This window comes from Diceros bicornis, chromosome 23, assembly GCF_020826845.1.
Source record: "Diceros bicornis minor isolate mBicDic1 chromosome 23, mDicBic1.mat.cur, whole genome shotgun sequence".
NCBI classification, from domain to species: Eukaryota; Metazoa; Chordata; class Mammalia; order Perissodactyla; family Rhinocerotidae; genus Diceros; species Diceros bicornis.
Genome location: NC_080762.1, coordinates 175,159 through 247,247, shown reverse-complemented (window position 1 = coordinate 247,247; position 72,089 = coordinate 175,159). Strand labels below are relative to the sequence as shown.

General features: G+C 41.8%; 2 protein-coding genes across 2 annotated transcripts in view; both read left to right on the top strand.

Annotated features, from left to right (window-relative positions):
* Positions 1–37,161: 37,161 nt before the first annotated feature.
* On the top strand, positions 37,162–58,188 carry CCDC28A (coiled-coil domain containing 28A). Its single transcript, XM_058566176.1, has 6 exons — positions 37,162–37,288; positions 39,103–39,302; positions 41,772–41,935; positions 52,626–52,780; positions 54,620–54,642; positions 57,624–58,188. Exons 2-6 carry the CDS (start codon positions 39,145–39,147, stop codon positions 57,676–57,678), a joined length of 555 nt encoding a protein of 184 aa, XP_058422159.1. The 5' UTR covers positions 37,162–37,288; positions 39,103–39,144; the 3' UTR covers positions 57,679–58,188.
* Positions 58,189–70,808: 12,620 nt separating this feature from the next.
* Positions 70,809–72,089, top strand: part of ECT2L (epithelial cell transforming 2 like) — a 67,331-nt gene continuing 66,050 nt past the window's right edge. Inside the window, exon 1 of the mRNA XM_058566177.1 lies at positions 70,809–72,089. This exon is cut by the window's right edge and continues 390 nt beyond it. The gene's annotated coding sequence lies outside the window, so the exon portion shown is untranslated.

Sequence of the window (72,089 nt, the reverse complement as noted above, 5' to 3'; positions counted from 1 at the left end):
GCCCTGAGCTAACATCCATGCCAATCCTCGTTTTTTTTGCTGAGGAAGATCGACCCTGAGCTAACATCTATTGCCGATCCTCCTCCTTTTTTTCCCTTTTTCTCCCCAAAGCCAAAGCCCCAGTAGATAGTTGTATGTCATAGTCACATATCCTTTCAGTTGCTGTATGTGGGACGCCGCCTCAGCATGGGCGGACAAGCAGTGCGTCGGTGCGCGCCCGGGATCCGAACCCGGGCCGCCAGCAGCAGAGCACACGCACTTAACCACTAAGCCACGCGGCCAGCTCCCTAAAAGATATTTTTTAAGCTCTGAGTTGCAATAATCTGGACTAGAATTATCATAGGATCTGCAAGTCAAATTAGATAGTTTTACGAGGAACAAACGTTTAGATGTCTTTTTTTTCCCCCCCAAAGCCCCAGTAGATAGTTGTCTGTCATAGTTGCACATCCTTCTAGTTGCTGTATGTGGGACGCGGCCTCAGCATGGCCGGAGAAGCGGTGCGTTGGTGCGCGCCTGGGATCCGAACCCAGGCGGCCAATAGTGGAGCGCGTGCACTTAACCACTAAGCCACAGGGCCAGCCCTGTTTAGATGTCTTGAGCAGAGTTTAAGAACTACAATGTTAAATTTTACCTGTGGCAATTAACAAACTTTTTGCCTGCAAAGTAAAGGATAATACAGTTTTTCATTGGAACTGTCTTAGCTCAATAGACTCAAGCAAATTTCAAAAGTCTATATCTCATTATTTGGCTTTTTTTTCATATATTCATTATTCATGATGGTTCTGTCTTGGTCTTGAACAAATAAACACCAGAATGTTTTAAAATACTGAACTGTCTGTCCTGGCAAGAAATACATCCCAAATGACTAAAACCAAAAAGGTCACAAGATGTTTCCCTTCATTTTGTCATTTGATCTTAGATACGCTGCTTTCTAAACACAAGCTACAATAAGTAGCTATTTAGAGACAAGACAGCCCAAATCTATCATTTTAAAAGAGGAAATAAGTGGTGAGGACATTGCATTCTTAAACGAACTTCTGAACTGAAAACTCTGTTTAAAATAAGCCCACATGACAAGGAATCAGTACGAGAAGGACCCTCAGTCAGTGGCGGCAGATATTGTAAGCTAGCTCCCTTACCGCCCATTTCTCCACCTTTCCAAACAGCCTTCTCTGTCAGTACACCGTTGGACACAGACATGTTGGATACAAGCAGGGCGGCCACATGATCCGGTCCTGGCCAATACAGCGAAACTGAAGTCTCTGCTGGAGGCTTCTAGAACAGCTTTCTTAAAGACTAGGCTGGCGACTTCCTCTACACTTCCCGCTGGCTTCTTCCTCCTTCTTCCCACTCGTGACACTAACATGAGCCTGAAAGGAGGCTCTCTTCCAACCACAAAAATGAGAGCCACACAAAGACACTGTGAAGCACGTCCCAGCTCTGGAAGCTCGCCCCCAGATATCTTGTTGCTTGAGGCAAGGACATTACTTGTTAGAGCCTCTCTTTCTTGGGTTTTCAGTTGTTTCCAGGCAAACACATTTACAACTGATAAACGTAATACACCAGAGAAAATAGATTGTACTCTGACAGGAGTAATTTATTTTTTCAGAAGCTATCAAGGATCTAAGAAAAGATGTTTTATCAAATGCACTAGGAATGCCTGAGAAACTTGATTTACATGATGTGCAATGTGAATTTTGGTTCTTTAAGCTTATTACCAGACTTAATGAAAAAAACAAGTAAAGTTAACATTTTTAAAAATCTCATTTTCACGGAGATTGAAAATATAAAGAGAATATCAATGAAATTCTGACATGTGGATATATAATAGTCAGTCTTTTCAGTTCTCTTTTCCTAAAGAAGTTAAAAACATTCTTCATTACTAAGTTGAAATATCACAACACAACTGGGGTGGGGTGGATGAAGTAAGCAAACATGGGTAACTCTCAGAACAGTTATCCGAGCTCTACCACTCCCTTCCCAAGCCCCTTCCTATGAGATGATGTTACCATACCAGGTCCGTTTTTGCCCGCAGCCCAGAAAGCCAATCACCAAGACGACGAGATTGCAGAGAGAGAGGGTTTAATCACAAGGCAACCAAGTGAGGAAAACGGGAGAACAAGTCTCAAATCCACCTCCCCGAAAACTGGGACTCAGGGGTATTTATGGAGAAGGGGGCAAGGTGGTCTGAAATGATTGGAGGTGAGGAAAGATGAGTAACTGATGATCTACGCAAGCGTAGTCAGGCTTCCTGTTTCATTGTAGGACACATCTTCACAGAATGGTAGTATTAGCATGCCCTGAGGGTGGAGTTCCAACCTCTAGCAGTCAAAAGGGCCCAGTTGCTGGGTTGGTGGTCTCAGTCCAGCCTGAAGTGGACAAGGGGCTCAGTTCCTGAAAACATAGCTCAAACACCCATTACCATAGTAACCCAGGCTCCAGAGAGATGTCATCTACAGGAACCTAGTGGGAGTCAGATAGCATATTGTCCAAACAGCATAGTTAACAATGAGTAAGTTTATCATTCAGATTTAAGTCCTCGCCTTCCATTCTGATAAGTTTCTAGGTAAGGCCATACCTCCCTTCTTCCTGGTACAGGGAAGAAGATACCTTTACAGATGGAGATTTTCTTTACAAATGTAAATGTCTCTCATAAAGGGTAACTAGAACTAAGAATGGGTTTAGAGATGTCTATAGTAACGGCCTTTTCTGGGGGCAGGCCTCCCATCCCAAACTCCTTTGGTCAGTTAGTAGGGGTGGGGGTCAAAATGTCATTCAGGCAGAGACATATTTTGAGTTCGCAAATTCCAATCCCCCATAGTTACTAGCTGTTTAATCATCAATGGCTGTTTGCTGGTTTCAGTGATGTCAACTTGGAAGATATCTCTTGGTTATTTCTAATTTTTGTAATCAAAATGATATAACTGGACCTTAAACTGAAGTAAAATTTCTACCACCTAGATTAAGTCAATCTCCAAAAAAGGAAAGAGACCTTTGAGCTATAGGCAAGGTTTAGACGTCATAAAAGGCTCAGCGTCCACCTGTGGGGTGTACATCTGAAGACCTCTGTAGGCCTATCAGGTCCAAGTTCTCACTCCCCGGGCTTGCACGAGGGCCTGGTCATCACACGTTTAATTTAGGGCCTAGGGCTCCACGGGGTCTCTCAGGGGCTACCTCAGGGCTGTGGGAGCGATGGAGGAAGAAAAGACCTTGTGGTGCACCCCTCACCTCCTTGGAGCAGAGCTGCGGAGCTTTAGGCACTTCTACTTAAAGGGCTCTGGAGTAAACCTTCATTTGCAGTAAGTTTACACTGCTGAACAAACAGCAATAACCGGATTAAGATATATTCTACCGCCAGTTATAAATGCAAATATATTACTTAGGAGAGGTAACGTTGATTCGTCAGGATCCCCATACACATTAAAATTTAGCTGAGTTAGTAAACCAGAAAATTGGAGCAGCGGAGCAGTCTGGAACTATTCATTTGACTCAGGTTGTTAATTCTTCAATTGCAGTAAATAAAAATTAGTGCAATTCATGAATTTATATTCACATCCTGACAAGTGTTTAATCAATTGGTCACTTAATAGTTTCATAAATGTGGGCAAGTTAACTTCTCTAGCCTCTTATAATGGAGCTATCACCTCACGAGATACCTGTTCCCAAGAACATGTGAATCAACTAGAAGCAGAGGGCCTCTGATCCCAGGTATCCTGAGCACTGAGTACTGTTAACTTCTCCTGGAGCAATGGAATACTAATCTCGTATTTTTCCAAATTCTGCTTTTAGCTCTGTTGAAGCCTTCAGGACCTCTCTCAAGTCTTACTGCTATATTTAGAACAAATATTTTAGGGACAGTATTGTTTATTCCCAAATCTGCACCCTTAGCCATTTTTTATTGTTATAAAACCTTGTCATAGCATAGGGGTCTCCAGAGAGATAGACACAGAGCTCTTTCAAAGAAAATGCACATCTGTTATTCTTATGACCAGAGCTTCTGCCTGATGTTTATCTCCTCCTCTGTGAGCTGGGCCAGACAAGAGAGAAACCACAAGCAGGTCTCCCGGTCAGGCCCAGCGCAGAGCCAGGCCGTCTCTGCTCATAAGCTCAGGGCTCTGAGAGCGAAGTTAGGGACCAAGAAGAAATCAAGTACTTGTAAAATTTTGCAGAGGAGAGGGAAGATGACTCAGCACAGGAGAAAGAGTACATTGATGCTTTTGTTCCTCCAGAATGGGGGCCCCATTGCGTTCCTCAAGTCTTGGATGTGTCCTTTTACGCCAGCCAGAGCACGATGTTAGATTGGGGGTGGAAGGCCTGTGGTCAGCACGCTTTCAAGGCCCGCTCTAGTCTCAGCTCCCTCAGAACCACGGGAGTCCATGTTCATCCCTCCTTCCTATGAAGTCTCATAAAGCTGACTATTCTTACCCGTGGCTCTCATTTGGTAGCTTTTACTTTTATGCAAATAGCTTCTCTCCTTAGGTAGATTATAAATTCTCTGAGGACAGGATGGACGGATTAGTAGTAGAGCGTGAGGACAACAAGCACTTGTTAAATGTTTATAACATTTATATATATGTTATAATATATAATATATAATAAATGTGTATTATCAAATCAAGAGGAGGACCGTTGTATTTGGGAAAAGTATTTGAAGAAAGAGACAACTCCTGCCTAGGTTAGAAGGAATTTGGAAGCCTTCTTATAAATCAAGAAATGTCACAGAATAACGTCTGGAGGCCTCACCAGACTAGGAAACCAGGTGGAGAAACACAAGACAGCACCAGAAGAGGCAGTGGATGTAGGGCTAGGGGTGAGGTCTGTGCTGCGGCACTGCAGGGACCACCACAAGGAGAAACGCCAGCCAGGCATCAACAGGCCAATGAAGCCCTCGACTGGGGAGCGTGTGGCAGGCAGATCCAGACGTGAACCGTTCCCCGGGTCCTTACGTGGCCTGGAGAAGACCCACTGCAGGACTTCAGACCACTGTGATTTGTCTATTGCAAAACGTATGTACATAGCTGTTGTTTGCTTATCTTTAAATAAAACTTGGTTTTACTACACTGCAATTATTGAACTTCAAGCGGAGTTCATGCCAGTTTACTGCACAATCAAATGGACAGCTTTCTTGGGTTTTGGCTCATGCCAAAGAACATGATTTTGGAGTCAAAAAACGGTCACTTAAACTTTCTGAGTCTGGTTTCCTCTTGTCTGAAATGAGAATATTTCTCATCTTAACAAGTCTTTGCTTCTAGCACCATACAGCAGACACTTCATGAATATTAGCTTCCTCCCTTTCCTTATGCCCCAAGTATATCTGGCAACATGATTATAACTTGAGACATCAGTGCATGTTTAAGCTATAATAAATGTTTCCTGTAAGAAAGCAAAGGAAACAGCCTGAACTTTCAGAACCATTGAAAACAACCCCAGAAGGCATCTACTTTAGTCTTGCTCTTCTCCTAAGCAGATGACCTATTGTAAAGAGCAAACTGCCTTTCAGTTAAGTTCTTTTTGTTTCACGATGTGTTCACTTTTCATAAAATCAACTCTAGGAATTAATTTACTTCCTTCTAAGAAGGAAATAATCTTTCAAGCAGCACTTACTCTTTTTACTACCTTTTGCATGCATTATGATCCCTTCATATCTACATCATATGTAATTTTAATTTTAAATGCCTTTTAAATGGTACTTTCACTGGCTGTTATTTATAAACTTGAAAATTAGTAGATTTTGCCTATACTGGTACATAATATAGTTCTAACTATCCATTTAGATGTTCTTCTAAAGACTCTTAGCACATCAAAAGGATATGTAAATAAATAATTTTTAAAACAAACCTGAGGAAAACAGCAACCAATATTTTGTATTAGTATTGAAAAGAGCGAACAAACCTGACTGACCACTCTTCTGTTTCACATTACAAACACCTTTCTGGCGCGGTTAACAGACAGTAATGAAGCTGGAGGATACTGATTATATATACACATCATTATGTCAGTAATAATCATTAGTAAATAAGACGACAATGAACGTCAATCCACAAATACTTACTAAGCATATATCATATGCCCAGCACTATGCTAGGTGCTGTGAATGAGACTCATCTCTTACTACTTACACTGTGTATTTAAGTATACAAAGATCAAATTATGTACATTTTTATTTTTTATTGTGTTAAAATACAAAATTAAAGCTTAATATGTTTAAAAATATTACTTTTATTATAAAAATAAATCAACAAAGAAGCCGGAAGGTTGAGCCAAAATGGCAAAATCAGCTGTAACACCTACTGGATTTATGGCCATTAAGCTATCTTGAAACTGTTCTCTTCCTGTAAAATTCACACTAGCTGTGGAAAGCCTCTCACTCCCAGTGGAAAGCCTCTCACTCCCATAGGGCACATTAGCAACAGAAACTGAGATCAGAGGGCTGGGGAGCAGAGACCGAGTCCATACAAAGTGAAGCCACATGCACCAGACTGGACTGTTGCTCACAGTTCTCCCCTTCACCCCTCAGCCACGGAACCCACAGCACTCTAGGGTGGACGGGTGTTTCCCCCACTCCGCTAACGGGGTGCCATGTACCTTCTCTGGTCAACGGAACGTCAGTGACACACACGAAGGACGTAGCTGTCCTTGTGTCCTCTGGCTCAGTCTCTCGCACCTGTGTGACTGCCATGAAGAGAGCACGTGCCAGCGAGCCACCGTCCCTTCAGCCTGGGCCCCAGAGTGAGTCACACTGGACCTAAAGCTCGGAGCCAAGCCCAGCTGACCCACACCCCACTGCAGAGCTACCCTGTTGGCCTGCAGGCCTGTGAGCAGGACTGAGTGCGTCCTGTGATAAACCAGTGTTTTTGAGATTTCTTTGCAGGATTTCTGGAGCAACAGGTGACTAATACAACCTTCCAGTTAAAATAAGCAGCACAGGTACAGATTACAGTACTCCAGCTGAAAACAGCAGGAAGACTTTGTGCAATTTGTCAGAGACTCAAACAAATTGTGCAGTTCATTTACAATCGTTAACAGAATAGAGACCACAGCAGTGAGGGGAATTATGGGTCACAGGTGGGAGTCAGTGGCAGGCGAGGAAATAGGGCCACAGATGAACGATGCAAGGCTAGACATCAGAGGCTTGCCTGGTTACTGTGAGTCAGCACGTCCCAACAGCAAACCGACATAATCACCACAGTTGAATTCATCTCCTGTTAAAAACACAAAGCTTCTCTTTTCCATTCATAGTTGAAACATATTTTCATAGATCAAAGACTTTGGCTTAAGTAATTTAATAAAAGGAGACTTTAATTTGATATCAATATAATTTGAAAGGCAAGCACAATGATGTCCCTCTGTTTCAGCAACTGAGGAAAGTACAGAGGCAGATTTACTATGTAAATTATACATTTGTACCAAGAGAAGGTTGAATGTTGTCACAGCAAGCTCTGTGAATGAAGGTCTTTCGACAGTTCAACTAGAGAAAAGCAATGAAGAAATGATTCATTACATTACACACACCTTATGTGTGTGTAATGCACACACAAAGGCATGCAGAACTCAAAACAACCCACAACATATCAGCCAACGCCTAATATTCTCATCAGGAGAAGAAATTTAGCTTCAGCAAAACAACACTATCTATAAAACTGTTGATATGCACTTTTCTGGTTATGTTGGCCTCTAATTTAAACTTTGCTTTTGTTGTACAGTTTTAACAAACAGGTACAAGGTTTTGCCTCAGTTAGTATCCTGTTGCTGTGAGTGACAGAGAACCCAAACTTAAACTCATTTAAACTGGAAAGATCATATATTTATTCACGCAGGGGAAAAGCCTTGGACTTGCTTAGTGTCGTGAGTGGCTTGATCCGGGAACTCTAAAAACATAATCAAAGTTCAGTGTCTCTCAGCCTCTTGGCTCGGCCTTCTGCTGTGTCAGCTTCATTCTTAAGATTCATGTGGTAGCCTCTGGCATCTCCAGGCTTTCATCTTCCTTACTGCTACAAGTTCCTGTGGGAAGCGAGAAAGGAGGCCCCGTACAACGGCAGGATTCACTCCGCCTGAACCAACCGATGCAGCCAAGGACACATGTCCTGTGGCACAACCTGGAACAGACAGACTGACAGTCCTCACTGAGGGGGGGTGGGGAAAGGTCCCCAAAATGAAATTAGGATCCAATTAGCAAAATAATGGGTGACCTTGGGTGGGTAAGGAACATCAAGCATCTTCTATAGCAGGGGTCTGCAAACTACGGCCCACCCACTGCCTGTTTTCATACAGCCACTGGCAAAGAATGATTTTTAAATTTTTAAATAGTTGGAGGAAAAAATCAAAAGAATAATAATATTTCATGACACGTGAAAATCATATGAAATTCAAATTTTAGTGTCCCCAAATAAAATTTTATTGGAAGACAACCACATTCACTTGTTTATGTACTATCTATAGCTGCTTTCATACCACAATAGTCACGACGGAGACAATATGGCCCACAAAGGCTAAAACATTTACTATCTGACCCTTTAAGAAAAACTTTGCCAACCCCTGCTCTATAGGTTTATACCTATAACTTTATTTTAATACATTGTAAGGTAGCATCACTGTTAAAATGATTTTAGTCAAGACTGAGGGTCTTCAGCTGTATATGTTCTTTTAAAGTAGATCACACTCAAATTTGAGAACTTCAGTTTGTCTATAGGATGCTGAGTAGCAAAGATGTAACACAAAGCAGGATTTCAATTAAACAGAGGAGAAATGGACACTTCCCAGAAAATGAGGGTCCTGATAATGACAAGAAGATTCTGAAATGCCCCTGTGACATCACCTCCACGTGTCTGTCCCAGTGGACACAGGCAGTGTTGTGTGGGAGAGCCGAACCACACTAAGCGAGATGTTTCTGTCCATAAGGGAAGAAGAGCACGGACGCCTGGCAGCTGAGCATCACACATTTTAGACACGTCAGTTCCATGCCTCCCACGTCCAGAGTCTTTTCAAAGGACATACCCCGTCCACAGCCCTGCTGATGGTCCAGCTCTAAACACTTGACCCAGGGCTGGCCAATCCATAGTCCAACCAATGGCCTATGAACATTAAAAACCCCCAAAGATGAGCCAGAGTATTAGTTTCCTAGAGTTGCCATAACAAATTACTACCAACTGGCTGACTTAAGACAACAGAAATGTATTCTCTCAGTTCTGGAGGCCAGAGGTTTGAAATCAAGGTGTTGGCAGGGTTATTTACTTCTGGAGGCTCTGAGGGAACATCCATTCCGTGCCTCTCTCCTGGCTTCTGGTGGCTGACCAGCCTTGGCATGCTTTGGCTGGCGGCTGCCGTTAATCTCTGCCTCCATCTCCACACAGCCTTTTTCTCTCTGTGTCTCTATGTCTCCTTTTCTGTCTATTTTAAGGATGTTCATCATTGGATTTAGGGCTCACCTTACTCTAGGATGATCTCATCTTGACATCTGTACCTTAATTAGAACTGCAAAAACCCTGAATCCATATAAGGTCACATTCTGAGGTTCTGAGTGGACATGAATTTGGGCGGACACTATTCAACCCACGACAGCTGGGTCAAACAAAATCATCCTCTCATGAATTTGAAATGGGAGAGTATATATGAGCCAACTAACACTGGGAGCCGAAGTTTAAAAGATGTCCTGGAAGGAGCTAGGAGCTAACCAAACTTATAAGCAAGCTGAAGGCATTAAAAATCAGAAATTACAGACACAGAAGCAGCTGTGAGGAAGAGAAAAGGCACAGAATAGACTGTAAGGAGGCCAGTTGGTAGCAGAAAGAGAAGCAAAAAGACACTAAGAGATCAGAGTGTCCGAGTCATGCTGATACCAGAGCACGCCAGTGCCCACACATAACTGTCTCTGCACTGCCCTGGACACGTTCCAGACCCTGAAGACATCTAGTGGTCTTGAGTTTGAGATTCTGTCTCTCTTGTTGCCAAATACATTTTTATAATAATCACCATTACTACACCTTGCTGAAAGATGTCTCTTTTACTTACAACCTAAAGAGCTTAATATCTTGACTGTATTTAAGATAACTGATGAGTAAAATTTATGTGGTACATGTTCATAGTGAGGGCCCAGTAATTCTAATGAATCTTTTTGCTATATTTATAAAAACTCTTGAGTTAAAGAACTTCTTCAGGTAATTATAAAAGATAACTATCTGAACCAGATATGCCCAACTGACAACTGAAGTCAGAACACGAGCACGGCATGTGTACTGGTCAGCTTTTTGTGTGTGTTTTTTTGTGAGGAAGATCAGCCCTGAGCTAACACCCGTGCTAATCCTCCTCTTTTTTTGCTGAGGAAGACCGGCTCTGAGCTAACATCTATTGCCAATCCTCCTCCTTTTTTTCCCCCAAAGCCCCAGTAGATAGTTGTATGTCATTGCACATCCTTCTAGTTGCTGTATGTGGGACACAGCCTCAGCATGGCTGGACAAGCGGTGCGCCGGTGAGCGCCCGGGATCCGAACCCAGGTCGCCAGTAGCGGAGCACGCGCACTTAACCGCTAAGCCCCGGGGCCAGCCCCTGGTCAGCTTTAACTAGTCAGGCTGCAGTAACAACCTCCAAATCACAGTGGCTTAAAACAATTCAAGACTGTTTCTCCTTCATGTTGTTCATCAGAGTTAATGGCAATTCTCCCCCTGCAACACGTTGTCTTTAACATCTGAGACATGCTTTTCTCAGAGGAGGGACTAGAAAGAGAAGGTTGGCAAAAACACACAATGATAATCAAAACTTCTGTTTAGACATAAGTAAGTTGTATCTGTTCACATGCCATTGACCAGAACAGCCACATGGCCAAGTCCAACATCACAGGAGTGCGGACGCGTCTCCTCCATAGGAGGCACTGCAGGTTATAGTGGGCACGGATACACAATCCTCTTGCAGGAAGAGAAATTATTCAGAACAATAATAACATCTACCAGTTTACCATGTAAACTGCATTAAATAGAGAAATGTATTAATATCTCAGTAAGCTCATTTCTGGATGATGTGCAACACTTTAGGAAAGCACATTGAAAACTACAAAATAATATGTATTTTTATATTTAATCATACATATATATTACATATAAACTATAATTATTAGCATTATCTAGCATGCATAAGAAACTGTGCTAGACAATACAAAAATATATACATTCGGTTCTTCCTCTAAAGAAACTAAAAACCAATGGGAGTACTTGTTTTCACAGCATACATACTAGTTTTGAAGCATTACATATATACTTAAAACAGCAATAGATGAATTAACCAATGGAAAACTCCAGAAACAGTACTATACCTACACACACACGTGTGTGTATAAGAATTTGTTATATTAAAAAAAATGGTATTTTAAATCAGTGGGAAGAGGATGGATTATTAAATAATTGGTGATCAGTTAAGTGACTCACCATTTTCTTTCAAGTTAGGTCCTTATCTCATAACTTGCACCTAAATAGATTTCAGGTAGATTAAATATTTAAATAAAAAAAGAAATCATAAAATATTGGAAGAAAATGTAAAAAGTGTGTTTATATAATTGTGGGGTAGAGGAAGACCTTCTCAGTATCACAACAAAGATAGACATCAAAAGGTTTTGATAGATTTGGTTGATGTAGTGGATACCTCGATAGGCGGCTCCTCCAAAAGGGAGTCCACTTAGTTATTAGCCAGCCACCTGCCCCAGACCAAACCTACAGGACTGCACACTAAGCAACTACGTTGGAACCACATGATTCTGCCACTGGCTCAAATATGTCAGATCAGCACTAGGTACCTGACCCAAGCCAAACCAATCAAATTTACTTTTCAGGGAATTTCAGCTTGGAACAAAGAGCTTCTGGTTCAGTCTGGTTGCTGTACTGAAGAGGAAACATGTAATCACAAAAGACATGGGTGGTCATTTCCCACCCACATCCCACCCATGAAGCAAAGAAAGCTGTATTGCCAGGAGCTGGAAATGTAGCAGACGTACAGAGAAAAGCAGATATGGAGAGAATACCTAATAGGATTTCGAGTACTTGATTTCAGGTACTTGCTGATACCAGCTGCACTGTTACCCTTGGGTCCCATGAGCTATATCAACATCTGCACTGGAAACCTTGTGTGCATCTTCTTTTCTCACATCTGGTTGTGACAGAAATGATGCCACACAGGCTTTGACTCTTTTTCTCTCTCAGCATCTCACCCAAGAGTGGGCCGCACACTCTTGCTTCCTGCCCAGGGTTTCTCTGGCGCTGTGCTGTAGGACAACGTGGGAGCCCACTGGTCCCACGCAACACCCCAGAAGTACACACCAACAGTGGGGGAAATGCTTCTCGTTTTGTGCCTCGACAGAGGTCTGCAGAAGGTCTCAGCAGGAACAAGCACCAGTCTCCTAATGCAGTCTACTATTGTTGTTCTCTCCTTCCCTACTTCACTTTCCTTGGTCCCTCATTTCTGCTTCCTGGAATCACATCTCAAATAAACTACCTGAATGCAACCCTAGACCCAGACTTTGCTTTTCGGGAAACCCAGAATAAGCAAGTTGATATCAGAAGTGCCCATAGAAAGAAAACTCTCAAGATAGGATTCTAAACTTGGATCACCCACTGATCACGCAGCAAAAAGAAGCCCATTGTTAGTAGTATGTGAGATGGTTACAGTCTCCGGCAACAATGGCCTCACAAATTGCCATCATCTATGTTGGATTGGAATGTGGTGAAAGTAGAAGGCAAAACATGGGTTATATGGTCATTTGGCACTGGAATAGACAGCAATAGTAACTATAAGAATTATAGAATAGTTTGGCTTTTGTTAATTGCTTTTAAAGTCTTGATAAAAGAAAACAAACTCATGTCATCCAGCTACCAACTCAAGGCCCACTATAAAAACAAAAAGTCCTCCGTGGCAGCGTCTCTTTGCTAGTTGGTGCTGGATCCACTGGATATCCATAAGGAAAAAGTGCACTTGGACCTCTACTTCACACCATCCCCAAAAATTGACTCTAGATTTCGTCATGGACTGAAATGTAAACAATAAAACTTCTAGGACAAAACAGAAGAATGTATTCATGACTTGGGGGGTAAACAGAACATAAAGAGCACTAGCTATAAGAGAAGACTGATAAAGTGGACTTCATTAAAATAAGAACTTCTATTCATCAAAAAACACCATTAAGAGAGTCAGAAGGCAAGACAAGGACTTGGAGCATGTGTTCAACAAAGTATTTAGATCCAGAACATATAAAGAAATCCTACAAATCAATAGGAAAAAAAGAAACCCATATAGCCTGATTTTTAAAAACTGCCCCCAAAACTCTTTTCAAAAGGAGAATAAACAAATGGCAAAATGCATACGAAAAGATGATTAATGTCATTATTCATCAAGGAAATGCACAATAAAACTACAATTTGATACTACTATACTCCCACAAGAATGACTTAAATTAAAAGGACTGTCAATACGAAGTAAGTACCTAGCAAGGACGTGGAGCAACTAGAACCTGATCCATCGCTGGTGGGGTGTTTAAATAGTACAACCACTTTGGAAACTGCTCGGCAATATTTAACTAAAGTTATGCGTACACATAGCCAATAACTACACAATTCTACTTCCAAAAGAAATGAGTGTTTAAGTCCACTAAAAGTCGTATGTAAGAACGTGCATAGCAGTTTTATTATAATAGCACAAACTGGAAATAACCCAAATGTCCATCAACGGGAAAACGGACAAATGTATTATGGTATCCTACGAAGTGCTAAACAGCAACGGACAAGAAGTACCACTTCACACAACAGCATGAACGCATCTCACAGACAAGATGATGAGTGGAGGAGTACAAACCACGAATCCATTTATACAAAGTTAAAATAGGAAAAACGAGTTTACGATGAAAGAGGTCAAAGAGTGATGCCTTTTGTGGGGAAAAGGCTGGTTGGGAGGGGGAGGGGCATGAGGAAGCCTCCTGGAGTGTCTTGGTTGGGTCGTAGTTACAACGGTGTATACGTTTGTAAACATGTATCAAACTCTACACTTAATATGCATATAATTTTATTTATTTATTTATTTTCCCCCCAAAGCCACAGTAGATAGTTGTATGTCATAGCTGCACATCCTTCTAGCTGCTGTATGTGGGACGCGGCCTCAGCATGGCCGGAGAAGCGGTGCGTCGGTGTGCGCCTGGGATCCGAACCCGGGCTGCCAGCAGCGGAGCGCGCGCTCTTAACCACTAAGCCACGGGGCTGGCCCAGCACTTAATATGCATAAACTTTGCTGTATGTAAGTTACACCTTAACAAAAAGGTAAACAAAAAGGGAGGAAAATGAAAAATAAATAAAATGACCCCATTTCCTGTAGCTGTATGACAATATTTGCTGAAAAATCAGGCCCAAGGTTTAACTCTAAGGCGGCAAAACGACAAGGGAGAGTGAACGCCCAGCCTCAAAAAGCTTTCACGCCAAGTCAAGGCCCTGATAGGGGAAGCTGTGCCCTGACATCTGGGATGGTGGCACTGGGTGGATACAACAAAATATCATGAATCCCAGATTCCAATGAATCTTCTGCCAGAAGAAGCTGTCCTTTCCCCCTTGCTATAGAGAAAATATTCACAATGGCTGGAAGCTTTGCAAAAATCACACCTGAGTCAGGTGTCCTGCAAGACAATGTCTTCTTCTGTCCAAGATCTGCCACCGCATCCTTCATTGCCTCAGGAATAACAAGAGTCTACTGGGAAAACACATTTCCTACTTTGGAAGGAAACAGCTTATACAATCAAAACAATTACAGGACCAGAATAATAAGCACTGGCAAGAGCTGGAAGAACATGTATGGGAATGCATCTCAAGAGTGCTCCATCAGCGTGGTGGTGAGGGAAAGGACGTCGATCTGCATAGTGGAGAACCTGTTGACAGGGGAGCATTCTCCTGCGACTTGGGGTTTAGCCTCCTGGAAAGGAAATCTGGAGTTATCTTAATGTGCTGCTAAGACGGCCTCTTGAAGCTTGGCCATGTTGATATCCTACTGTAAGCAAGGTTGAGATGCCAGAACTATTTGGCAGAATATTGAAGAAAGGATCACAAGGCTCAAGGAGGTCAAAATGTTCAAATAGATTTATTACGCTTATTACATTTGATCAGATAACCCGCTATCTGACGATACTCCCGAGGAAGCTCTAGAGGACACTGGCTTCATTAAGCAAATAAGGAATGCGACAAGTTGTCCGCACTGGGATTTTTAAGAAACTCAATGACACATTTCTTCTACAAGTTGAAGAGAAGCTGTGGGAAACCAGCCTTCAATAGAGATGACAGGATTGTAGAATGGCCAGGGAGTGGCACCTAATGACAGTCAGTATGGACATAACCACCAAAATAGACAGCAAGGCTGGATTGGCAATCAGAGAGTCTAGACCTACAGAAATCTGTGGTGATGGTTAACAGATTATGATGTTCCCAGGAGCAAGACCGATGGATACCTAATCAAGGCGTTACTTGACTCACTTGCCTTGTAAGACAAAAAAACCAAAACAACTGCTGAGAAGACTGACATCAGCTGCAAATTAGAAAAATGTTGTGGCCTCTCACCCACTTTTGAGCCAGTTCATAGGCCAGAGCCCATGATTAAAGGCAGTAGGGTATTCTTGAGGAAGGCCCATATAACATCTCCTCAAGTATGCACAATAGACATTCCCCCATCATCCCCAAAATCTCCTGCAGACATTTACTACAGAAACTGTGCCCTGGAGAGAGGAGTCCTCCTAGCCTCTTTGAGGACCGTTACGTAACAGGGCCTGAACTGATACTGAAACAAGCAAACCCAAAATGCCATCACAGACCACTGGTGATAAATGCAGTTCTGGCCCAAGTTCATGTTACTGTAAGCTCAAGAATTCTGTGGAATAGAATCCTGAAGATAAGAAACAACCTATTCTGTGGTTATTTCCCCAGTTCCCAAGCATGAAATCTGAATGAACATACTTATCACACTTCCTGACCTACTGTGTAACAGTTACCATGTTAAGAAGAAGGGCTATGGAGAAATCCTTGAAAATGTTCTCCCTCCATCCCCACTACAGTCAAAGTGCCAAGACAGTAAGTCAGACACATCCCAAGAGGACTATCAGGAATTCACACACCTCTCAAGTGTTTAAAGGAGGCAGAGGTGCTGGTTTCCAGCATATCCCTGTTTAATTTAACTGTATGGCCCCTGCAAAAACCAGATGGATCCTGTTAGTTAATGGTGACACGTTAAACTTAACCACTCCATAGCTCCAACTGCAGCTGATGGGCTGGACGTAGTGACGTCAGTAGGAAAGATCAGCACAAGCTCTGGCATATGGTATACAGCTCTCGATCTTACAAACATGTTCTTTTTAAGACCCAATAATAAAGAGGATCAAAAACTTTACCTTAACATGAGGACAGCAGTACATTTTACTGTCTTGACTCAAGGCTATATAAACTCTTCTGCTTTCTTCATAATATTTTCTGCAAAATTCTTGATCATCTTGACATTCTCCAGAAAATCAAGCTCGTCCACTATGACATCATAAAATAGACTCGGTGAATGGAAAGTGACAAGTACTCTGGATGCCCCAGTAAGACCCCTGCGGGTCAGAAGGTGTGAGACAAACAAAGACTCAAAGGCCTGCTACTTCTGTGAAATTTTTAGAGGTCCAGTAGTCTGGGATGCCACAGACAGGCCACTAAGGAACAGGACAAGTCGCTGTACCTTATACGACCACCACTAAGAAAGAGGCACAGGGCTTGGTGGCCCTCTTTAGAATTTGGAGACAGCATATACTGAACATGGAAACATTGCTCCAACCCATGTATTAAGCAATTCAGAGGGCTGCCAGCTTCAAGTGGGGCCTAGAGGAAGAGAAAGTGCATCAGCAATTTTGGGCCACTCAAGTCATAGGCTAACTGAGAACCAAGGGCGTTGGAAGTATCCTTGATATTTAAGGACCACAAACCTCAGGAGGAGAGTTGTAATCCAGACCCTAGGATTCTGGTGGAAAGTGATGCCTTTGGCGGCAGAGAACTACTTACCGTTTGAAAAGCAGCTCCTGGTGTGCTACTAGGCCCTTCTAAGAGACTGTCCCCCTGACACGGGACAGATCAGTGCTACCCATATGAACTGGAGATTGTAAGATCCCTCACACCAGCTCAGGTGGACACAGCAGTAATTCATCATAAAAAGTAAATGCTACGTGCATGATAAGGTCCAGCATGTCCACAGGGCACACGCAAATTACATACACAGGTGGCTGCAGCTCCTATATCTCCTACATTTACTGCAGATGCCTCACTTCGCACTTATGACCAACTGACGGAGGAAAATAAAACCTAGGCTTGGTTGGCTGTTTCCTTGCCTTTCCAACTTCTAGAGGCCACCCACATTCCTCGGCTCATGGCACTCTTCAAAGCCAGCAATGTCCAGCTGAGTCTTTCTCACGCTGCATCTATATGGATCTCTCTTCTGCCTCCCTCTTTCCCTTTTGAAGACTCTTAAGATTACAGTGGTTTCACCTGGACCATCCAGGATACTCTCCCTATCTTAAAATCAACTGATTAGCAACTTTAATTCCATCTGCCACCTTAATTCCTCTTTACGACGTAACCTAACATATTCATAGATTCCAGGGATTAGGACAAGGACATCTTTGGGGGGCCATCACTCCGCATACTGCACCCAGTAGACAGTGACCAAGTGAGGTAAAGAAATGGTACATGACAGGAGTTTAATGTCCCTGCAGCTGGGGATGATCAGGGAAAGCTTAAAGGAAAAGGTAGATTTATTCTGGCCCCTAAGGCATAGTTTAAAAGAGTAGAGAAGAGATCCAGACGAGAGAAGGAATAAGAACAAGGTCTGGAAAAAGTAAGAGATGAAGTGGAACCAGGGACAAAGGGTAGAATATTCTGGCTAAAGGAAAGGTTCATAAAAGGGGCAAGAAAACAATGGATGGGAACCAGTATGAGAGGCTGAGGAGGGTCATCTTTATCCCTTCCTAAAGCTGGCTGACCCCAGAGTGCTGTCTCATTTTTTTTTTTTTTTTGGTGAGGAAGATTAGCCCTGAGCTAACATCCGCTGCCAATCCTCTTCTTTTTACTGAGGAAGATTGGCCCTGGGCTAACATCTGTGCTAATCTTCCTCTATTTTGTATATGGGATGCTGCCACAGCATGGCTTGATGAGTAGTACACAGAGTCCATGCCTGGGATCCGAACCTGAGAACCCTGGGCTGCCGAAGCAGAATGCGGGAACATAACCACTATGCCACTGGGCCGGCCCCCCAGAGTGCTTTTTAACATTATAATGTACTCATGGACGACCATCAGGAGTTAAATGCTTTTTAATATAATAACATCTCGATGAAACACCATCAGACGATCAGTAGAGATGGTGCCTATCTGAATTAAAGCAGGCAGCCAAATATGTCCCCTCAGATGAACTGCAAGAAATGATCAAATTTTGATTTTTCCACATTTTTAAGAGCCATCCATGAAAATATAAAAACATTTTATGAAGAAGAAATGATATCTAATGTCAAATCTCTCATATTTCTATTATACAAAATAACGTGCAAAAATATTTTTAAGTGAGAAAGTGCTCTTTTTCCCCCACTGTGTGGCCACTTGATGTTGCGAGTCAAGCTCAGGTCAGGTCCTCACACCACGTTCTGCATCAAGTCTTTACACAACCAGCTTGCGTTTCAAGGTGCATCACAGCAGAGGAAGTATGTCATGTTTTGCAACAGCCAAGTACTTTTGAAATGAGCTGTTCTAAAAATCACTGTATATTTTCAACAGCTCACCTTCAGATTGTTAATTTCAGTTTTTATTACTTTTAAAATATATACATTATGGGGCCAGCCCCATGGCTTAGCGGTTAAGTGTGCCCACTCCGCTGCTGGCGGCCCGGGTTTGGATCCCGGGTGCACACCAACATACCGCTTCTCTGGCCATGCTGAGGCCGCGTCCCACATACAGCAACTAGAAGGATGTGCAACTATGACATACAACTATCTACTGGGGCTTTGGGGGAAAAATGAATAAATAAAAATTATTAAAAAGAAGAATAAAATAAAATATATACATTATGTATGCCAGTAAAAAAACCCACATTTCTGGGGCTGGCCCGGTGGTGTAATGGTTAGGTTCGCGCATTCTGCTTCGGTGGCCCAGGGTTTGCCGGTTCGGATCCTGGGCGCCAACCTGCTCACCGCTTATCAAGCCATGCTGAGGCGGCGTCCCACACAGAAGAACTAGAAGGACCCACAACTGCGACATACAACTATGTACTGGGGCTTTGGGGAGAAAAAAAAAAGAGGAAGATTGGCAACAGATGCCCAGGGCCAATCTTCCTCAAAAACAAAACGAAAAAACTCCACCAAATTTCTAACTGTACAACAGGTCAAGAGGGAAAAGCCAGTTTCCCTATCTCCCACCCGTGCCCCACAGTACCCTCGCTCACCTCCCCAGAGATAAGCACTGTTCTCTCGTCCGAGTGTCCTCGTGGGAGTATCTTTACACCCGATGGTGGCGCACCGTACAACCACCACTCCGGACTCGGCCTTTGTCTCCCGCCTCCTGGCTTTTCAAAAACTGCTGGTGCCACAGTTCAGCTTTACTCTGAAGTATTCAGAAAGTGTGAGAAACCCAAGATGGCTTTTTTTTAAATTGGCTTCTTTTAGCCACAGATTCATGGAGAATGAGTGTGGTTAATTTATAAAAGAAATTGAGGAACATCATAATTACGTGCGGCAGATGGAAGAGGAAACAACCACTACCACCACCACCAACAAATCAGAAGAAAACTAGCGATTAGAATGTAATCAAGTTTGAAGGTCTTACCCAGAAGATAAAATGGAAGATTCCACGTAGGCGGTGCTTAAAAGGAGTACAGAGGAGGCAGGTTAAGAACAGGCAAAGTGTTAAGGTGATCTTCTTTTTGTAAGGGTCCAAGTGTTAATCTGCCTTCCCTTTTGAAACTCAAGAAAAAGTCCAACTTGTGAAATTGCCCCAACTCTCCTCTGAGGAAATGTGCGAAGACCCGTAGAGCCTGCTGTGCGAGCCCTGGAGAGACAGACAGGATGAAGAAGCCAAGGAGAGAGGCAGTCCCACCCTTCTCTACCTCTTCCCCGATTCCAGAGGAGTGGGGACCAAAACTCCAGGTGACACCAGTGGGCGAGGCTGGCAGGTGACCCACAGCGCAGCCTGGGATGGTGGGCAAGACACATGGCGCCAGAGAACACTCCTGAGAGGATAGACACATGACACAGCCCACCTCGCTGAGCATGCTGGGTGCCTTGGGTTCGAATCAGCACACCACAACTTACTGATTTGGAGTCAGTTACCCTCTTTGTGACTCAGTTTCCTCATCTATAAAATGGGGCTAAACACCTTAAGAAGACTTAAGATGACTGTGAGCATTAAGTAACAAAATCATGTAAAAAGCTTAGAAAGGTGCTGGGCATATGGTAAGCGCTCAATAGATGTTTGCCCCACGGATGAGAGCAGTCGTCTTCCAACTGGGCTCAGGCCCGCCCGGCTCTAGGCACCTGCCTCCCGCCCCCTACCCGCTCCACCAATGCTGTTTCTCAAACACGCCAGGAATCCTCCTGCTTCAAGGTCTTCACACTCCAGCCTCCTGACCTCCAATGCTCCTCCCCGATGTCTGCACAGCCCACTCCCCCACCACTTCAGGGCTTGCTCAGCCCGCCCTGCACAGTGGATCTTCCTGACCACCCAAGAACTCCCAGCTGTGCCCCTCCTATGCTTTATTTTTCTCCATAACACATCTCACCAGCTCTTATAGGTCATATTTTTCTTCTGTTTCTTCTCCCCACCCAGAGCCCTCCCCCTCAATCAAATGTAAGCTCTATGAGAACACTTTGTTCACTGAGGTATCCTCGCCACCCAGAATAGCACTGGCATACCCAACACATTTTCTTGAATCAATGAATGACTACTTCCCAACGTATCCATTCTCCTATTTAGGCACCTTTAGATTAGACATGTACATTGCTTCAAATTCTTGCTGTTACAATGTCGCAATGAACATTTTTGTGTCTGTTTCCTTGTGCACATGTGAATGTGCACCCAGAAGAACTACCGGGTCATGAGTTAAGCACATCTTTAATTCACAAAATATCACTAATCAACTCTCCAAAGTAGTCCTTATTCATATCCCCACCCCCAGTGTACGAGACTCATGTTTCACATTCTTGACAGCACTCGATATTGTCAGACTTTTTAGTTTTTTGCCACTTTGAGTATGAAATGGTTTTACTTTACTTTCAATTTGCATTCACCTGATCACTAAAGAATTTGAACATCTTTTCACATGTTTATTGATCATTTTGATTTTCTCCTCTGTGAATTACCTGTTCATATCTTTTGCCCACATTTTTTACATATTGTGGACACCAATCTTTTGTTAGTTACATATGTAGCATGTAACTTCTCCAAACTTTATCATCTTTTAACTTTTTTAAAGTGATTTTTGATGCACAGAACTTGGCTCCATTTCTTAAAAGCAAATTATCCCATGTTAATAACACCTTAAAGATGTTTAGAATTTTTCTTATATACATAGATTTAAAAATAAATTTTAGAAAAACATTCTTCCCACACGCATCTGTTTTTCAGCAAGATCTATTACTATCTTATAGAATACCAGTAGAAATACCAATACCAATGGAATATCAGTAGAAATACCAATAGAAATCCATGGCACACGTTTGGGGAGATGCTTCTCTAAGAAACAGAGAGGCTTTTGAGCAAGTAGAGACATGATGGGAACAGAGCGTAGGAACAGAGAATACTACTTATTGTTCTCTTATTGTTTTATGGGGGAAGTTTGCCTCTGCCATCTTGAGTTTACATAGTTGTTCAAAAAATCTTGACTGATTTATACAATGGCTCAATTTATCATTCATCTGAAGGTCCTGTTTATCAAAACATTTGACTAGGCTGACATCCTTCTGCATGCTACTCTGCTAAGGAACTCAGTAGGGCCTGGGAAACTTCTTTTCTGAAATACTTCATTGGGAATTCTTTATGCCTAACTTCATACATGGAAGGTTTAATGTAGCTGTAATATTCTGGTTATTCTAAAAGATTTAACATTCTGGAATTGAAGTGATGGGATTCAGTCAGATATGTTCATTTTAGTTTACCTAAATGCCTGATGATGATCTGTTGATCATTAAATGACTAAACTCTAGTGTGATGGAGGAGAGTTTCCTCAGATTGTCAAGGAAACGTTCCAGAGTCCTTACCAAGTTTGATCCTTTAAAGATAGAAATAGTAAGAGGCTACTTGTAACTCAATTCTGATCCTCTTCCTTGTTGCTGGATTACAGTCTCAGGTGGACGATGCTGATCATTTAAATGACGGTGAATTCCCTCACTGCTTCTCACCACCTACTGTTGTGACCTTCAGTCATCTTACATTTCTGAACTCTAGGTTAAAGGAGTTAACAGTAAGGTCATCTAGGCATTGTTAGCTGAGTAATAAATACAATATCCATAGCAATAAAAAATAGGCTTTTTAAACATAAACTAATTTAAGTTCATTTGAGACTATTACCTTTTCAAATATCGTACTTACTGATAATGTTTTAATGAAAGGAATTACTGAATAATTTCTAAGTAATCAAACCAAGACAATTAATATGAGAAATTACTAAGGACATGAGAAAAAACTAAAGGTATAATTTTAAAGCATTCAACTTAAATGCCTATAGCTCCACATGTATATAAAGGAGCATATAAAAAAGTAATTTTTTGATAAATTAACTAATGAACAAACAAGAGCAATGGCTTGGTTTGTTTCACTATAAAATACTTGTTTTAATATTTTACCACCACCCTGTAAACCCTTCTCCTTTATGTAATAAAATAGCATCAATTATTTCCCTCTGCTGACAGATTTAGCTACTAAGAGATTCGTTACAGTTCATAAAAAGATCATAAAGTTAATTCTAATACTGCAGCACTTCTCACTCCAGGAACTTGTCTGGCTCTTGGGAGTTCTCTTCATCATGTCCTAATATATGTTATAACCTCTCTCTCTCTGTTTATTCTCTTTTACAACTTGAGGCCCAGTCTCTGCCAGCCTAGGTTAGAGGAATCGTGAGGGCGCTCCCACACCCCAGAGAGACATTAAGTGCCAACTGGAAGGGACGGTGAGGTCTCTGTAAAGAACAGACGGAAATTCCTGGATGCGAGGTATGCTCCAAATAGCATCACAGCGAGAAAATCTCCCACTGAAAACTGAAAAATTTATTAATCTCAGAAGTTTGTTGGGCCGGCCCTGTGGCTTAGCGGTTAAGTGCGTGTGCTCCACTGCTGGCGGCCTGGGTTCGGATCCCGGGCGCGCACTGACGCACCATTTCTCTGGCCATGCTGAGGCCGCGTCCCACGTACAACAACTAGAGGGATGTGCAGCTATGACATACAACTATCTACTGGGGCCTTGGGGGAAAACATAAATAAATAAATAAAATTATAAAAAAAAAAAAAAAAAGAAGTTTGCTGAATTACCATCAGGCCTCAAAAACATTTTTCTTTTTTTAGACCCTAGTAAATGAGTCAGTCCTGCAAAGCTAGAAGACAAAACTAAAAATATTTAATGTGAAAACACATATTCCTTATCTTTTTCAGTAGTGTCCTCTTCCAGTGACAAACTGAAACAGTAACATTGGTCATTATGGTTATATAATACATTTATAAGTGCACCAAGATTTAGGAGGAGCAAAGTATGGGAAACTGGAGAGAGTCAAGGTTTTATCCGCCTCTTCAGAGTTGGTAAAATAAATCCCCAGCGTTCATGCTTGTTCTTTGAGGAAAATGGTAAGATCCTATTTACCCACTTTTGGTCTAGTGTAGATTTCTCTCCTACCTGGTCTGAAGCTCACTCTATTAGAGCCACACCCGCAGATTACATAATGCATATAGGGCACTGGCCCAAAAGATACAATTACACCCAGTGATGGTGGAAACCCATCCTCTCCCTAGCATGGATTCTCTTGTCAGATCACACAATCGCTGATGGATTCAGGCCTGCCCTCCCTCCTTCCTGCTGAGTGCCTATTTCTTTCAGGCAGTAACTTAGACTTTGGGTATCAGAAAATGAATAGGATATGGTCTTTTTCCTTCAGGAGCTCACTGTCTGGCAGAAGATACTAACAGGGAAACAAATACAATGCAACGTGATACATTTTTCTACTACAATTGACAAAGGTTGAAAAGAATACTCAGCCTGAGCTAGAACGTAAGGAAATAGCGCTGACTCAGGAGTGCCAGGAGCTCAGGCTATAACAGGCTTTCTGGAGGACACTTTGGTACCATGTATCAAAGGCCTTAAAACAACAAGTGACCACAGTTTGCCTCCTCAGCTCCACGGTTCAGGATTTATCCTAAGGAAATCGTCAGACAAGTTTGCAAAGATGTTTGCACAAATAAATATACTGCAGCATTTGCTGCAATAGTGAAAACACTGTGGTGTCCAATAATAGGTGATTGCTGCATCCATACAACAGAATATTTTATCACCATTAAGAAGGCTATAGATTTATACATAGTGAGTAGAATACATGCATTTGATAAATTTTTAAGTGAAAAGTAGGTTATAAAGCGTAATATAGATGTGATGAAAATGGCACATAATCTCTGTGGTCTTCCTCCCAAATACCCATAACCCCCGTCTAATCATGAGAAAAACATCAGACAAGTTCCAGTAGTGAGGCATCCCATCAAATCCCTCAACAGTACTTCAAAACCGTCAAGGTCTTAAAACAAGGAAAGTCTGAGAAACTGTCAAAACCAAGGGGGAGCCTGGGGCTGGCCCGGTGGCGCAAGCGGTTAAGTGCGCGCGCTCTGCTGCGGCGGCCCGGGGTTCGCAGGTTCGGATCCCGGGCGTGCACCGATGCATCGGTTGTCAAGCCATGCTGTGGCGGCGTCCCATATAAAGTGGAGGAAGATGGGCACGGATGTTAGCCCAGGGCCAGTCTTCCTCAGCAGAAAAAAAAGAGGAAGATTGGCAGATGTTAGCTCAGGGCTGATCTTCCTCACAAAAAAAAAAAAAGAAAAAAAAAAAACCAAGAGGAGCCTAAGGAGACATGAGAAATAAAAGTAATGTGGTATCCTGGATGGGGTCCTGCAACAGAAATAGGATACTAGTTAAAAACTAAGGAAATCTTAATAGCCTAGGGAATTTAGTTAACAATAATGTATCAATATTGACTCACTAACTATAACAAATGTATCACACTGATGCAACATGTTAATGTTGGGGGGTGAATATCAGAACTCTGTACTAACTCTGCAATTTTTCTGTAAATCTAGAACTGTTCAAAAAAATAAAGTACATTAATAAAAAACAACATAGCATAAACTATTTTTAAAGATATATATTTACTATATATGCATAGGAAAAAGTATGAAAGAGTGTACAGCAAGGTGTTAATTTTTTTTCACTCAGGTTTACTGAGATATAATTTATATGTACTTTTTTTACGTACAGTTCTATTAGTTTTGATAAATATGTACAGTCATGTCACCACCACCACAATCAAGATAGAGAACACTTGCATCAGCCCTAATGTCCTTTGTAGCCCAGCCTCTGGCAAGCACTGTTTTCTTTACTGACAGCTTTTGCCTTTTCCAGAATGCCACATAAATGGAATCACACAAGATGTGTACTGTGTTGATTAAAACTGTTCTTTTTCCCCCAGAATGTGGACATAGGTAATAATTTCCTTATCTGCATTTTTAAATTTTCTGTAATAAACTTTACTTTTGCAATTTAGAAAACTAAAAGTAAAAAGTAATTGTAACAGGTATTATACTGATGAGTGAGAAGACAAAGCTATCGGAGTACACGTGAGGAAATGTTTCAGATATTTAAGTTGCAGAATTGTTTTCCTAAAGAGTTAATTTCGAGTGGCAACAGAAGTTATGAGGTGGGCTCAGGGTTAGCCAGAGTCAGGTGAAAATTCTAGCTGTGCTCTGGACTAGTTGTGTGACTTTGAGTAGGCTATTTAATATCATTTACCCTTAATACCCTCATTTTAAAAATAGGGTTAAAACAGTATCTGTCTCACAAGGTTGTGAAAAGGATTAGATGAGACTGCATGTAAATTTGTGCATACTACATCTTAGTTAATAGAATTATTTGTACTATTTGGCTATGCTCACTTTCATGATGATATTATCACTGTCATTGCTGTGCTCCTGCGAATTGTTCAGACATGGACCGGCATTCTAGCCCATGGGCACAGAACGTGCCTCCAGGGACACAGAACAGCAAGTTCTGGACAAAGGAAAAAGGGTGCAGACCTCCGAGGGCCAGGTCATGAAGGACCTGCTTGCCCAGGCCAGGAAGTTGGTTCCTTACATCCTCAGGCCCAAGGACAGAAACCGTTTTGTTTGGCCAAATACACATATTTCTAACTATCTTTCTTATAGCCGCCTCACCTTTTACATCACATTGGCCCCCCTCCTTTTCCCCTCCCCACGCTTCCAAAGCATTCCATTCATGTCTTTGTCACTGCATTTATAATGGGGCATTTTACAAGCCTCCTCAGTTAGACAAGAGCTCCTGCAGAGGCTGTCCCCTACCTCACACCATATTCCACAGAGGCAGAAAATCTTAGTAAATATGTAGTGAATGAACAGCTACACTTTTGCAGGACAAACGAGAAAAACTGAGAGGATGCAATCCGTGGTGGATATGTTTCTATAAGGAGAAAAAGAAGAAACCAAGAACTGAATGATTAGAAGGAAAAACAGGGTGAAATGACAGAGAGACCAAAAGCTCCCGCAGATGCAGTGGGGGGCGTCTGGGGGCAAGCCCCCTTGACACTTGACGAGAATCATCTGGGTAGCTATCGTATTAATCAATCTTAACACACTGCTGTGTCTAGAAAGTGGGGCTCTGTATAAGTTAATATGAAACAAAATCTAAGACACATTGGTAACTGAAAAAAAAAAGTTGCAGAACAGTATGTATACCCTAAGTGTGTGGGGGAAATACATGTGTGTATATGCACACAGACACAGACATTCATACATTGCATGAACAGGAGATGAAACCAACATCACAGGTTGTCTCTGGAAGAGAGAGATCTTTTTCATTACAAAACTTTCAGTACCTTTTAATACCAGATACACATATTAATCTACTCATAATTTATTTTCAAAGAGATCTATAAAGAGAAATTTGAGATTACATTTCTAAAATTAACTTTAATAAAAAGGAAGCTACATGTATACGAGGAAAAAAGGTCTGGAATGACATATACCAAAATGTGAATGGTATGGCCATTGTCTGTGGGTATTTTTAAATTTTCTCCTTTTTCAGTCTTTCCTGTCTTGATTTCTAATTTCCCAGGGCTCAATCCTTAGTAGTTTTCTCTCTCCATATTCTCTTGGTGATCTCTAGTCTCATGGCTTTAAACAGCAACTATATGCTAAACAAATGTACACATCCAAGCCAGATCTGAGCTCCACAGTTCAACACACAACAGTGCCCAAGACATCTCCACCTGGAAGTCTAAACATCATCTCAAACATGACGACTCCAGAGTGCACTTCCTGTCCTCCTCCACTCCAACACACAAGGTGTCCTCAGGTCCAGGCACCATCGTCTCTCACACAGGTCACCTCGATGGCCTCCACACTGGTTTCCCTGCTTCTTCCCTTGAGCCCTATAGTCTATTCCCAACAGCAGCCTGAGGTAGTGATCTATCAAAATGCAGGCCTCTGCTCAAAACTCTCCACTTGCTTCCACTTCTCAAAGAGAAAAAACCCAAACCCTGAAAATGGCCTACAAGGCCCCACAGAATCTGCACCCCCCACCCTCCCACCTGCACAGCCTTACCTCTCTTACCTCTTGCTTTCCTGCCCTTCCACTCCCTTATCCTCCCCAGCCAGCCCAGCCTCCTTACTGCTCTTTCCAACCCAGGCAGGCTCCAATCTCACGCCGTTACACTCGTCCTTCCTCTGCTGTGACCCCAGATATTCTCAGGATTCAACCCCTCCCTTCCTTCAAGTCTCTGCTCAAAACTCACCTGCTCAAACAGGTCTATCTAAAACAGCAAGTGCCCACCCACAACCCTATTCCCCTTTCCCAAGTCTATATTTTTCCATAATACTTACCCCTTTCTAGTCTACAGAAGTGATTTGATTATTATAGCTATTTTTTATAATCTGCCGTGCTCACATTTGAATATAAGCTCCATGAGAATGGAGATTTTTGTCTGTATTGTTCACGGAGCCCAGAAAATATGAGACATACAGTAGATGTTCAAGAAATACATGTTGAATGAAAAGCTTGTAATATTGGTGTAATAAAGAATAATTCTAAAATAAGTCACTATAATGAATGAATGCTACAAGTGTCTACTTATCCACAACCTGAAACCTTTTTTGAATATTTATAAACAGTATATTTTGCTTTAAAAAATCCATTTCTGTTACCTTAACGAAAAAATATTTATGGCTTTTATTTTTTTCCTATTTATTAGAACCAAATTAGAAAAAGGCTTTATTTTCACTCTGGAAAAGACAAGTAAACTATTTTATCTCAGTGACTGCACTTTCTACCATAGGCAGCACAGCGGAGGAAAGACCAACAGCATTCAGGTTAAAGACAGGGCCCACCTTCACCACTATATCAGCACCGTGCGCTTTCAACACAGTACCCGAGTCTCTTGAGCCTCCCTCACACGTCTGCAGAACGGGAAAGATGACCACCTCACGGAGCCTTGAGGATGGCACCAAGTGGGCAGTATCCTCTCCATTTTCACAGCTTAGGACACAGGGCCAAAGGTTAGAGGACTAGTCAGGGAGCAGGTCAGAACTCTGTTCCCCAAACCGTGAGCCCAGGATTCTTTCCCTGCACCATCTCTCCCCCTTATTGCCCTGGGAGAGGGTAAGGGGAGAACAGCTAACTGGGGACTGGATTTGACTCTTCCTTCAGCACACGAGAGCCTGTCACCTCGAGCAGGGCCTTCAGGAAGTGCACTATTGCCACCTCTGGGCAACGCATGAACCACCTCAGGTCACCACAGATCTAAGCTAGTTAGATGGAATTAACAATAATTCGGGGCAATGTCGCTCCCACTTCTCCTTTCCTTTTCATGTGGATAACTATGCAAAATCACATTCTCCTCCCTTTGATTCTGCTTTTCAGGTCTCAGCTATTTCCACCCCAAAAACCTCTTCCTCATACCCTACATATGTGTTCTCTTCAACCCTCTTCCACTTTTTATTAGCTCTTCTCCAGTTACCGCAGGTAAATCTTTCTTCCGCTTTCTGACATCCTTTGTTATATTTATAAACTCTAAATTAGCCTCATTCTGGTTGGTAAGCACAAAAGCAGCATTCACAACACACCTAAATCAGGGAAAAGACCAGCATTTGCTCTGAACTGTTCTAGGCTCAGTGAACAACACAGTGCACCACCCCAGACCGTGATCAGATGTCCCCTTCAGCATCTTCTCGGACAGTTCACGTACCTCTTTATTCTAAACTCACGTAGCTGGGTGCACAGTGCTTCATGGAGCTATGGGTGGCTTCATGTGGTTCTACTACCTGGCAGCACTGTAACCTTGCGTGGCTATTCAACCTTTGCCCATTTCCTCATCTGTAAAGTGGGATCATAATGGAATCTCCCTCCTAGGGTGTTTTGAGGATTAAATGCGTTAATTCATTTAAAGCACTTACAATGGCTGCTGGCACAGAGTAAGAGCAAAATAAACATGGGTTACTGATATTTCCTCGAACATGAACATTCGATATTTAAAAATTTTTTTTCGTTATTTCTTACTCTTTAAAATACTATTACAACTTTTTTGTGTGTGTGTGAGCAAGATCAGCCCTGAGCTAACATCCGTGCTAATCCTCTTTTTGCTGAGGAAGACCGGCTCTGAGCTAACATCTATTGCCAATCCTCCTCCTTTTTTTTCCCCAAAGCCCCAGTAGATAATTGTATGTCATAGTTGCACATCCTTCTAGTTGCTGTATGTGGGACACAGCCTCAGCATGGCCGGAGAAGCGGTGCGTCGGTGCGCACCCAGGATCTGAACCCGGGCTGCCAGCAGCGGAGCGCACGCGCACTTAACCGCTAAGCCACCGGGCCGGCCCAATTACAACTTTTTTAAAAAAACTGGTTTTAACTACAAATACAGTGTTTCAGTCACAAAATCAATTAAATATACTCTTATTAGGTAACCTGATGATCTGATTACCACTCATAATATTGTTTCTATGGAAAGCTTATTGAATTCAGAAATATTTACAAATGAAATTTTGAAGCATATGTTATCTGGAAGATAGGGACTGCTTACATTAAAAATGCAAATATACATAAAACTACGACATATGATTTAATTTACCAGAAAATTCTTTACTTTTTTGAACCAGGATTTATTTCATAAGCAGTTCATCCATTTCTGCTGACATAGCAGCTACGGATCAGGCAACTCTGAAAAGCATCAATCAGAGGTGAAGGGGCCAGGATCCCCTCGCTTATTCACAGTCTGGCTTTTGCGACCAGACTCACTGTGTTTGTATAACATCACTACTCTAGGCTACACCACCTGCACTTGCTCAGGGGTCAGTTTCCTGAAGATAAGTTACTCAGCTGAGGAACTAGGATCTGCATGGGCAGAGTACAAAGAGCAGTCAAGTTAGACTGACAACCAGGAAGCCGATCCTACCAGCTACTTCCTTTTTATCCCTCCAAATAAGGAAACACCACTGTGCCCTGCAGACCCCATGAAATTCTGTTTGTTTTGGAACTAACAACAACAAAATATCTGTTGGTAAGATTGCCAGATTTAGCAAGAAAAACACAGGATGACCAGTTAAATTTGATTTTCAGATAAACAAGAAGTACTTTTTTGGTATAAGTATGTCCCAAATATCGCATGGGACATACTTACAACAATCAAGTATTCCTTGTTTATCTGCAATTCAAGTTTAACTGACCATCCTGTATTTAATCTGATCACCCTATTTGCTGGGAAATGATTTGTTTCTAGACATATTACAGTTCTCTCTCTCTGACTTTCTCTCTCTCTCTCTCTCACACACACACACACAGACACAGGTTTTCATACTTTGAAGGAATACATGCGTTTTGTAAACAAAGTACACCAATTTGTATTTACCTTCAAGGTTTTGGAAACTGCTTGAATTAGAAAGCTACCAGTAATTCTCATTTGTGTTCAAATTGGGGAAGAAATCCAGAATCTCATGTAATTAATTTTATTTCTTATTTGGCTCTGTAGAATTACAGAAATAAGATATAAAATTAAGTTTTTATTTTAATTCATTTTTGTTCTCTTTTCTCAAAAGTTAAAGGAAATCCCGTCTCAAAACAATTTAATGAGATAATACTGCCACCTGGAGATCAGAGGCAGCTATGACTAAGAATTAGCCTAATTTCTAATTCCCGAATAAGTAATCAACTTATTGAAACACTTGATTTAATTAATAATGCCATTCTGCCACTTGTCATCATATGAGTCTAGTAATTTTTTCCCATTTGTTCATTCATTCAATGAACATTTTCTAAATTTCTACTTTATACCAGACACTATGCTAGGCTTTGGGAATATAAAGATGTATAAGATCTGGTTCTTCCTTTAAGCAGCTAACAGACTAGTGGGAGAGAAAGGCAGATTACCAAGTGTCATCCTAGGTACTCTCGCCCTTTAAGATTAAAATGAAATTAAATATAACCTCAATCTTTATATAATGGAAAACTCTATCTCTCTGCTTTCTAAGATTGTAGGGTAGAATGTGGTTTGTAATTTTCCCATTCACCTAGACTCTAAGCTCCTGCTTTATCTGACACAGTTCAGTTTATGGGCTACTTTATTGTTACACACATGTTGCCCTGTTTCCCACCAAACCTCCCTAAGATGCAGAAGACAATGCCTTTTCCTTGACTTCCCTTATGATTAATGCACACAAAGCTTTGAGCTTGTAGGAAATTTACCTTGATGTCTGGAAGCATGGAGGATGTGTGTGTGTGTGTAATTAGAGCAACACTAACAATTACAAATTGAATAATAGACTTCACTGCTCTTTTTAAAGTCCTTTCCACCTTTTTTTTTTTTTTTTTGTGAGGAGGACTAGCCCTGAGCTAATATCCAATGCCAATCTTCCCTTTTTTTTCTTGAGGAAGATTGGCCCTGAGCTAACATCCATGGCCATCTTCCTCTACTTTATATGGGACGCCACCACAGCATGGCTTAACAAGCGGTGCGTTGGTGTGCTCCCGGGATCCGAACCCCCGAACCCTGGGCTGCCACAGTGGAGTGCGTGCACTTAACCGCTTGCGCCACCGAGCCAGCCCCCTTTCCACCATTTTGACTCCCCTTTCTCCTTGTGCTCCCTTTTCTGTTTTCCCAACCCCCACCCTCTACCACCGTGAACGAGTCTTCCTACTTGATTATATAAAGCAATTCAACTTTCTCAATCTCATATCCCCAAACTCAGCCTCCTGCCCACCTGTGCATACCCAGCTCTTACTGTTGTATTATGACACACAATGGGCCATCTACCTAGAGACTCATTCCTTTTCTTGCCCCTATGTAAAGATTTATTTCCCCACTGTCAGGAATTATGGCAACTCCTTAAAAGACAGAGTGGAGGCAATTTGGGTTTTAAATAACACATATAAATTTCCTTGTTCACTAGAGATATAAACAAGGTGTTATGGGAGCCCTTCCTCCTCTTCCTTCCCTCCCCCATCCATTCCTTCCTTCTACTTTCTCTGTTATACTGTAAGCCAGCCCTGTGGGTATTTCTTAGCAGTCCTGTGGTACTCCATGGTAATACTGCTGAACTCGAACTAAAACTCAAAAGGAGAGAAAACTGAAGGAAGAGTTGTAATGCAGTCTAGCTAATTTGCTCATGGCATGCTTTGTTTTCTGGCTAAGCCTGTAACACAAGCCGTCCCCTAAAGCTGGAGTGTTCCTATGACAAGAATTTAGAGAAAGGATACTAGAAGGATGAATCATCCTCATATCTTGCTGATAACCATTCCCTAATCCTGGTAACTACTCTTGGACTTAGAAAGGAAGTGTGAACATGAAATTGAATTAAAACATTAATTTTGTAAAATCCCAAACGTTAAGTTTAAAAAGAATCACTCAGTCAACAATTTCCCTAAGCTTTAGGACTGGTTCCTTCATCAGATCCCCTTGGCAGGAAGGCTAGTGCACCAGAACACAAAGTGCCCAGCTAAAGAAAGACCACTTCCTGGGCATTAATGATGCCATCTGATTGGCACTGTGACTGAGCGAGATTTTTAGACTTTGGGGTTTAAAGAGGGATTGTGGGAATCACTTTATTTTCAGAAATAAAATCAAAGAACTTCATTCATTCATAACACATACATTTACTGAGCATCTACCTTGTCACGTTCTATGCAACGTGCTTAAGATACAAAATCAAATAAAACACGATACCTGCCCTCAAGGAACTTATAGCCTAACGAAGAAGGCAAATTTATTAAAGACCATATACATAAGAATTTTGTAAACGTCTAAGACTTTGTAACTTTTCAGGTTCGTTGTTTCCTCCTTGTTTGTTTTTCCAAAGCAATTAGCAGTAAAATATAAGGGTCTCTGTGTTATTTTTGGGCCCTTCACTAATGCTTAAGACATACATCTCAGAGGAGACCAGAAATCTAGGCCAGAACACTGCCATTCTTTCAGTCCCATGAACATGGCAAGCTTATTTATGCTTTAGGGTTTCTTTACTAGCTGTTTCTTGAGCCAGACATGCAAGGAAGCATTGAGCCCGATCTATCTCGGCCTAGGCATTCTGATATGGGAGGAAAAGTAGGTGGAGGAACACCTAGCAAATGATGGATAGGCTTCCAAGTTAACACAAAACAAAACAAAACCTCTTCCATATAAGAACCACAGGCACTGAGACAGAGCAGCCCTTTGCTTTGGGCTGAGACACTTGCCTTTTCCTTTAGAGTGTAACCTTCTCAGGGGGAGGACAATGCACGTTTGCAGCTCAACACATGAGGATGTACAACAGAGGCTTCCAAACCCATTCATTTCCTGAGGACCTTGCAGAAAAATATTCCTGATTCAAATAAAACCTGAAAAAGATTATGACACTTATGATGCTATTGGAGATTTGAACACTGCCTTGATATATAACAATATTAAGCAATTATTACTATTTTAGGAATAATAGTGAAATTGTGGTTGAGTTTTTTTTATCTTTTAGAAATCTGTACTGAAATATTATGGATTAAATGACGTCTGGGATTTTCTTCAATATAATACTAGAGACGGGAGAATGTGGGGAGAGGGGTTTAAGTGAAACAACACTGGCCATGAGCCAGTACATGGAGGATGGGTACAGGTGGGTTCATTATACCATTCTGTCTTCTTTGGTATATGTTTGAAATTTTCCTTAAGAAAAGATTTTTTTGTAATAGAGATTCCTGGGTTCCCAAGAGATTCTGCCTGAGTAGGTCTAGAGCCTGTGAATCTGTATGTTTGCATCACCATCACTACCAGGAGATTCCGGGACAGACTCCTCCTTGCCTACCCACACTACAGAGTACAGTAGTGTTGGGTGGGTTCTTGTTAATCAAAACTCTTATCGTCCATATAGTGTCCTTAAGAAGAAGGTATCTGATTAGAGTAACTTACACACAGTGTGCACTTAACAGTCAATCCAAGTGAGGGATTTTTGCAGTTTAAAGGAAAATCGAGCAATCTCAAAGAACAAAATTTCTTTCAGGGAGGAACTCTAGATTTCAGGTAAAAGAAATCACACTCGAAATTGTACCTCGTGACTCCATCTCATGTCACTCTTTCCCAAGTCAGTTCAATCCAGCCACACCAACACCTCACTTCTTCAAATGAGCCAAGTTCATTTGTGCCTAAAGACCTGTGATTTAGCCATATGTCTTGTCTGAGGATGCTCTTCCCTCAGATCATTCCATGCTGGCTCCTGGCCATTATTCATATCTTAACCCCCAAAGCTGCCTTTTCAGGAAGGCCTTCCCTGATACTCCCTCTTCAGTACCCCGCCACTTACAATAACTCCCTACGACTTTAAGCTGTTATTTCAGAGCACTTATCACTAAATGAAACCATCCTATTTGTTTACTAACTTATTGTCTATACCCTGTATCAGGAATAAAACATCTCTGACTACAGGGTTCTTGTCTTTCTTGTTCATGGACGCACCCGACCTCCCACAACAGAGCCTGGCCACAACAGGGATTCAATACAGAACTCTGAATCCTGAAATAACTACATTCTACCTTCTTGTGGCCCTACATTATACTGGGGGTTGCGAATACAAATACCACAGGGCTCAGATGGGTACTAAAGGTAGGGGGTCTTAAAGAAAACTTGAGATCACTTAACCCCATCTAAAGGAGGCAGCTGCTCTTCAGCTTGAAGTATTGCTGCCAGGCTACAATGCAGATCTAGTGTGTTCAGATCTTCCCATTTATTACTGGGGTGCCAAATGAATGAAATGATATCCATTGTTTTATTCTTTCAATTTTAATTGTTAGCAATCAATTTGAAAAAAATTTAAAATAGCATGTGAGTCACCAGTCTGCAAGCTCTGCTCATACAGATAAGACAAATCGGAGATTAGTTAAAAGACACTTGAGGAAAGATACTGGGGAAGATTATACCCTACAGCATTGTTTGTAATGGTGACAAATGGGAAACAACCTAACTATCCATCATTATGGGAATTCTCAAATAATTTGTGGCAAACTTATTTGACAGAATACTATACAGTTAAAGTTAAAGTTAAAAATAAAGTCTAGCCATATGTATCAATATGGACAGATCTCAAAAACAGAATTGGGTGAAAAAGTCAAGTTGTAGATCAATAGACAAAATATAATAGCATTCAAGTAAAACTTCAAAAGCCCCAAGTCATCCTACATGTTGTTTATAAATACACAGTAACAGTGAAAGTATACAAACTATATTAGCATATGCATATCAAGTTTCAGACGGCAGGTGCCTCTCAGAAGGGAAGTGGAGTGGCACTAGGAAGAGCTGGCACCCACTTAATCCGAAACATTGTCTTTCATTTCAAAACATAAAACGACAAAACGTAACATCCTTTCATTCTGGACAGTGGGTACATGAATGTTTACTGTTTTCCTTTTTAAAACATTTCAGAATTTGGTGGTGGAAGAACATCCCATACCAGAAGCCAAGATAACTGGGTTCGTCTTTGCTCTTCCTCTTCGGCGTCGATATAATCTCTGGATAAGGTTTCCTCATTAGCAAATGCGGGAGAGGTATGCGGTCCTCTCCGGAGTCTCTGCACTCTTAACAGTCTATGAACCTAAAACCTGCCCACCCCGTGCCCCTACACAGGCAAGGCTTTCCAGACTAGGGAATGAACATGGATTTCTGCCCTCATTTAGGATAGTTCCATCTCTCTCAATCCGCAATTCCTTCTCCACAGGCAGTATGTGTAGGGAAGAACTGTCCTGGCGACAGAGACGCGGCTTTATTAGCCTTTCTGAGTGTCAGATTCATTATTTCTAAAACGGGGATTGTAACACCTATCCCATACAACTGCAGTGAGATTTAGAGACAACGTGTATCTAGCGCCTGAACAGAGGAGCTGTTAACAGTGGTAGTAATCGGATCTCATTTAGGGGCACAACATCGGGGCTACACAGAACTGCGGCTTTTCACGGCCCTCCCAGCCGAGGCTGGTTACCTGGCCAGGTCCCGGCGATGCGGCGGAAACAATCGGGGAACGGTTGCTATGGCGACGCCTGGTTCCGCCCCCGACTTCCCGAAGAGCCTGCTGGGAGCTGTAGTCCTTGGGCGCCGCCGCTCACCGAAGGGGCGGGGCAGCTTCCGGAAGGGGGTATTTCTCGTTTCTACCTCCACCGACGCCCCTTATCCCTGCTGCCTGCGGACCCCAGACCCAAAGTAAAAGCCCCGCTGTGGGTTTTTGTTTCCACACCCGCCGAAGGCTCAGCTGAGGCCGGACGGCCGAGGAGATGCGGTGCCGGGGTCTGAGGCGGGGGCAGTGCTGGTGGCGCCGGAAGGGGCGGGGCTCGCGCCGGGGCCACGCAGGCTCCGCCCCCTTGCGTCACTTCCGTAAACAGAGGGCGCTGTGGTGGCGCGGGGTGTGGGATGTGAGCCCGGCTCCGGCGGCAGCGGGAGCGCCGGCGGCTGCAGCTGCGGCGGTGGCTTCGGAGGCTCGGGGGTCTCTGCCGGTTGAGGAGGAGGACCCCGATCCCCTTCTTCCTCAGGTATGAAGCGGAAGCAGAGGCACTCTCAGTGTCCCCCTGTAGGCCCTGCCACCACCTGCTCTGGCCCCTGCTGATTCTGGGGTGAAGGGTCACCGCGCCGGCTGATGGCGGAGGGGATGAGGTGACAGGGACTCCTCGTGGTCCTGCTAGAGGCCGTGGTTCCGCTCTCAACCCCGAGGTGTGAGTCTGGGAGCCGGGATACGAAGGCCTCCTTCTCTAGAAGGTTCCCTGCTCCTTGGTGTGCGGGAAGGATTTCCGTGCGCTTGTGACAGTTGTTACCTTCCAAAAAGGGATACATTTCAAGCAGTTTAGACCACTGTTGGTTTATTTGCGTGGCTTTGCTTTCTAGGTTTTATTTTTTTGTATGACCAAATGTGTATTAGCATCGTTAAATTTGAAGACCCATGTGCTTATGTGTATCATAAACGTGTACAGATCCTTGCCTCTTCGGAGAACTGGTATCCCATCGTCTCTATTCAGTCGTTTTTTACAGTTTCATTTAATTTGTGTTGCATGCTGAAACAGCGCCAAAATGCCTATTCTGTTACTAACAATCCTTCTTAAAGGAAAAATTGTTAGAATTTAAGCGGATATACATTTGGTATCTGGGATTAGAGCCTCTCCTTTAAAGCCTTTGCTGCTTTGGAGGTGCGATAGCTCTAGTGAAGACTGGCTAGAGTCAGCCTGAGTCAGCTGAGCTCAGTGGTTTAAATCTCAATGCTAGTGGCGTCGAGTCTAGACAGTAGAAAAGAATCTGTTTTCATTAAAATTCTCAAGTAATTATTTTGGGAGTGACATTAGTGGATTTGAATCTTTTTGAATGCTCATAGCATGATTAAATTCAACCCAACATACAAAAAAAGGCCTGATGCTCCTGAGGCATTTGACAGTCTGATGAGGTAAATAGCCACATAAATTTCTCGTATTATGACACATGAAACAATATAATTAAGAATTTAATATTGTGCATCAATGTAAAGGAAATGTAGAAAGATATTTTTAGATGGGTGGCTGTTAGGAAAATAAAGCTGGTTAATACATAAAATAAGGGAAAGTACTGGATAAATAGAAGACCTTACATTCTCTATGGAAGGGCCAGCTGTAACTTCATAGTGTAACTCTTGATATTAGGAAAAGTAAACATATAATAATAAAGTTTCATGTTTCCCTGGAAATAGATAGAGAAAGTATATTCAAAATAGTCTTGGAACAAGTTTAATTTTATAGAACTTCACGTGATCAATGAACTGGAATCAGGACTATCCCTAGGCAGAAATTGAGTTTCTGCTTGGTAGTTGAAATAGGGTTTGTAATCGCTAGTTAAAAGGCAGATACCCCTGTCAATTATACATCCGTTTGAATCTAGTTGGTTCTTCTAAGAATATGTTTTAGAAGGGAGGCGAAAGCCTGCCTAAAGCTGGAGTCAAGATGGGAATATCACGTGACTGTTTTGATTGTTTTTTTTTATGTGGTGTTCCCCTCTATAATGTCAGCTTTTTGAGGGCAGGGACCTTGTTTTGTTTAGTACCATCTCCCCAGTGCCCAGAATAGTGCCTGGCAAGTGGAAGAAGGTAGATATTTGTAGGATGACTAAATAAAGAAAATCGTGAAAAAAAATTTTCTCTAACAAGCAGTTCTGCTTAGGGCTTCTTTGTACACAGTATGGTAGGTTAAACTTAAGGGATCCTTGTTCTAACTTTGTCTGATGACCTCTGAAATTCTTGATCCTCTTTCAGCCCACGAAGTGGATCTTTGAACTTCTTTCATTTTGGCATATTGTAGCATACATGTATAATTTTGCTGTATTTCCTTAGGTCATAAGAAGCTGGCCTTGGTGTAACAAGGACCTTAAAACAATGGAGGAACGGAAAGTGAAGAGGAGGAGTCCTAAGTCTTTTAGTGCCCACTCTACTCAGGTTGTTAATGCCAAAAAAAATGCCATTCCAGTTAGTAAAAGCACAGGGTTTTCAAATCCTGCATCACAGTCAACTTCACAGCGACCAAAGTTAAAAAGGTGAATTCTTTTCTTTCACATTATCACAGCAAAATGCTATTAAAACAAGTGCTAAATCCACTAATTCTTATAACAGGTTGTCTCTTGGCTTGACTTTTAAAACAGTTGAGGCCAGATTATATGTGATTTAGAAAAAATTTATAAAGGTTATAGAGATTAGAAAATGCAAAATGAATGACTGGTTTGAAGGCCTTTACTTTGCCTCATATGAAAGTATACAGATCAAGAAAACTTGTAGACAAAGTTAATGAGCTAGTCAGAATGGGAAAAAAGATATATGGGTTGTTTTTAAAACCAAGTTGAGTGTTTGAGTTTTGGTAGTTTTTATTCTTAAAAAAGAGTGGTTTCATTGTTTTCATTCATTTGTATTTATTGTAAAAATTCAAACAGGAAAAGTTCAAAGAAGAAATTTAAAACACTAAAATCGCACCACCTAGAAGTAATCATTGTTAATATTTGGTGAAGATCATTTGTCTTCAGGCTCTAAAGAAACAGGAGTGACAAGTTTAAATGTGTTACGTATTACTGCTGCATATATATGAGTATTTTGTAGTATTAGATATTTGGAAAGCAAATAAGATCTTTAGAGAAAAAGCATTTCATAATCTCAGTCCTCTTTCTAATTATGATTTTTTTTTTTTTTGTGAGGAAGGTCAGCCCTGAGCTAACATCCCTGCTAATCCTCCCCTTTTTGCTGAGGAAGACTGGCTCTGAGCTAACATCTATTGCCAGTCCTCCTCCTTTTTCTCCCCAAGGCCCCAGTAGATAGTTGTATGTCAGTTGCACATCTTTCTAGTTGCTGTATGTGGGACGAGGCCTCAGCATGGCCAGAGAAGCAGTGCGTCGGTGCGCGCCCGGGATCCGAACCCCAGGCCGCCAGTAGCAGAGCACACACACTTAACCATTAAGCCATGGGGCCAGCCCCTCTAATTATGATTAAATAAACCTGTCTCCTACTGCAAGCTCATCATGGAGAGGCAGTTAAGGAAGTAATACAGCACTCTGTAGCCTCTGGGTTTACACAGAAGAAGAGACAAAACTGCTGCCTTGATGGTGATCTCATGCTCTCTCTGAGGAAACAAAAGGGACATAGCCAAAGACAGTTGGGAAAGAACATTCCAATAATGACTTGGCTGCTCTCTCGGGAGGGAAGAGGGATCAGAGACAACACATAGAGGTAGGAAGACCAGTTGGGAAGCTGTTGGAGTAGTTCAGTCAGGAGATGGGATAGGGGCCTGCCCCATGGCCTAGTGGTTAAGTTTGGCATGCTCTGCTTCAGTGGCCCAGGTTCGGTTCCCAGGCGCAGACCTACACCACTTGTCGGTGGCCATGCTGTGGTGACGACCCACATACAAAATAGAGGAAGATTGGCACAGATGTTAGCTCAGGGCGAATCTTCCTCAACAACAAAAAAAAGAAAAACCAGATAGGATAGTGGCAGTGGAGAAGGAGAGAACTAAAGATTAGACATATATTTGTGGGTATAATCAGTAGGACTTCATGACTGCAGGTGGGGGCCTTGGGAAGCTGGAGGAGTCAAGGATGATAGCGGGTTTTAGCACTCCATCACATGGTGATTATGAATTTATTTGTCCTCCTCTCACTTCAGACTGGGCCTCTTCAGTGCAGTGTGTGATGCTGAGTGCATCTTTGTGTACCTGGTATCTGGCATAGTGTCAGCTCCTGAATAGGGCCCCATAACCACTTATTGAACACCTGATAGTCCAAGGAACAGATAGGGTAAAGTTTGGAAGGGAAAGGTGTAATATATTTTACTGAGAAATGAAATATGAAACATAGGAGAGTAAGAAGACTTACTAATTCTCTTTTCAGTTTTTTCAATCCAAAGAATTAGCATATTTTATATAAACATATTATTCAAACTTTTTATATGCCTTAGCAGTTATATTTTATACATTTGTTTGAGATTTTCACAACCTATTGTTTTGGTTTCTGGCTTAAAATTACTGGTTTTATTTAGTTTTGCTTTTGTTCTGATTTCTTGTTTTTAAGGGAAATTCCATTTAATTCACTAATTTTGGGGGGGGGGGATTGCACTTTTATTTATTTATTTATTTTGTGAGGAAGATAAGCCCTGAGCTAACATCGATGGCAATCCTCCTCTTTTTTTTGCTAAGGAAGACAGGCCCTGAGCTGACATCTATTGCCAGTCCTCCTCCTTTTTTTCCCCAAAGCCCCAGCAGATAGTTGTATGTCATAGTTTCACATCCTTCTAGTTGCTGTATGTGGGATGCCGCCTCAGCGTGGCCCGACAAGCAGTGTGTCGGTGTGTGCCCGGGATCAGAACTTGGGTTGCCAGTAGCCAAGCATGCACACTGAACCGCTAAGCCACGGGGCCAGCCCCTAATTCACTAATTTTGCTTAATCTAGAACAGCCTGAAAAGATATAATTATCTCTTTTTAAAGATAATTATGTCCAATTAATTTTTCATTGCATCCTCTTTGCAGAGTGGTGAAAGAAAAGACCAGACCTCAGGGTGGAGAAGGAAAGGGCGCGCAGTCCACCCCCATTCAGCACTCCTTTCTCACCGATGTCTCAGACGTCCAGGAGATGGAGAGGGGCCTTCTAAGCCTCTTGAATGATTTCCACTCGGGAAAGCTTCAGGCGTTCGGTAAGCAAGAAACATTTCTCTGTACTGTTTTCTTCTTAAGACGTTTGTGTCCTATTTTCCACGTGCATTTTGCACTTCCTTTTAAAAGTGTTGTTTTCTTCTATTAAAAAGGGAGAGTTAGTTGGAATGTTAAAGTAAGATTGCTGTTACGGACTAAGTGCCTTGAAAGTGTAACAAAGAAAAGGAAGATTCTACATCAGCTAAAGTATTAAGACTTAGTGTTGTAGTTTTGTAGCATCATGAGGTCGTTTTTAAGCCTCAGCTTGTTTCTTGCCCATGATTCCTGGCTTTCAAACGTGGAAGAATCTGGTTTTCTTGTTCTTTCTTGAGGATATAAGAACGGTTGACTAATTGTTGTGATAAAAAGTCTGAAGAGGTATTTTGTAAATTAGTCACAAAGCATATGGTGAGATTTTGACATCCAGCTTGCACCTCACTTTACAGGCTTTTTCTGATGATAAAATTCTTCCCTGTGTTTTGAAAGCAGTTTCCAAATTGCTGAATGCACACATGTAGCATCTCACACAGACACACAGATGTCATCAGTGTGCGTGTTGGGTTTAGTGCTGTCTTCCCTCCCCCACTGTTTTGCTCCATGGCCTCCTCCTGATCCCCTCCCTGCTCACTCTCTTGGCTCCACCTTCCCTCGTCCCAACCAGACAACCGTGTTCAAGTCCCGGTGTGAATCTTTTCATAGTTTTCTCTGGGTTATAATACAAAGGAACGTGAACATGCACACAAGGATTTTTGTTTTCTTGATTTTATACAAATAGTATCTTATATATACTTTTCTGTATCTTGCTTTCCTCACTAAACAATACTTGATGAAAATCTTTCCAGGTCACCTGGTATAGCTCTAATTCATTCTTGTTTTTAATGGCTACATAATATTCCAGGTTGTGAATATACCTAGTTTATTCAACCGTTTCCCTATCAAAGGGCGTTTACTTTGTCTCCAGTTTTGAGCCACTGGGCAGCTGGTGTAGTGAACATCTTTTTACGCGTAGGCAGTATCCTTATACAGGAGCTTTTCTTTCTTTGGGGTGGATTCCCATAAGTGGGATTACTGGGTCAAAGTACATGTGCAATTTTAACTTTAATAACAATATCCAGATTGCTTTCCAAAAGAGTTGTTGCACTTCTAGTCTCCATCAGCAGTTTATGAAAAAACGCTTTTCCCTGAATTGCCACCAGCAATAGGTTTACAAATCTTCTCATTTTTGCCAGGCTCTGGGTGTAAAGTGAGATTTCTTTATCACTCTTGGGTTTGAATATCTGTGTGTGTTTGCTAAGCAGCTGGATTGCTCTTTGCAAGACCTTGACCCAGTTTCTATTTGGTTGTTTATCCTTCTGTTGTTATTGTTAGTTGTTGAGAGCCCCTGTATATTGTAGATAGCCTCTGACCTCTGTGGTTTGTTTTTGTTTTTGTTTTTTACCAAATTTATTATGTTGTGGACTTTGTTTTGGTATACTTAACCTTGTTAAAGTCTTTGATTTCTGGGTGCTCATGTATGTCTGTCTTTTCTTATAGTGCTGGATTTCCAGGCTTGGTTATACTATTATTTGAAAAGAAGACATTAAAATGCACTATGTATTGCACAGAGATGTTTATTACATCCCTTCCTCCTTGCTTTACCCCAGCCCAGTATGGTGGTATCTTTAGAATATCTCCACTTGCCACTCTCCTCCCCTCTTTTCTCCCACCCTTGAGGTGTAATCTTTGGATCACTTTACTTCTTTGCTTTCTCCCCAGCTCCCTCCCTGCCCCTACTCCTCTGTGACTTGTGTTCTTGGATTGAATCTGTGATTCGTTGGGTTGCTGTCTATACGTGTTGCAGATGAGAAGTCAGTTGCCAGTCCGACTCTTTCTTAGTAGGAAATTTTTTTCTGTCTTGGTGCTTGAAAGATTTTTTTTCTTTATCTTTAAAGTTTAGGCATTTACCAGGATATGCTTAGGACTGAATCTTTTCTTTTCTTTTTTTTAATTTTTTGTTTATTGCAGTAACATTGGTTTATAACATTGTATAAATTTCAGGTGTACATCATTATACTTCATTTCTGCATAGATTACATCATGTTCACCACTCAAATACTAATTACAACCCATCACCACACACATGTGCTGAATTATCCCTTTCACCCTCCTCCCTCCCCCTTTCCCCTCTGGTAACCACCAATCCAATCTCTGTCTCTAAGTGTTTGTTTATTGTTGTTATTATCTACTACTTAATGAAGGAAATCATATGGTATTTGACCTTCTCCCTCTGACTTATTTCACTTTGCATAATACCCTCAATGTCCATCCATGTTGTCACAAATGGCTGGATTTCATCGTTTCTCATGGCTGAGTAGTATTCCATTCTGTATATATACCACATCTTCTTTAGCCATTCGTCCCTTGACGGGCACTTAGGTTGCTTCCAAGTCTTGGCTATTGTGAATAACGCTGCAATGAACACAGGGGTGCATGTATCTTTATGCATTGGTGTTTTCAAGTTCTTTGGATAAATACCCAGCAGTGGAATAGCTGGATCATATGGTAGTTCTATCCTTGCTTTTTTGAGGAATCTCCGTACTGTTTTCCATAGTGGCTGCACCAGTTTGCACTCCCACCAGCAGTGTATGAGAGTTCCCTTCTCTCCACATCCTCTCCAACACATATTGTTTCCTGTCTTGTTAATTATAGCCATTCTGACGGGCGTGAGGTGATATCTCATTGTAATTTTGATTTGCATTTCCCTGATAGTTAATGATTTTGAACATCTTTTCATGTGTCTGTTGGCTATCTGTATATCTTCTTTGGAGAAATGTCTGTTCAGGTCTTTTGCCCATTTTTTAATTGGGTTGGTAGTTTTTTTGTTGTTGAGATGCATGAGTTCTTTATATATTTTGGAGGTTAACCCCTTATCAGATGTATGGTTTGCAAATATCTTCTCCCAATTGTTATGTTGTCTTTTCGTTTTGTTGCTGGTTTGCTTTGCTGTGCAGAAGCTTTTTAGTTTGATGTAGTCCCATTTGTTTATTTTTTCTATTGTTTCTCTTGCCCGGTCAGACATGGTGCTTGAAAATATGTTCCTAAGACCGATGTCGAAGAGCGTACTGCCTATGTTTTCTTCTAGAAGTTTCATAGTTTCAGGTCTTACATTCAAGTCTTTAATCCATTTGGAGTTAATTTTTGTGTATGGTGTAAGGTAAGGGTCTACTTTCATTTTTTTGCATGTGGCTATCCAGTTTTCCCAACACCATTTGTTGAAGAGACTTTCTTTTCTCCATTGTATGTTCTTGGCTCCTTTGTCAAAGATTAGCTGTCCGTAGATGTGTGGATTTATTTCTGGGCTTTCAGTTCTTTTCCATTGATCTGTGTGTCTGTTTTTGTGCCAGTACCATGCTGTTTTGGTTACTATAGCTTTGTAGTATATTTTGAAATCAGGGAGTGTGATACCTCCAGCTTTGTTCTTTTTTCTCAGGATTCCTTTAGCTATTCGGGGTCTTTTGTTGTTCCATATAAATTTTAGGATTCTTTGCTCTATTTCTGTGAAAAATGTTGTTGGAACTTTGATAGGGATTGCACTGAATCTATAGATGGCTTTAGGAAGTATGGACATCTTAACTATGTTAATTCTTCCAATCCAAGAGGACGGAATATCTTTCCATTTCTTTGTGTCTTCTTCAATTTCTTTCAGAAATGTTTTTATAGTTTTCCATGTATAGCTCTTTCACCTCTTTGGTTAAGTTTATTCCTAGGTATTTTATTCTTTTTGTTGCAATTGTAAATGGGATGGTATTCTTAATTTCGCTTTCTGCCTCTTCATTGTTAGTGTATAGAAATGCAACTGATTTTTGTATGTTGATTTTGTATCCTGCAACTTTACCATATTCGTTTATTACTTCTAAAAGTTTTCTGGTGGATTCTTTAGGGTTTTCTATATATAAAATCATGTCATCTGCAAATAGTGAGAGTTTCACTTCTTCCTTTCCAATTTGGATCCCTTTTATTTCTTTCTCTTGCCTGATTGCTCTGGCTAGGACTTCCAGTACTATGTTAAATAGGAGTGGTGAGAGTGGGCATCCTTGTCTGGTTCCTGTTCTTAGAGGGATGGCTTTCAGTTTTTCACCATTGAGGATGATATTAGCTGTGGGTTTCTCATATATGGTCTTTATTATGTTGAGGTGCTTTCCTTCTATACCCATTTTATTCAGAGTTTTTATCATAAATGGATGCTGTATCTTGTCAGATGCTTTCTGTGCATCTATTGAGATGATCATGTGATTTTTATTCTTCATTTTATTAATGTGGTGTATCACGTTGATTGATTTGTGAATGTTAAACCATCCCTGCATCCCTGGAATAAATCCCACTTGATCATGGTATATAATCTTTTTAATGTATTGTTGTATGCAATTTGCTAGTATTTTGTTGAGGATGTTTGCATCGATGTTCATCAGTGATACTGGCCTGTAATTTTCTTTTTTTTGTGTTGTCCTTGTCTGGTTTTGGTATAAGGGTAATGTCGGCTTCATAGAATGCATTAGGGAGCTTCCCCCCCTCCTCAATTTTTTGGAAGAGTTTGAGAAGGATAGGTATTAAGTCTTCTTTGAATGTTTGGTAGAATTCACCAGGGAAGCCATCTGGTCGTGGACTTTTATTTTTGAGGAGGTTTTTGATTACTGTTTCGATCTCCTTACTGGTGATTGGTCTATTCAAATTCTCTATTTCTTCTTGATCCAGTTTTGGAAGGTTGTATGATTCTAAGAATTTATCCATTTCTTCCAGATTGTCGAATTGGTTGGCATATAGCTTTTCATAGTATTCTCTTATAATCTTTTGTATTTCTGAGGTGTCTGTTGTAATTTCTTCTCTTTCATTTCTGATTTTACTTATTTGTGCCCTCTCTCTTTTTTTCTTGGTGAGTCTAGCTAAAGGTTTGTCAATTTTGTTTATCTTTTCAAAGAACCAGCTCTTGGTTCTATTAATTTTTTCTGTTGTTTTTTTGGTCTCTATTTCATTTATTTCTGCTCTGATTTTTATTATTTCTCTTCTTCTACTGATTTTGGGCTTTGTTTGTTCTTCTTTTTCCAGTTCCTTTAGGTGCATTGTTAGATTGTTTATTTGAGATTTTTCTTGTTTGTTGAGATAGGCCTGTATTGCTATAAACTTCCCTCTTAGAACCGCTTTTGCTGTATCCCATAAATTCTGGCATGTCATATTTTCATTTTCATTTGTCTCCAGGTATTTTTTTATTTCTTCTTTGATTTCTTCGTTGACCCAGTCATTGTTCAGTAGCATTTTGTTTAATCTCCATGTATTTGTGGCTTTTCTGATTTTCTTCCTATAGTTGATTTCTAGTTTCATACCGTTGTGGTCAGAAAAGCTGCTTGGTATTATTTCAATCTTGTTAAATTTATAGAGACTTGTTTTGTGGCCTAATATGTGATCAATCCTGGAGAATGTTCCATGTGCATTTGAAAAGAAGGTGTATTCTTTGGTTTTTGGATGGAATGCTCTGTATATATCTACTAGGTCCATCTGTTCTAGTGTATCATTTAAGGCCAATGTTTCCTTATTGATCTTCTGTTTGGATGATCTATCCGTTGGTGTAAGTGGGGTGTTAAAGTCCCCTACTATTATTGTGTTACTGTCTATTTCTGTTTTTATGTCTGTTAATAATTGCTTTATATATTTAGGTGCACGTACATTGGGTGCGTAGATATTTACAAGTGTTATATCCTCTTGTTGGGTTGTTCCCTTAATCATTATGTAATGCCCTTCTTTGTCTCTTTTTACAGTTTTTGTTTTAAAGTCTATTTTGTCTGATATGAGTACTGCTACCCCAGCTTTCTTTTCGTTGCCATTTCCATGGAGTATCTTTTTCCATCCCTTCACTTTCAGTTTGTGAGTGTCTTTAGGTCTGAAGTGTGTCTCTTGTATGCGACATATATATGGGTCTTGTTTTTTTATCCAATCAGCCCCTCTGTGCCTTTTAATTGGAGCATTTAGTCCATTGACGTTTAAAGTAGCTATTGATAAGTATGTACTTACTGCCATTTTTTAACTTTTTTTCTCAGTGTTTTAGTAGTCCTTCTCTGTTCCTTTCTTCTTCTATACAGAATTGATGGTCTCTTTAGTTTGACCTCTGTCTGAAAGCTCTACTCTTTTAACTCCCCTTCTCCCTCCTTTTATGTTTTTGATGTCATATCTAACCTCTTTTTTGTGCATTTGTATCCATTACCCTCTTATCATGGAAATAGATAATTTTTCCTATTTGTGGTCTTCTCTTTTCCTCTTAAATCAGTCCCTTCAACATTTCTTGTAGCACTGGTTTCTTGGTGACAAACTCCTTTAATTTTTGCTTGTCTGGGAAATTTTTGATCTCTCCTTCCATTTTGAATGATAACCTTGCTGGGTAGAGTATTCTTGGCTGTAAGTTTTTTCCTTTTAGCACTTTAAATATATCATGCCAGTCTCTTCTAGCCTGTAAGGTTTCTGCTGAGAAGTCAGCTGATAGCCTTATGGGGTTTCCTTTGTATCTAACTTGACTTTCTCTTGCGCCTTTTAGGATTCTCTCTTTATCTTTAATTCTGGACATTTTGATTATGATGTATCTTGATGTGGGCCTCTTTGGGTTTATCTTGTTTGGGGCTCTCTGTGCTTCCCCTACCTGGATGTCTGTTTCCTTCCTTAGGTTAGGGAAGTTTTCATCTATTATTTCTTGAAATAGACTCTCTGCCCCTTTGTCTCGCTCTTCTCCTTCCGGGACACCTATAACACGGTTGTTAGTGCGCTTGATGTTGTCCCAGAGGTCCCTTAGACTGTCCTCACTCTTTTTAATTCTTTTCTCTTTTACCGTTCAGCTTGGGTAATTTCTTCTAGTCTTTCGTCCAGCTCACAGATCCGTTCTTCTGTATCCTCTACTCTGCTTTTGAGTCCCTCTAGTGAATTTTTCATTTCCAGTATTGTATTCTTAATTTCTGATTGGTTCTTTTTTATATCTTCCATTTCTTTGTTGACATTCTCACTGAGTTCATCTATTCTTCTCCCCACATCAGTGAGCATCCTTAACACTCTTTGTTTGAACTCTCTGTCAGGTAGGTTGCTCATTTCTGCTTCACTTAGTTCCTTTTCTGAGGTTTTGTCCTGTTCCCTTACTTGGAATGTATTCCTTTGCCTCCTCATTTTGCCTCTTTCCCTGTGCTTGTGTCTATGTATTAGGTAGGTCAGCTACGTGTCCTGCTCTTGGATAGGTGACCTTATGTAAGTGATGGCTTAGGAGGCCTGTAGTGTGCTTCCCTCAGTTCTCAATGTTCCAGGGGTGACCCCTATGTGGGCTACATGTGTCCTTCTGTTATGGCCTGTTCACTCTCCCTGTAGGCACCCAGGGAGGCCGAGTTATGCTCCTGGCCAGCTGTTGTAATGCTCAGCTGCTTGTAGTTGTTGTGGGCCCTTCAGTCTCTTTATCAGGTGTGGGGAGCCCCAGCACAGTTGGCTGCAAGTTCTAATACCACATTTGTGTTGCAGTATTTCTTTTAAGTGAGTAGGCCCCCACTGTGGCAGTTTGTTAGGCTCAGGGCCTTACAATTGCTCTAAGCCTCCAGCCTTTAGGTCTCTTGTCAGCTCTCTGAGGATTGCAGCTACGTGGCGCTGGCCTCAGGCATGGGAGCACCCAATTGTTTCAGGCTTTGGAAGGTGGGGCAAACCCCCTATGTGGGTCTTGGAGAAGCACAAGTCTTCTGCAGCTGACAAGCCCTGCCGCCCACAGGTCCACACACACAGTCAACACAGTCCTGCCCCGTGTGTGCGCCCCGACCTCCCGAAGCGGGCCCAGTCTCTTCACGGCAGGAGCCCCACACACTCCACCACCGCCCCACACTCTCCACCTGCTCCTTGTGCACGCCCTGCCCCACTGAAGTCGGCTCAGTTGCCAGGCTGCAGAGAATCCAGTCACCAATCTATGCAGACCCACAAATTGCCTGAGGGCTTGTTGTTGGGTGGGGCCAGTCTCTAGGGTGGGCTGCCCGCCCTGGCTGAGCTGGATTAAATCGGTGCTCTAGCGGGTGGGGCAGACCCTGGGCTGGCAGGCCTCAGGGAGAACTCCAATGGCGTCTGTGTCAGCACGCCCACACCAGGCCACAACAATGGCCGCCGCCAATGTCCCAGTCCCTGGAGAGGTCTCACCTCTCACCAAGATGCACTCAGGGCCTATCAGGTGAGTCTCTTTTCACCAAAGCACTGTGCACCTTCTTTCTGGTGATTTTAGGTTGCTTTCTGAAACGGGTGAGTTTGCACATGGGCCCTTTAAGAGCCAGTTTTAATTTCTTTGTGACTAGCTTTTCTGGGAGTATTCCCCAATGTTTTAGTAGCAGGCAAAGTCAGATATTATGCCACTCATCTTGATTGTGCTGGGTCCACAAAATGCCCACAGCGGGGTTGCTCCCCAGCTCAGGGCCCCGCTCCTCCAGGGAGGGCTGCATACCTGTGGGCTGCTCCCTGCGGCCGTGAGGCACTGCAGCTTGTGAAGGCGGTGTTTTTCCTCTCCAGAAGGGAGTTTCGCCTCTTCCACCTCAGTTAGGATTGTCCCTTGTTGCAGGAATTCCTCTTATCCAGTTTTCAGTTCTGTCTCAGGGGTAATTTTTCCACGAGTAGTTGTAAATTGGCTGAGTCCGCGGGAGGAGGTGAGTTCAGAGTCTGCCTACGCCGCCAGCTTGACTTCCTTCCTCAGGAGTGAATCTTTTCTTATCAATCCTGCCTGGGAATCAGTGAGCTCCTTCATTTCTGCCAACTCATCTTTCATCTCAAGGAACATTTTTCTTTTTCTTTTTTTTTTCCTGAGGAAGATTAGCCCTGAGCTAACACCTGTGCCCATCTTCCTCTATTTTGTATATGGGATGCAGCCACAGCATGGCTTGATGAGCGGTGCACAGGTCTGCACACAGGATCCGAACCAGCAAACCCTGCGCCACTGAAGCAGAGCACGCGAACTTAACCACTACGCCACCGGGCCAGCCCAAGGAACATTTTTTCTATTGTTCATTCATTTCTCCTCCATCTGTTCCTTTTTATCCTTTTGGAGCTTCTATTGTTCTCATGTTAGTTCACCTGGTTCATCCTCTGAATCTCTTCTCTTTCTCCTTGTGATATCTTCTACGTCTTTATATTTTTATTCTGTATTGTTCTCCTCTCTGTCTGTCTCTGTGTGTGTGTGTAAGTATATATATGTATATACACACACGTATATCTATGTGTACACACACGTGTCTATATGTGTACACACGTGTATGTATGTGTGTACACACATGTATATATGTATACACACACGTATATATCTGTTGAGGTATCACTTGGCCTTCCAGGTTACTAATGATTAAAAAACATCACTAAAATAGAGGAAATAGGAGATATTTTACTATGAAGAAAGTATGATTTTGAAAGAGCTGTAACTAGCTTCAAAATTGTTAGTAGTCTTTAATGTAATTTAATATAGTCAATTTATGAAGATGATATAAAGCTGGATAGAGGAAACTATAGTGTAATTTACATTAATTCCTATTGAAGATACATACATCAACTTCAGCTGAGCTACAGTATACCTTTGAGAAAACCAAAGTTTTTTGGAAAAAGATCATCGTATCAATAGGTTGCAGGGGCTGTACTTAAACTGTAGGAAAACATATAATGTGCCATGTATGTCCATTAGTTGCTCTGGACAGATAATGCCACCTCAGAGAACTCTGGTCAATAAATACTGTAAGACCTGTGCTTTAGCAATTAAGTTGTCTTGCACTGCTGTATACAATTGAAAATATTACATTGCGTTTCTCATGCCTCATAACATTCTTCATAAATATTTTCATTTATATTTCTTAAAGGAGGAATACATAATTGATTGGCAAAATGATTCATGGTTGAAGTTCTTATAGGACTCTTTTTTTGTTTGTTTATTGCAGTAACACTGGTTTATAACATTGTATAAATTTCAGGTGTACATCATTATACTTCTGTTTCTGCATAGATTACATCATGTTCACCACTCAAATACTAATTACAACCCATCACCACACATGTGCCGAATTATCCCTTTCGCCCTCCTCCCTCCCCCTTTCCCCTCTGGTAACCACCAATCCAATCTCTGTCTCTAAGTGTTTGTTTATTGTTGTTATTATCTACTACTTAATGAAGGAAATCATACGGTATGTGACCTTCTGCCTCTGACTTATTTCACTTTGTATAATACCCTCAATGTCCATCCATGTTGTCACAAATGGCTGGATTTCATCGTTTCTTATGGCTTATAGGACTCTTAATTTCACTCAGATTATTATAAAATGTTGGGACACTCAGTTCAAATGGCAGTTGTCAAATTGGACATGGTTAGATGATGCTATCAGTTCTATATTTGATATTACTATTGAAAAAATATGTTTTCTTTACCTAAGAGATGATTTGGTTTTTTTAAAAACAATCTTTCCTATCTGATGTGTTTTAGCGCCCATGGTCATTTCTTATATTGTCATTGTTTTCCTGCTCAGAAATTTGATTTGTAATTATACACAGAAAATATGTAGTCATTAATGGTGTAATTTACAAAAGAAATAAAACTGATTTCTTTTGAGCACCTAGAGTTTGAAAGTTTTTCCTCAAGACAGTTAGTTTGAACTACCCTCATCTTTACTGATGTTCTGGGATGTCCCCCAGGAAATGAATGTTCCATTGAGCAGATGGAGCACGTCCGGGGGATGCAGGAGAAGTTAGCTCGCCTGAATTTGGAGCTCTATGGGGAGTTAGAGGAGCTTCCTGAGGACAAGAGGAAAACAGCCAGTGACTCCAATCTGGATAGGCTTCTGTCTGATGTGAGTATAGTTGCTTCTCTTTATTCTTTCTTTAATAAAATTTTCTTGAGAGAAAATTCACCACTTTAACTACTTTAAAGCATACAATTCAGTGGTTTTTGGTATATTCACAATGTTGTACAGACAACATCACTGTCGAATTCCAGGACATTTTCATCACCCCAGAAAGAAGCCCTGGATCTCTTAATTCTCCCCTCTCCCCATGCCCTGGCCACCACTGATCTACTTCTGTCTCTGGATTTGCGTATTCTGGAAATCTCATATAAGTGGAATGAGACAATATGTGCCCTTTTATGTCTGGTTTCTTTCACTTAGTGTAATGTGTTCAAGTTTCATCCATGTTGTATGTTACTCTTTTTTTAAAGAAATACAGTCTAAGGAAATTACCATATTTACATCTAAGCATATATTCTGAGAATGCTGGCAAATCTAAAAGTGAAATATCCACTTCCGCACATATATAAGATCTTAACATATGGAAGGATAGTATGTCAGAAGACTGACATAATTAATACATTTTATATTGTTTACTCAGGTGGTAGTGACTCATTTTTAAATACAGAACTACGTTTGGTGTTTATGGTAATTTAGTACATTCCAGGTATATTAGCTTGCTAGAGCTGCCATAACAAAACACCATAGACTAGGTAGCTTAAACAACAGAAATTTATTTTCTCATAGTTCTGGAGGCCCAAACTTGGACATGAAGGTGTGGCAGGGTTGGTTTCTTCTGAGGCCTCTCTCTGTGGCTTGTAGAGGGCCGTCTTCATGTTCTCACTGCCTTCTCCTTCTCTGCGTGGGTGCCTGTGTCCAGATTTCCTCTTGTAAGGACCTGAGTCATATTGGATTAGGCCCCACCCCAGTGACCTCATTTTAACTTAATTTCCTCTTTAAAGACCTTATCTCCAAATACACTCACGTTCTGAGGTATCAGAGGTTAGGACTAAAACATGAATTTTGGGAGGACACAATTCATCCCATAACAACACATATGATTCTTATACTGAGAAGTATTACATAAATTTGCCTCTTTAAACTTGTTTTGGAACCAAAATAAAGAAAAATTGAATTCAATATATTTTAGTTTCAGAATAGTTTCCATATTCACCAATGACGAAAAGGGTCAATTTCTGTTGCTTTTCTTTATCTTTTGAATAAGTAAATGTGAGGGAAATTATATGCCCATACTTGAACAATTTCAAGCCTATACTTTTGATTTCAAGTGTACCATATTCAGTCTTGGAAGTATTTCCTTTTACCAATTCCTTTTAACAAATATAAGCTTAATTTGCAATACATTTAGAAGAATGACTATGGTATGATGAAAAGAACACCAAATGAGACCAGAAAGACTTTGTTTAGTCCACGGTCTGTGTTTGGGTTATAACTGTGTAACTTTGGACAATTTACTTAACATTTCTATAACTAAGATTTTTCCCTCTGTAAAATAGGGATGACTAATTCTACCTCATACTGAAAACCGAATGTCATGTGAAATCTTTTTGTAATTCATAAAGGTTTTAAAGATTTTGATCATTAAAATGGCAACTTTTTTCTTTTAAAAACTATTATTGAAGATGATTATAATTATGCATGGTTTTAAGAATACTTATAAAACTCTGGTTTTTATCATCTGGTTTAATTCTCTTCTCATATTCTTGTGTAATAAATGCTAAAGCTATGCTAAAGCTGGAGATTTTTGGAAAGTTTTTTCTTTAATATTTTGCTTTTTCATTTAAAGAAAGCTTAAATGAAAAATTATTTAAATATGTACACATTTATCTACTTAAGATATTTATCTTATAAAATGAAAGTCCACTTTGTCTCTCTGTGTTGCAGTTAGAAGAACTGAATTCCTCCATGTATCCTTTGCCTGGTGTCAGCGGTGGAGGTTCACTTATAGCTTCTGCTGATCAGTCCCAGTCAAGTGAGCAGAAACACGGGCTGGTACTGACTGGGGCGATGTCTCTGCCCCTGTGGTTTCCAAATAGAATTCTTAGTTGTTTTTTATGCTGAAATTTTGTTTCTGGTTTCTTCTGCTTTGCTTTATATTGTTTTTGGATTTTTTTAAACAAATTAAAAGAAAATTTTTTAATTAAGAGAAGTGAGGATTAGGCTAGTTGCTGTATATCTTGAATCTTAGATTCTTAAGCTAAATGGCAGTTGGATTTGCAGACATAATATACTATACTTAATTTAGTATCGTTACATAGAATATTTCAGATGCATAAAAAAGTGCATTATAGGATTAGCTTCAAGGAAACCACCAAGGCATATATGAAATATTCAGGTTTTGACATTTCATTAAAACAGTTATTTCAGGAACTTTTCAAAATGTATTTTTGAACATAGTGATAGGCACAATGTGAAATATACAAGAACAATAAGAAGTGATCCTGCCTATAAAATCATTTAATTTGAGGGGGAAGACATCCCTTTGAACCACACGGTGAGATACTAGAACAGGTACTGGTTGCAAAGTCAAGAGATCTAATTTTTGAAATTTAGTTCCACATTCTGATAATGCAACTTGGGCAGATTTTTTAACATCTCAGAGTGTCCTCTGTAATATGGGGTAATTGCTATATGTAATGATGTGTATATGAAAAGTTTCCAAAATACATAGAACATATATATATAAATTACCATTATTGCTATACATATACTGGTATTAATTGCTGAATTGTGCAGCAACAGCAATGAAGAAATAGAGAAGTATATACAAATCCAGTAATAGCAATTAATAGCTAATCTTTATTGAATACTTACTATTTGCCAAGTATTTTATGAAGGGTTTTACACTCGTTATCTCGTTTGGTCCTACCCTTGGAAGTAGGTGGTGGTATACTCCCCACTTTACAGATGAAGAAAATACGGTTTTGAGAAGGCACATACACTGTGGGGAGATTAATGTAAGATATCATTGCCAAGAAAGACTTAAATACGGGGGTGAGATATGAGTTAATTAGGGGGCTTTTCTTAGGAGTAGTTCCTGGTTCTTTGTTCTTTTCTTTATATTCGTCCTAAGCTTTATATTCTTTCTATAGCTTATGACATTTAAGTATCTCCTATCCTCTTAGCTGAGTTTTGTTAAACATTTAGACTTATTTTTCTCACAGCTTTCCTCGATTCAGCCACCGCAGTTCAACAAGGCAGCGAGGTAGAATACAAGAGCATGGGCTCTGGATTGTTGGTTTCAGATCTTGGTTAGCAGCTGTGTAACCTTGAGCAAAGTCTGGCAACCCTTATTTCCTCATCTGTAATAAATGTTCTGCCTGTACTCAAACTTTCCCCTCTCTGTCATCAATGCTTCTGTTATTTTTATCTCCAAGGTTATTTAAAAATCCCTTCCATGACTGTGGCAAACATTGCTGATCAGTCATGGCACTATCTGCATTGAGCCTGGACGTGAACATGAAACGATCTGCCATCTCTTAATTACAGCTAGTTGTCAGGCATCATTAGTTCTGCCTTTTATTCTTCCTTCATTCTCTACCCTCATCAGCTGATTCCATAACCTTTCAAATTTCTGTTCCAGCTCTAGAGCTTTACTGTCCAATGTGGCAGCCACTAGCCATGTAGCAACTGAGTACTTGAAATGTGCTATAAGTATAATATGCACACCTGATTTCAAAGATTCAGTATGAACAAAGAATGTAAAACATCTCAATATTTTTCATAATGATTACATGTTGAGATGATAATTTTCTGATTATTAGTATGAATAAAATATATGTTAAAAATTGTATCTGTTGCTTGCATTATATTTCTATTGGACCATGCTCCTGTAGACTTCGGACATCGCCACTAAATTATTCTTTCTAAACATCACTTTCATTTTGCCATTACTATTTCTTAGCAAGTTTTTTACCATGTCAGACATTTTAAAGGCTCTCAATAATTTGACCACAACCTATACTTCCTGTAATATTTTTCATTCCCCCCATGCTGGTTCTCCAGATGCCCAAGAGCACATGTTCGTGCTCACCTTAGTGCCTCTGTTCGGGTCGCACTTCCTGCCTAGAGATGCTCTGGCCTCCCCCGTCTCCTTATCGGATAACACTGAAGCTGACCACTTCCATAAAGCATTTCATTTGTACCTCAAACTAGCATTCTGCTTTATTTTGTTATCTGCTGATTTTTGTGTGTTAAATCTCAGCCTTCTGACTGGATGAGAATGTCTCTGATGGTGGTACTCCTGTCTGTACATTTTTGCAACCTCTGCCATACGTGAATTGCTAGCATTTAGTTGTCTATAACATATCTATATCATTGTTTCAATTGAGTCTTGAAAGAATAGGCAGCAGGTGGATCATACACATAAAAGAGGACGGTGAAACGATGATGAGAAAGGAAGGGAATGTGTGCAGGAATTCCATCCTGTTTCCAATCTTCTTCAGTAATTCAGAGGATTATAGGAAGGGCTTTAGAGCTAGGATGATTTTATTTTTGACTTTTACAAAGAAATTGTTTTCCCAAGGATAATAAAGTGGTATTGTCTTCTCAAATGAATTTTTTTTAAGTCCAGTAAGTTTTCATACTTTGCCTCTAATCAGCTCCTTACCATGAACATGATTCTTGCTGCATTAAAAGAATTCTGTGTTGTGTAAGAACCTGGAACAGTCTTGATTCAGTGATATGTTTAAAGTCTTCAAATTCTAGACATAGTATAATTACTTCACTTACATTTAAAAAGTCTTATCACATCTCAGTTTCTCAGTAGCAACATAAGTGCTTTCCCTTTAAACATATTTGGTTTTTTTAATACCTCTGTCTCTTAGTAATTTCCAGAAATTTAAAAGAAGTACTCATTATAGAAAATCTTCTTAACTGATGACTTCAGACAAAAACTCCATTTGGCAGATGCACAAGATGTTCCAAATACTTCTACCAGCTAAAATGAAAGACAGTTGCTTTCTTGTGGTTTGAAGACAAGCAGCATGTTTTACTTTTCCAGCTGAATCCAGTAGCAGAACCATCTTCCACAATAAGGAATTAAAGTAATTGAAGTGCAATTGCAATGATTGTTTTCACCTACTGCTTTTAGTAAATTTGACTTGCTGTAATTCACTGTAACTGGAGGCCGAGGCCTTGTTGAAGCTTGATCAGGAAATGTGATACCGACGCTGTGCTGCTGTACTTTATGTTGTTGCCTTACGGGCTTATACTTGAAATGCGCTGTGCTAAACCTGGTTGATCGGGCTGCGGGATTCGTCCTTCCTGAGCGCACAGACTTAGTCCAGTGTGAGCCTAAGTTTATGACGCACAGGCTTTTTGTGGCTGCCCAACTTCAGTTTACATTAGACAATCAGTACACGTGCTGTGTTTTCCCATGGCCAGTGAAAACAAAATGTTAAATGAGTATCTGTGAAATTTGCTATTTTTAATAAAGCGATCGTTTTAAATTAGTCTCTTTTTGAAGAAACCTGTAGTCTTCAATCTGCGAATACAAGCGTTCAATCCTCAAAAGCAAGCTATGTTTATAAAATTTGAGGTTCTGTAACTTTCTGGCAAATTTTGCAGCTTGTGCACATTTAAATATTGGTATAATGAAAAGAGCATGAGCTTTAAAGTTAGACCTTTGTTTGAATCCCATTCTGCTCCCTTTGTGTTTATTTACTCAGTTTCTTTGAGTTTAACTTTTGTTCTTAATATAGAAAATAAGCTAAATAACCAACTCATAGTAGTTGTTATGAGGAGGAAGGTAAAAGTGTGTATAAGATGCTTAGCACAATAGCTGACACCAGTAATGTTCAGCAAACATTAGCTTCATCACTCTTTTCAAACAGCTTTATGGAAATAATTCAAACACGATAAAATTTACCATTTTAAAGTGTACAATTCAGTGGTTTTTAGTAGATTCACAGAGTTGTGCACCCATCACCATAATCTAATTCTAGAATATTTTCATCACCCCAAAAAGAAACCCATTAGCAGTCACTTCCCATCTCCCAACCCCTCAGCCTTTGGCGTCCAGTTATCTACTTGCTGTCTATGGATTTGCCAGTTCTTGACATTTTCTATAAACAGAATCATACAATACATGGTCTTCTGTGACTGACTTCTTTTACTTAGCATGATGTTTTCAAGATTTCAAGGTTCATCCATGTGGTAGTGTTACTGAGCCAAGTGGGCTTGCCTCCTGGTGAGTTAAATAAGACTCTACACCAGTGGAAGTTGTCTCACAAAGTGAAGTGTATTTTGCAGCAAATAGGAGGCCATGAGGAATCATTTCCGAAGTCATGGCATCCCTGAACAAAGGGAAGCAGGAACTTTTATTTGAGGAATGAATATTCAAAAGGGAGAGGAGGGTATTCGCTTGCACAGGCTCAGTTGGAGAACATGCTTCCACATAACTAGGCCTAAGCTCCTCCTTAGGAGCTTAGGAGCTCCTAATCTTTGCATTAAAAATAAGGCCAAGGTCGGGCCGGCCCCGTGGCTTAGCGGTTAAGTGCACGCACTCCGCTACTCGCGGCCCGGGTTCGTATCTCGGGTGCGCACTGATGCACAGCTTCTCCGGCCATGCTGAGGCCTCGTCCCACATACAGCAACTAGAAGGATGTGCAACTATGACATACAACTATCTACTGCGGCTTTGGGGGAGTGAAAAAAAAAAAAAAAAGGAGGAGGATTGGCAATAGATGTTAGCTCAGAGCCGGTCTTCCTCAGCAAAAAGAGGAGGATTAGCATGGATGTTAGCTCAGGGCTGATCTTCCTCATGGAAAAAAAAAAAAATAAGGCTAAGGTCATGGGCATAGTTCTTGTGGTCAGGCTTGGTCAGTGTCCGGATGGTTGTTGGTTACATCTCCTTAACATATAAAAGGAAAAGAAACAATTTGGAAAAACAGTTAATCACTTCCAAACCCACCTTTGAGTTTCTCAAGCCGCCTAGTTGGTGACAGTATCATTATCTGTATTTCATTTTTTTATATGGCTGAATCATATTCTGTTGTATGGATATACCACATTTTGTTTATCCATTCATAGTTCTATTGCCTTCACTTTGCAGAAGAGGCCCATGCTTCTTCCTCCTTGTTTTCAGGCCACAGAAACAAGCACCTAACTGGGGACGGGGAAGGTGGGGACCTACTGAATGATATTAAAAAAAAAATCTTGATTTTAGTAATTTTTGATGTTCTGAGTTCAAGGAATTTTGATCAATTTAATGAGTCTTTTTAATATCCCTTTTAAAAATGAGAAAATCAGTAGAACATTAAATGCAACCTTCAGAACTTTTCTGCTGGGCTGACAGAATAAGGAGACCAGGGGGATAAAGCATTCTAGGGTCTGACAGAGCGAAAGGACACTTGGCCCTGTCACGTTTCTCTTGGATGGGTCCTGAGACAGTGAAGCAACAGCTGTCTCCTGTGGATTAGTGACAGAGCAGCAGAGTGACCTTAGTTCATTTGTCCTTGTGTCAAGGGACCCCATGTGGGGTAACAGAATTTTAGCTTATCTAATTTGTATCCTTTCACACAACTTAAACATATGTTAAAGGCAATGGGGTCTTGGTTTAGAATAAAACTACTAGAATAAAATTTATTCTATAGATGTTTATTCTATAGATGTTGCATATTTATTATAGAAAAAATTTACAGATGATTTTTTAAAAAGTACTAGCAGAGCAAACCATTTAACATATTTGTGTACATACTTTTAGACTTCGTAAACTTTATTTACTATAATTAGATCATACTATTCATATGGTTTTCCAATCTGCTTTTCATACTGTGAACATTTTTCTATGGCGATAACTATTCATCTACGTATAAAAGAAAAAACTTAATAGGCTTCACAGTAAATACTTAAAGGCATTTTGACCAGAACCTTTACAAACTAATCAGGAAGGGTGTTGTCTTGGTACCTGTATCATGCGAAAATTGGCAATAATAAGTATTAAAATATTCCGAGGATTTGGTAAAGGTAAGAAATCCCACCTTTCCCATCACACGGCCTTAAAATGGCTGGCTTTCTTTGAGACCAAGCAAACGTTGGCTTTAGTGTCCAGGTCTCCTGGGGTCCCGCAGCCTGGCGTTTGACCCTCTGCTGGGCGCCTTCAGGGGCTTCTGGTACCAGCAGTGACATCCGGGCTCCCACCGCGGGCTTCCGGGAGGGTGGCAAAGGAGCCCCAACTCCATCCTGGCCTTGGAGAGGGGGCGGTGGCCCGCGCAGCGCCCGACCCTCAGAGCGTGGTCCCAGGCCAGCCAGCGTCTGGGCACTCGGGTGGCCATGCGAGTCCCTACGTAGACAGCGCGCTGCGGCCACGGCGCAGGCGGTGCGCTCCGCATCCCCATGGAGACGATGGGGCGGGGCGCGGTGAGCCGCGGGTCCCCTTGGAGACGGCGGGGCGGGGCGCGGTGAGCCGCGGGTCCCCTTGGAGACGGCGGGGCGGGGCTCGGTGATCCGCGGGTCCCCTTGGAGACGGCGGGGCGGGGCTCGGTGATCCGCGGGTCCCCGTGGAGACGGCGGGGCGGGGCGCGGTGATCCGCGGGTCCCCGTGGAGACGGCGGGGCGGGGCGCGGTGGGCCGCGGGTCCCCGTGGAGACGGCGGGGCGGGGCGCGGTGGGCCGCGGGTCCCCGTGGAGACGGCGGGGCGGGGCGGGGTGGGCCGCGGGTCCCCGTGGAGACGGCGGGGCGGGGCGGGGTGAGCCGCGGGTCCCCGTGGAGACGGCGGGGCGGGGTGAGCCGCGGGTCCCCTTGGAGACGGCGGGGCGGGGCGGGGTGAGCCGCGGGTCCCCGTGGAGACGGCGGGGCGGGGCGGGGTGAGCCGCGGGTCCCCGTGGAGACGGCGGGGCGGGGCGCGGTGGGCCGCGGGTCCCCGTGGAGACGGCGGGGCGGGGCGGGGCGGGGTGGGCCGCGGGTCCCCGTGGAGACGGCGGGGCGGGGCGCGGTGGGCCGCGGGTCCCCGTGGAGACGGCGGGGCGGGGCGGGGTGGGCCGCGGGTCCCCGTGGAGACGGCGGGGCGGGGCGGGGTGAGCCGCGGGTCCCCGTGGAGACGGCGGGGCGGGGCGGGGCGGGGTGAGCCGCGGGTCCCCTTGGAGACGGCGGGGCGGGGCGGGGTGAGCCGCGGGTCCCCGTGGAGACGGCGGGGCGGGGCGGGGTGAGCCGCGGGTCCCCGTGGAGACGGCGGGGCGGGGCGGGGCGCGGTGGGCCGCGGGTCCCCGTGGAGACGGCGGGGCGGGGCGCGGTGATCCGCGGGTCCCCGTGGAGACGGCGGGGCGGGGCGCGGTGAGCCGCGGGTCCCCGTGGAGACGGCGGGGCGGGGCGGGGTGAGCCGCGGGTCCCCGTGGAGACGGCGGGGCGGGGCGGGGCGGGGTGAGCCGCGGGTCCCCGTGGAGACGGCGGGGCGGGGCGGGGTGAGCCTCCGGTCCCCATGGAGACGACGCGCTGGCGGTCCCACCCCTTTCTCTGCTGCGCGCGGAGGTCTTGCTCTCGTTTTCACTGCGCCGTCCTGAGAGCAGGCAGTCGCGGGCCGGTCTCTCTGCCACCTCCCGGAGGTAAAGTTCTTGGCTTCTGGGCCCCGCATCTTTTGCTTGGCGCCCCGCGGGCACAGCGCCTGGGCCGGTTTAGTTTCCCCACGCAGGAAGGACCGTAAGCAGCGCTGGGGCGGGGCACCGGGCGCTCCTTCCGTGACCTTGGAGAACCTGAGCAGCAGAATGAGGGGCCCTGGGGAGAAACAAAAACGATCTCTGCGTAGAGTGAGGTTTGAGTTGCATTCTGTCTGCTCCAGAGCACTCATTTGGAATAGAGGTGAAGTCAGGTTATTGAGCAGTTTGAAAAACACTGATTTTCATAGGACTCCACACTGACTCACACCAACTCCCTTCCTTCTGCCAGTTCTCACCCTCCTTCCTGCCATGGAATCCAAAACCGTGGGGAGTGAGTGGGCGGTAGTGAAGGAGAAATACAAAGATCTACCACAAACACAGTTCGTGGTTAGGACTGTATCGCTCTAACAGTTAATATGCTAAGATTTGATGAATAGGACAAATAATTAAAACCGTGGTACCTCTAAATATTCATCTTTTTAAAAGTACTCATCTGTGCTTATTGATAAATCTTGCCATAAGTATCAGAACAGAATATCCTGACGTCGTCTGTATTCAAGTTCAGCACAACTCGTAGCTTTTATTACGTGGCCTCCTCCACCTTAGACTTTGTAACTTAATATGTCTGTTGGATCCTGTTACAAATGAAAGGAGCCACTGATTGGGGGTCTCCTATTTTGTTCCCTTCTTGCAACAAACTTCAGAAACATTGAGAGCGCTTGTTTTACAGAGTGAGGCAAGAAAGAGGTCCCAGGTTTGTATCACCCACGCTGGAGTTTCGGTCCAGCGGAAAGCTGGGCTGCAAGCGATGCAGCAGTGGGACCGTTCCTTTTTCAGGAGTGACACACTACGTAGAAGAACAAGAGAAATCCTGAGTGAGTAAGGGAGGGCTTCGTAGGACAGTGTTTTGGTTTTTGGAGAAAGGACACAGAGAAAAGATGAAAAATGGATGAGAATTTGGTTTTGTACACTTAGGTTTTGAGTCTCTGGTATTAGAAGATATTGCTGACTGCCATATTGTAAACGTAATTCACTGTAAGTATTCTTGCCCCAGAGTAAATTCTCATCTCAAGTGAGTACCCTAAAATACTTCCCTGTCTTCCAATTTGCTGATGTCGTGAAAGAATAATGTCAGATCTACATATTAATTCAATTCGAAGCTTATTTTACCATCTAACTCATTTATCGTAATGATGGAAATTACTAAGAAGAAGATCACACAAGGATAAATTGTCATAGTTGTGATAGTTGTGACACAGTTGTCAAATTCTAATAATCAGTGAAGGAATTGGGCTTTATTTAGCTAGTAACTTGCTTTTCAGCCCTTTGATGTGGAAAATTGGTGGATGTGAACAATTATTCATTTACTCATTCAGCAGATACTTGCAAGTGCCTACTCCGGTGGAGGCACTTGGTGGTAGCCGGTGTCTGGAATGGCTCCCAATGGCCCAGCTTCCTGGTGTTCATGCCTGGTGTCCCCTCCCCTCCAGTGTGGGCTAAACTTGTTTCTAATGCAAGGAAGTTTGCCAAACTTTTTCTGTAAATGGCCAGGTAGTAAATATTTTTGGCTTTGGGGCCCTATGGTCTTTCTCCCAGTTACTCAGTTCTGCTCTTGTGGTATAAAAGCAACCATAGACAATACATAAATAAATGTGACTAGCTGTGTTCCAATAAAACTATTTACAAAAATGGGTGGCAGGCTGAATATGGCCTGCTGACCATGTTTGCTGACTCCTGTCCTAACTAATCAAAAAGTGATGGTATTACTTCTGAGATTATGTTACACAAAGACTCTGGCTTCCATCTCACCTGCCCTCTCTTTTCCTCTCACTTGCTCACTTGAGTGGAAGCCAACTGACATTTTGTGAGCTAAGCTATGCAGAAGCCCACATGGGAGGGGAGCCTTTGGCTAACAGCCAGCGAGGAACTGAAGCCCTTGTTCCAACAGTCTGGGAAGAACTAGATCTTGCCAACAACAACTTCCATGAGCTTGGAGGTGGCTCCTGCCCTGTCCAGCTCTGGGAGGACTGGAGCCCCAGCTGACACTTGGATTGTGAGAGACCCTGAGCCAGGGGACCCAGTGGAGCCAGGCCTTGACTCCCGACACAGAAACTGTGAGATAATAAATGTTTGTTGTATTAAGCCGCTAAGTTTTGGGGCTATTTGTTACACAGCATTAGATGACCACTGTCATAACCAGTACTCACTATGATAGGCTCCTGTAACAACAAACAAGGGAAATCTCGCATGTTATTTCCTCCTCCTGGACAGTCGCTGTAAGCATCAGCATGTTAAAGGTCCAAAGCAGCCTACAAAAAAGAAACATAGTTAATTTTGTTCAGTCAATCATTTCCCAAGCATATTTAACCACAGACCCTGTTTTTCTGGGAAATACGTATTAATCTCTTATGGAGCTACTATTTGGAGAAGTCTAAAATGCTGGAATATGAAAAGAGAGCATTCCATTTAAAGAAGTAGTAACTGCCAGCTGCCATTTCTCCCTGGGTTGAATAACTACTCAGTAGAGCTGACATCTTAGAGAATGAAAATAATCCTGTGGAAATTTATATCTCTGTCAGTCTATATCTATATTTATATGTATATCTGTCTATGATGTACTGTAACCACAAATTTAAGCCCCAAGCAGAGGTAGTGACTATTCTTTCTGTAATGTTGCACTCTTTATGTAACAGTAGTCCCTTAACACAGAGGATAAGAACAACTTGGAGAATTTGCTAAATAAAAATCCCTTACATTGGCTCGTGGAGAGATTTCGCATAACAACAGCTGGACATCTTGTGAATCTTAGGATTTGTTTTGATTTAATGTTGATTCAGGAGGAGGTATTTAATTCCCACATTGCCTTGAGGTTTTTATCTGAACAATGCATTATCAGACGGTCATTTGCCAAAACACATCACTGCCTTTCTTTACACATGAGAAGATTGTGGCTCAGAGACTAAATTACTTGTCAAGCTTCAGTCTGGGGGGGTCAGAGCAGGGTTCCAGATCTGGTGCTCACTGCCATGCTGCCCTCTGTCCTATTTCTAAAATTGTTTCTAATGTGGTACATGCCTTTCCCATATATTCATTTTTAAAATGTGCTTCTGTCTTATTGATGTGTAGTAAGAGAGGCAAGTGTTTGTCTTATTCTCAGAAGCTTCTGGCTCTCCAATAAAGTTCCTTCAGCTGCTCCACGCCCCATTGTTCTCTCTCGTCTTGGAATTTATAGCAACAGAGAGTTGATTAGAAACTTAGACATTTCTGATGCTTGAAGCCCAGCTATAATTTCACCAAGTTGTCATCCAATTTCTGTTTTAACATCTCCAGCAATGGGCAGAACCTCCTGAGACAGCCAAAGCTGCTGAAGTGATTGTTTTCCCGCTTAGATTGATCCAAAATCTGTCTCTTTATCATCCATTGTTCTTAATTTTGTCTTCTGGGGATTCACAAACCATGTGTAATTGGTTTTAGATATAAAAAGCCTTCAGATAGTTGGTGTGTGTGTGTGTGTATGTATAGTGTGAGAAAAGGGTCCAATTTCATTCCCTTTTTTAAAAACAGATACTCTGGTTTCTATAAATGGAAAAATCCATCTCTTCCTCTTTGATTTATCACCTAACAAGTGTCCATTTATATATGAGTCTGTTTTGGAGTTTCTCTTCTCTTCCCTTGGTTTGGATGTCCCTGTGCTAATACCGTGTCATCTTATTACTCCAGCTTTGTAGTAAGTCTTGGTATCTAGAAACATATCTTCCTTTCTTGTTCTTCCAGACTGTCTTGACTATTTTTGGCCCTTTAACTTTCATAAATATTTTAGAATCAGCTTTTCAAGTCTCTCTCGCGCACACACACATGCACACCCCACAATAGCTCTTGGGATTTTTTATTAAGATGTCATTAAATCTGTATATCAATTTGAGAGAATTAATTAATTTTTTCATTCTTCTGAGGATCTAATTCATATAAAACATATCTTTCCATTTATTTAGGTCTTTAAAAACTTTTTTCAATAAAGTTTTTTTTTTTTAATAATTTTTATTTTATTTTTTTGTGAGGAAGATCAGCCCTGCGCTAACATCCATGCCGATCCTCCTCTTTTTGCTGAGGAAGACCGGCTCTGAGCTAACATCTATTGCCAATCCTCCTCCTTTTTTTCCCCAAAGCCCCAGCAGATCGTTGTATGTCATAGTTGCACATCCTTCTAGTTGCTGTGTATGGGATACCGCCTCAGCATGGCCTGAGAAGCCGTGTGTCAGTGTGCGCCCGGGATCTGAACCCGGGCCGCCAGTAGTGGAGCGCGCGAACTTAACCAGTAAGCCACGGGGCCGGCCTCTCAATAAAGTTTTATAGTTTTCTTCATAAAGTTTGTACTTTTATTTTTTCTAGGTACTTAATAGTGTTTGATGTTATTGTAAATGATTATTATTTTTTAAACTTCTTGTTTTAAATAGACGATGTAGAAGAATATGCAAATCATAAGTGTAGAACTTAATGAATTGTAAGGTGAATTCACCTGGGCCCCCACCACTAGATCATTACCAGGACCCCAATACCTCTCATGTCCCTCCCCATCATTATCCTCTCTTTCTTCCCCAGAGGTATCCATCATCCTAACTTCTTACTCTGTAGCGTAGAACTTTGCATAAATTAAACCGTACGAAATGTATTCTTTTGTTTCCAGCTTCTTTTGTTGGTGTGTGATTTCTACATATTGTTGTGTGTAGCGCAGATTGTTCTTTCCATTACATGAATCTATGACATGTAGCTTTCCATTACATGAATCCATGACAATACATTTATCCATTCGATTGTCGATGGATGCTTGGGTTGTTTCCAGTTTGGAGCTATCTGATGCAGCTGTAAATATTCTTGTGGTTATTTTTGGTCCACATGTTCATATTTTTCTGTTGGGTCAAGTGTATGCATATGTTAAACTTTAGGAAATAATGCCAAACAGTTTTTCAAAGTCCTTACACCAATTTACATTTTCACCAGCTGTATGCAAGAGTTCTGGATGCTCACCAACACATGGTCAGTCTAGTAGCTTGAAACAGGAATCATTATTTTTCAAAGTTCTATGGGTAGGATGGCTTCACCTTGGCAGTTATTCTGCTTCCTGTTATGGTCTGGCCTCATTCATGTGGTTGCATTCACCTGGGAGCTCAGTTGAAATAGGGTACCCATTGGCCCACCCCGTGGCTTAGCGGTTAAGCACGCGCGCTCCGCTGCTGGCGGCTCGGGTTCGGATCCAGGGCATGCACCGACGCACCGCTTCTCTGGCCATGCTGGGGCCGCGTCCAACATGCAGCAACTGGAAGGATGTGCAACTGTGACATACAACTATCTGCTGGGGGTTTGGGGAAAAAAAGGGAGGAGGATTGGAGGTGGATGTTGGCTCAGAGCCGGTCTTCCTCGGCAAGGAGAGGAGGATTAGCATGGATGTTAGCTCAGGGCTGATCTTCCTCACAAAAAAAAAAAAAGAAAAGAAATAGGGTACCCACGATGGCATCATTCACACATCTGGTGCTTTGACTGGGGTGGCTGAAACAGCTGGGGGCTGACTCAATCTTTATCTCTCCATGTGGTCTCTCATCATTCAGTAATCTAGCCCAAGCTTATTTACAGGCAGCTAGATCCCAAGAGTGCAAAAATAGAAACTGCACATCTTCTTAAGGCCTAGGCCTGGAAGTCACACATCTTCACTTCCACAACATCCTATTGGCTAAAACAAGGCAGTGCTAATGGAGATTCAAAAGGAAGGAGGGCAATAGATTCCACCTTTTGATGGGAGGACTGGTATGCATGTACTGGGATGGGAGCATTTTTTCCCGGCCATATACAGACAACAGACCATGTTCCATCCTCTGGCCACAACCATTCATATGCTTTTCGCGTGCAGAATACATTTACTCCATCCCAAGACACCCAGAATCTCATCCAGCTATGGTATCAGGCTTGAAGTCCAGTTTCTTGTGATCTGCATCAAGTCCAATTGCAAATGAAGCTCTTTGTCCATGGCTCCTCTTGACCTGGAGACCTGTGGACTTAGCTGTCTCCCAGACACCTGGCTTACGCTGGTGAAACACAAAAGGGGCAACCACAGCAGTCTTTCCTGTTCACAAAGGCAAGAAACAGAGGCACAGGGCAGTCGCTGGTACATAGCAAGTCTAAAATTCATCCAGGCCTATTGCTCTGATTATCCCTCAATTGTGGTCCAGGTCTACGCCCTGGAAGGGGTCTCCTAATAATTTTTCTCAGCTTCTCTTGGCTCTGTCCTCTGAGTCACCCATCCCTTTCAATGGGAAATGAGTTCTGGTTGCAGCTGCATAGCTTTCTCAGCCTGCTTCTTGCCTGTAGAAAGTGGGAGGCTCGGAGGCTCCTTTTGTTTCAAGCTGGTCATGCTTTCACCAGAACAATCTTCTGGTCAGTTTTGTGGGCTTTCTGTGTATCTAACTAGAATCCGTTCTATTAGATGAGAGTTAAATCCACAAATCTCTGTAAGATAGGCCCTTTCTCCCTGTGCAGACACTCAGAGTGCTGGCACAGTCTTTAAGATTCTCAGAAACTCTTTTATTTTCTAAGTGAGAGAGTCTATAAGGTGCCACCTTAAACCTTTCAAAAACTTTATCATGGAGGTCTTTAAAATGAGGCCATTTATTACTTTGAGAGTTTTTACTGGCTGACGATACCGTACTAGATGTTTTTTTTTGCTGAGAAAGATTAGCCCTGAGCTAACATCTGCTGCCAATCTTCCTCTTTTTGTGTGAGCCACTGCCACAGCATGGCCACTGACAGAGGAGTGGTGTAGGTCCAGACCCAGGAACCAAACCTGGGCTGCCGAGGCAGAGTGTGTCAAACTTAACCACTAGGCCACTGGGGCTAGCCCTAGATATTCTTTATTTCCACTAAATTCTACTCAAAGACTAAATGCATCTTTCAGGGCATTTCATGTCTCTCTCCTTGTATCTCCCTGTATCCTAAAGAAGCCAGTCCTCACTTTTGGTATCCTGCCTGGAATCTCTTTAGCCAGGTCTACATACCCCATGGCTCACTGTCTGTTGTCCACATTAATGCAGGCAACAGTGTTAGTAAAGATTCCGCTGCTGTGTAACACAGGTCACCCTTGTCCTGGTCTTTCACACAACGTTGCTGCTCTTGTAGCCTCGTCTACAGTCTCCTCACCTCCCTTCCAATTTCCACTGCCACCCTTTCCAGAAGTCAATGCCAGATGCTTTAAGTTATGTTATAACAATGCTCTACTTCCAGGTACCAGTTGTTATTGCTGAAAACAAACCAACCCAAACTTTAGTGGCTTAAAACAGTAATCATTTATTGTTTCTCATGATTCCAAGGGTCATCTGGGCCCAACTGGACAGTGTTCTACTCCATGAACCCACCCTGCTCACTAGAGCAGAACCGCTCACTGGAACCTCTCACTAGAACCAGCACTGCCGCCTTTGTCGTAAATCAGACGTCCATATACCTGTGAGTCTGTCTCTGGACTCCTCGGTTCCGTTGGTTTATTTGTCCTTGTGCCACCGTCTCATGCTCTTCCTTACACTAACTTTCTAATGAGTAAGTCCTGATGTCGCGTGCAGTAGCTCTTACCACCTTGTTCTCTTTGGAGTTGTCCTTGCCATTCTTGGCTCTTTGCATGTCCACACACATTTTATACTGAGTTTATCAAACACGCGCACACACTCCCGTACCTGCTGGGTTTTGATTGAGATTGTATTGAGATTGATAGATTAATTTGGTAGAACCAACATCTATATAGATATATACTATTATTTAGATCTTTAAAAATTTGTCTTGATAAAATTTTTAGTATTCTATGTGGAATTCGTATCTCTCTTTGATTTAAATTGGATTTAAAAAATCATTACAAGTGATATATTCTTGTTTAATAAATGTTTGTTGTTAGTATACAGAAATACAGATTTTTTAATGTTGCCCTTGTGTGCAGCAATTTTGCTAAGCTTATGCATTAAATCTGACGATTTATCTGTAAATTCTTAGTATTTTCTACATATGATTATGCCTTTAATAAATAATGACAATTTTATTTTTTCCTTTTCAATTATTTTACATGTTATTTTATTTTCTTGCTTTATTAAATTGGACAGAACCTCCAGAACGCTGTTGAATAAAGGTGGTAGTAGCAACCAGAGGGAAAATTTCAGCGTTTCACTATTAGTTTAATGTTTGCTGTGTTTCTTGTAACACCTCCTTATTTGGATTAGAAATTTCCTTTGAGTCCTAGTTTGCTAAGATTTTTTTTTGTTATAAATGGGTGTTGAAGCTTATCAAATGCACTTTTTGTATCACTGAGATTATCATATAATTTTTCTTTTTTGTTTTAATGATGAAAAGTACATTGATTTTGTAATATCAAACCAAATTTGCATTCCAAGAATAAATCCAACTAGGTGGTGATATATTATCTTTTTTATGTATTTCTGGGTTTAGTGTTCTAATATTTTAGTTAGGATTTTTGCACCCATGTTTATGGTAATAAACCTATAATATTCCTCCCTTGTAACATCCTTGTTGAGTTTTGGTATCAGGTTATGCTGACTTCATAAAAGGACTTGGGAATAATTCTCATTTTTTCTATTCTCTGGAAGATTTTGTGTAAGTTTACAGTTATTTCTTCCTTAAATGCTGGTAGTTACAAATATTGGTTCCAGGAGTAGCATGCTACCATAACAACATTCCAAATTATGTGGCATTAACATCCAATCTGACAGCATGGGACACTGGGAAAGATGGCAATCCATGTTATGCAGTGGAAAAAATTTTGTAAAACTATAGTCTTGAGTAGAGTGAAGGACATATAATGTACCTAATGAGCTTGTACTTTATGCAAAGAGGTAGAAAATTAATGTTATTAGAATGAGTTCTTATTACTGGCTGCATTTGCCAAGGTACCACACGAAATGGAGGAGTTCGGGAAATATTTGGCTGGTTCGCAAGCAGGAACATAAAGGAATTCAGAGACAACCGAAAAACTCAGGTACTCGCAAGATTGGAAGGTACAACCGATTCTCATCTTCCTCTGGTGAAGAGACAATGGAGACTGCCTTTGGGCAACAAATGCTGCTTAAAACTGCCTGGTGACAAGGACCAGGACGTGGGTATGGCTGTCACACTGCTGTGAGGACCTCTGAATGGAACAAGGTGGCGCCCAGCAATACTTTCAGTGGGAAAAATACCTCAGGGAAGGAGACTTAGGGTTTGGCTCTTCCTAAGGAAGAGCCGATAGGCTCAAAATACTTGCAGTTAAATTCAGAGAGAGAGAAATGTCTTTAAACCATCGTGGCGTATAGCACTGCCTAGAGTCAAACAAAGAACGTGAGATAGACTTTGAGAAAGTGGTCCAAAAGAGAACGTGATTGTTTGAGACTGAAGTGATAATTAGGCCCCAGCCTTCTGCAGCAGGATTCAGAATCACTATGGATTAACTCTTATATGTCATTCTTCTCCTTTACAAATGGGAATATTTATTGCAGTTATCCTTTCCTTTTGCTACCACTCTTTATATGGTGATTTGGGGCTAGAGACAGATAACTTATCTTTTTAGTCAGAGAGCTCTAGATCAAGAGGAGCTATATCTGGATCTGCAGAGGCTGTTACCAGTCGTTCATATCTCCTGGGATCTAAGCTAAAAATATTGACGAGATAGAATTTTGGCGTTGTCTCCCTTAAGAAGTGGGTGAGTATGTTCTGCGTGTGGGAAAAGAAGGGAACTGACCCAA

Excerpts from the sequence above, each read along its gene's own strand:
- CCDC28A (XM_058566176.1), top strand. The coding sequence starts at position 39,145 with ATGGAGGAACGGAAAGTGAAGAGGAGGAGTCCTAAGTCTTTTAGTGCC. Across the intron at positions 41,936-52,625 it reads GGGAAAGCTTCAGGCGTTCG|GAAATGAATGTTCCATTGAG; the intron begins GTAAGCAAGAAA and ends GATGTCCCCCAG. Across the intron at positions 54,643-57,623 it reads GAAGAACTGAATTCCTCCAT|ACAAAAACTCCATTTGGCAG; the intron begins GTATCCTTTGCC and ends TGATGACTTCAG.